Source organism: Capsicum annuum, chromosome 12 (genome assembly GCF_002878395.1).
Source record: "Capsicum annuum cultivar UCD-10X-F1 chromosome 12, UCD10Xv1.1, whole genome shotgun sequence".
Lineage (NCBI taxonomy): Eukaryota > Viridiplantae > Streptophyta > Magnoliopsida > Solanales > Solanaceae > Capsicum > Capsicum annuum.
The window spans coordinates 191865343-191937431 of NC_061122.1; the positions used below are offsets into that span (position 1 = coordinate 191865343).

General features: G+C 33.4%; 2 protein-coding genes across 4 annotated transcripts; both read left to right on the forward strand.

Moving 5' to 3' along the window:
* The first annotated feature begins 9819 nt into the window (after window positions 1-9819).
* On the forward strand, window positions 9820-23243 carry LOC107851057. Of its 2 annotated transcripts, XM_016695952.2 has the most exons (8): window positions 9820-9959; window positions 14658-14808; window positions 14915-15026; window positions 15149-15231; window positions 16679-16742; window positions 16851-16968; window positions 22031-22185; window positions 22797-23243. In XM_016695952.2, the coding sequence occupies exons 2-8, from the start codon at window positions 14687-14689 to the stop codon at window positions 22839-22841; spliced, it is 699 nt and encodes a 232-aa protein (XP_016551438.2). In that variant the 5' UTR covers window positions 9820-9959; window positions 14658-14686; the 3' UTR covers window positions 22842-23243. The 2 variants fall into 2 exon arrangements, with proteins under 2 accessions (XP_016551438.2, XP_016551439.1); XM_016695953.2 differs by lacking the exon at window positions 9820-9959 and having other exon boundaries at window positions 14910-15026.
* Window positions 23244-24809: 1566 nt separating this feature from the next.
* Window positions 24810-35277, forward strand: LOC107851130. Of its 2 annotated transcripts, XM_047400916.1 has the most exons (12): window positions 24810-25351; window positions 27024-27193; window positions 28322-28399; window positions 28935-29014; window positions 29397-29478; window positions 29672-30091; window positions 30487-30594; window positions 34015-34082; window positions 34201-34288; window positions 34390-34461; window positions 34660-34713; window positions 34836-35277. In XM_047400916.1, the coding sequence occupies exons 1-12, from the start codon at window positions 24964-24966 to the stop codon at window positions 34923-34925; spliced, it is 1698 nt and encodes a 565-aa protein (XP_047256872.1). In that variant the 5' UTR covers window positions 24810-24963; the 3' UTR covers window positions 34926-35277. The 2 variants fall into 2 exon arrangements, with proteins under 2 accessions (XP_047256872.1, XP_047256873.1); XM_047400917.1 differs by lacking the exons at window positions 34015-34082; window positions 34201-34288; window positions 34390-34461; window positions 34660-34713; window positions 34836-35277 and adding an exon at window positions 31576-31997 and having other exon boundaries at window positions 24880-25351.
* Window positions 35278-72089: the final 36812 nt, after the last annotated feature.

A 72089-nucleotide genomic window follows, 5' to 3' on the forward strand; every position in this document is an offset into this window, starting at 1 on the left:
TTAAGGAATTAACCAAGAAAATTAGTAAAGCAGAAGAATAAAAGAGAAGAATAGAGATTGTATTATGAATAAATAATCAAGTAGTAGCTTACATTAATTATTTATACACCTCATTAACTGCAATTGACAGCTAAGCTAACCAACTAACAAAATAACTACCTAACTACAACCTGAAACTGTAGTAACTAATTATATGAACAATGAACAGTGCAACAACAACAACAACAACAAACCCAGTGTATTCCCACATAGTGAGGTCTGGGGAGGGTAAGATGTACGCAGTCCATACCTCTACCTCTAAAGAAGTAGAAAGGTTGTTTTCGATAGACCCCCGGCTCGAGACATGGAATACTAAACAAATTCATAGTAAAGCATGGAACAAGATGGCATAACATAAATACGACACCCATAAGTAATAGAAAATAGAGAAAAGTAAACAGATTCGTAATAAAGCATGAAACAAGGTATCATAACAAGAATAATGCCCCCACCAAGCAATTCCCTACACTAGCGACCCAAACTGACCCTAGCCTTCTGCCCTAATTCGCGTCCTCCAGATCTTCCTATCTAGGGTCATGTCCTCAGTGAGCTGTAACTGATCCATGTCCCGCCTAATCACCTCTCCCCAGTACTTCTTCGGCCTATCCCTACCCCGCCTAAAACTATCCAAAGCTAGCCTCTCACACCTACGAACCAGGGTATCCATGCCCCTCCTCATCACGTATCCGAACCATCTTAATCGGACTTCCCACATCTTATTCTCCACTGGAGTAACACCAACCTTCTCCCTGATAGTCTCATTCCGAACTCTATCCCTCTAGTCAGCCCGCACATCCAACGCAACATCCGCATTTTCGTCACCTTCATTTTTTGAATGTGGGAGTTCTTAACTAGCCAACACTCCGCTCCATACAACATGGCCAGACGGACTGCCACCCTGTAGAATTTGCCTTTAAGCTTGGGCGGCACATTCTTATCACACAACACCCCCGAGACGAGCTTCTACTTCATCCATCCCGCCCCAATACGGTGCGAGAAATCCTCGTCAATCTCATTGTTACCCTGAATCACGGACCCGAGATACTTGAAACTATCCCTCTTACATACCACCTATGATTCCAACTTCACTACCACCTCATTCTCCAGCCTCACGTTATTAAACTTGCATTACAAATACTCTGTCTTGCTCCTACTCAACCTGAACCCTTTAGACTCAAGAGTTTGTCTCCACACCTCTAATTTATCATTCATACCCCCCGCGTCTTATCAATCAAAAATACATCATCTGTAAAAAGCATACACCAAGGCACCTCTCCTTGAATACGCCGCGTCAACACATCCATCACCAAAGTAAACAAAAAGGGACTAAGAGTAGATCCCTGATGCAATCCTGTCAAGACAGTTAAATGCTCTGAGTCTCCTTCCACCATTCTCACCTGAGTTTTAGCTCCATCATACATGTCCTTAATTGCTCTGATATATGCCACCGGGACTCCACTCACCTCCAAGCATCTCCAAAGCACCTCCCTGGGGACTTTGTCGTATGCCTTCTCCAAATTGATAAACACCATGTGCAGGTCCTTTTTCCTTTCCCGATACTGTTCCACCAGCCTCCGTACCAGGTGAATTGCCTCCGTCGTCGAGCGGCCAAGCATAAATCCAAACTGGTTCTCCGAAATAGACACTATCCATCTCAGCCTCACCTTGACCACTCTCTCCCAAATCTTCATAGAGTGACTCAATAACTTAATACCCTTATAGTTATTGCAGCTATAAATGTCACCCTTGTTCTTATAAAGAGGGATCATAGTACTCCACTTCCAAGCCTCGGGCATTTTTGTCGTCTTGAAAATTTCGTTAAATAATCTAGTCAACCACCTTAAACCAGCCTCACCAGAAAACTTCCAAAAATCCACCGATATCTCATCAGGCCCCGTCGCCCTACCCCTTCTCATCCTGCGAACAGCCTCTCTAACCTCCTCTACCTTAAAACGTCTATAATAACTAAAATATCTACACTCCTCTAAGTGCTCCAGCTCCCCTAACACAATAACTCTAGCCCCTTCGTCAGTCAAGAGCCTATGAAAATACGACTGCCATCTATTCTTAATATGGCCGTCCTCCACCAACGATGTACCGTCCTCCCCCTTAATGCACTTCACCTGGTCGAGGTCACGACCCTTCCTCTCCCTAGCCTTAGCGAGTCTAAACAAATTTTTTCCCTTTCTTTCTCCTGTAACCCCGTATACAAGCTCTCAAAAGCTGCCATCTTAGCCGCCGTAACTGCTAACTTAGCCTCCTTCCTAGATAACTTGTACTCTTTCCTGTTTACCCGCTTCTCTTCTTCATCCTTACTCTCAACCAACTTAGCATACGCCCCTTTTTTGGTCTTCACTTTCTTCTTAACCTCTTCATTCCACCACCAATCCCCCTGATGATCCCCGGCCCGGCCCCTAGAAACACCAAACACGTCACTAGCATTCTCCCTGATGCACCTAGCCACCCTATCCCACATACTATCCACGTCCCCCTACACTCCCACACCCCCATTCCCGCCAACTTCTTCCCTATCTTCCACGCATTCACTGGCATCAAGCCGCCCCACTTAATTCTAGATCTACACTCCTCACCCCTTGTCTTTCTATCCTTCTTTATACCCAAATCCATAACCAAGAGCCTATGCTGGGTTAAAAGATTCTCACTCGGGATGACCTTATAGTCCTTACACAACACCCTATCCCCTTTCCTAAGCAACAAAAAGTCAATCTAGGTCTTGGCTATCGCGCTTCAGAAGGTGATCAGGTGATCGTCCTTCTTCGGGAAGCTCGAGTTCACCACCACCAGCCCAAAGGACCTCGCAAAATCCAATAGAGTATCCCCCTCTTCATTTCTTTCCTCAAAACCAAAACCACCATGCACATCACCAAAGCCTTCCGATAACGCCCCGATGTGCCCATTGAAATCTCCTGCTACAACAATCTTCTTCGAGATAGGCACGCATCTCACCACCTCATCCAAAGCCTCCCAAAACCGTATCTTCTCCTCCCCATCCAAGCCCACTTGCAATGAACAATAATACCTAACTTTTAAATTCTACTGTAACTGTTTTCTTTCTTCCTATTTAATCTTTTCTTCTCAACATTGTATCACTACCCGACTTGGAAATATTGTTTGGGATTAGTCAAATGTAAGAGGGATAATAAGAGGGCTATTTGTTTATTCTTTTTTCATAATAATAGAAGTTGATTTTAAGAGACACCCTATTTTTTTCTTCTTCTTCTTATTTTTTATTTACCAAGATGTGTATTATTTTCATCGGAGCATGACTACATCGACCATTTTTAGGGGTGATGCTTCTAAAAAAAATTCATATTCAAAGCTTAAACTTTAGAGTTTGTTTGGATTAACTTACTTTTAAGTGTTAAGTCAAAATAGATTTTAAGCACTTTTGTAGTGTTTGAGTAAAATAAATAATTATAAACACTTGATTTTAAGCAAGAACTAGTATACATACCCGCGTGATGCACGGAGAATATTAAAGTATTATTTTTAATCGTTTCATATTGAAATGCTTCGATAGAGCATGTTAAATTATATTATCTTTAAAAATAAATTCAACTATCACATTATTTCTCAATAAAATACGAAAAAAAATAAAAAACAATTTCTAATCCCCACCCACCTCATCTCCACCATACCCTTCTCAAGTTATATATTTTAAAAGAACAAAAAAAATCCGTCTCCTCCCACACCTGTAACTAAATATCCATAAAAATAACAGTCATAGATATTTTTTTATGTATAATTCATAATTTAAAGATATTAGATTATTAAAAGAATAAAAAAAATTCTATCTCCTCCCACGCCTGTAACTAAATATACATTAAAAAAAATCAATCATATATATTTTTATTTTTTATAAATAATATAAAAAAAAATAATTATTAATATCCCCCCCCCCCCCCCCCCCTCAAAAAAAATCCGTCCCCCACTTCTAACTAAATATATGTAAAAAGAATAATCATATATATTTTTATATATTTTACTTACAATTTAAAGATATTAGATTATTAATATCCCCCTCCCCTCTCCCCAACCACACCCCCGCCCTTTTGTTTAAAATTTATAAATAATAATAATAGGTGCATTATAATTACTTCATTATATCCTCAAAATTAATTCAAATCTCACCTCTCACCTCCAATCATCAATGCACATTTTTCTATTATACTTTAATTGCTTAAATTTTAAAAATATTTTTTTGATCACATTAACTTAATGAGTTATCAATTACTACAAAATTAGGAGTTTAAATCTAGTTATTTTAATCTATTATTCATTAAACTATCATATTTCTTCTAGAATTTCATGTTTAACAACTTCAACACTATTTACAGAAGAAGATTAAGTCACATATCTCTCGAAATAGTTTATGATTATTTATTTGAAACTTTAGGATAATTTACAGAGGAGTAATTTTGGGAAAGAATATAAAAATCTTTATACAATATATTATTACTATCTCGAATCAAATTTAAATTAAGTAATGATAAGTATTAAGTGGTAGAATAACACTAACATTCTAAAATTATGAGGTTGTGATCAAATAAAAATTTAAAAATCATCAAGTGGCTAGGATGCTAATTTGAATTCAAAATCAAATTAAAAATACACCAAATTAATTATTGCATCAAAATAAATTAATTTAAAGTTTACATCGTCTTATGATGAGTTTGAATGACTCCATTTAAATATGAAAATGAGAAGAGAGAGATCATAATTGTATTTTAAAATTTGAAATATATGTTATACTATTTTTCAATTCAAATCTAAAGTTTTTTTTGAATCACTTAAATTTTATCATGTTATTAATTTTTTGATTGTACCTGATTTATTTCTCGCTTGTTCTCCATCTCTTTAAATTTTTCTCTATGTGACGGATAACTTCAACACCTTATCTTCTTCGATTTCTGTACAAATGATATTTACACTTTTAAATTCAATAAAAGTCCTTGCAATTCTTCTAAATTTCAATAGAGAAATAAAAAAATATTAAGAATTTCAAAATTTTATAGGATTGTGATATAAACATATACAAAGAAAATTTTACGTCAATGTGAAAATAAAGATGATGACTAATAACTCATTAAGCTTTTGAATGTTAGAACCTATTTGGAAAGTAGTCATCATAATCACAATGTTCATATAGCAAAACATAGCTTCTGCAAAATTTAACAATTTATTATAGAAAGAAATCAAAGACAAAAAAATAATTGTACGTACTTACTGCAATACTTTTCCGTTTTCTTTACATTATTGTATATAGTTCATGCAACTAAATTGTTCAAAATTTTAATAAAGAATCTGCAAAAGAAAAAATAGAATTAATTCACTTCGGATGCTTTCATTCTTAATAGAGTAAACAAAAGATAATACGCATTTCAAAATTATATAAAATACAATACAAACAAACATTGATAAAATTTATGTAAGCATAAAGCATCAGGCGATGAAGGATAGTCAATTTAGCTCTCAGATGTGAAAACTCATTTGGTCAAATACAAAGTTACTATCCTCTCAATTTATATGACATAAAAAGATAGATTCAAATGACTTTCTCTTTTAATTGGTTAAGTAGATAAGATCCATTCAAATTTCAAAATCATGTTATTTATTATGCTAATAATTTATCAAAATTGCATTGAAAATTTATTATTATTTTCAAACTAAAAACCATCACTTGATTGGCATATAGACGTAGATTAATAAAAATAATGACGTAGATTTTAAGATAAGATTATTTTTCAAAAATTAAGAGATAATGTAAATTTATTTTCAATTCAAAATTTTGTTAATTTCAAATACAAACATTTTCTTGAATTGTGGCTAGATAGTTAGCACATTTAATTAATTTATTTTTTAACCGTGTGATAACTCCCAAAAAGAGTCCCAGTTGCCTTGGATTATGAATTGATTGTTATCTCTCCCTAGTTACCACATTTAATTAAATGCTTCATTCATGATAAGTTTTATTCTATTCTTTAAAAAGTTAATTAGCTGGATAAATTCAAAATCAAAATGATAAATATTTTAAAATTTAATTTTTTACTATGATTAATAGTTTTATTCTATTATTATTATTGTTGTTGTTGTTGTTGTTGTTGTTGTTAAATAGTTAGAGTTTATTTAGAACTCTTCAACTATGATTGCTAGGTTTATGCTAATAGATTTATTTTCAATTTAAAATGTTGTTAATTTCAAATACAAACATTTGCTTGAATTGTGGCTAGACAGTTATTACCTTTAATTTATTTATTTAATCGTGTGATAACTTCCAAAAAAGAGTCATAATTGCCTTGGATTATGAATTGATTGGTATCTCTCCCTAGTTACCACATTTAATTAAATGTTTAATTCATGATAAGTTTTATTCTATTCTTTATAAAATTAATTCACTGGATGAATTCAAAATCAAATTGATTAATACTTCAAAATTTAAAATTTTACTATGATTAATAATTTTATTATTAGTAAAATTTTACTACTACTACTACTACTACTACTACTACTACTACTACTACTACTCTTCTTTTTTTCTTTCTATTTTCATGAATTTTTTTAAAAAAGAAATTAAAAGTTTGAAAAGAATTTTTTTGATTTCTTTTAAAAATGAATGAAGAAATAATTTAGTAAATTCAGCAACTACGAGAGCTGCTTCAGCAACTACGGTAATTGCTACAACAACTACTATTAGTTGTAGTGTTACAGCAATTATCGAAGTTGTTGTAGCTACTATCGAAGTTGCTACAACAACTTCGACTGTTGCTGTAACAACTTCAACTGTTGCTGCAACAATTGCGATACTTACTTAATTTCTGAAAAAAGATCTAATTTGAGGAGGAGCCCACGAAAAAGTGATATTTATGATAAAAATGAAGGTGATGGTGTTGGTGGTGACGCCGAATGAGAAGATGACATTTGTTGTGGTGTTGATAGCGACGGTAGTAGAGAAGAAAGAAGAAAAATAGGGAATAGTTATGTAGAGGGGGGAAATAATGGTGAATCCGGAAGAGGTGACAATGGTAGTGATAGTGATAGTGGAGGAAGAGGAGGTGGCGGAGGCGGATGGCAACAAAAAACGTGTGGAGGAGGAGTGGTGGTGATGGTGTAGGGATCTTTGTGTAAATATAGGGTAGGGATCTTTGTGTAAATAATAAAATTTGTGGTTTTTAAAATTAATGTCATTAACACTAATTTTAAAGTTGTCACCTCTACTCAAAATTTAAGACTTATGTCATTCTTTTTTAGTTTTGAAACTTTTTTGTCACCCTTAATTAATTTGCCCTGGTTACCACATTTAATTAAGTGTTTAATTCATGATAAGTTTTATTCTATTCTTTAAAAAATAATTAGTTGGATAAATTCCAAATCAAATTGATTAATATTTCAAAATTAAAATTTTTACTATGATTAATAGTTTTATTCTATTATTATTATTGTTGTTGTTGTTGTTGTTACTGCAATATTTTTTTCTAAATTAAAAAATTACTATTGTTATTACTAATATTATTATTATCTTTCGTTTAATATTTATTTTTTGTTAACTATATCATCCTAAACGTAATATTATAAGTTCTACTTTATTAGTATTATTTATTATTAATATTATTATTATATTTTTATCTTTTATTTAATATTTAGTTTATTTATTCAGTTAATACACTATTATTACAACATTATTATGTTATGTCCTAAAAATTGTCATGTGGCTTTTTAATATCTTGCCACGTGACTTCTGGTCAAGCTTTTAGTTTTGCTTTTATACATAGAGAGATTTTTATCTTTTATTTAATATTTAGTTTATTTATTCAGTTAATACATTATTATTACAACATTATTACGTTATGTCCTAAAAATTGCCATGTGGCTTTTTAATATCTTGCCATGTGGCTTCTTGTCGTACTTTTAGTTTTACTTTTATATATATATATATAGATTTAAGCTAATGAGATCTTTTTTTCAAATAAAGAATATTATTTTTTTCAAATTCAAATATTTTAAATTTTTTAATATATTATTATTACAATATTATTAAGTTCTATCCTGAAAATTGCCACGTGGCTTTTTAATATCTTGCCACGTGGCTTCTTGTTTTGCTTTTATATATATAAAGATTATTATTATTATTATTATTACGCACTACTACTACTAATTTTACTGCTATTATTTATTATTAATATCATTATTATATTTTTATTTTTTATTTAATATTTACATAAATTATATTTAGATAGTTTTATAACATTTATTTGAATATTTAAAGAGATAAACATGAAAGAGTAAAAGTTCATTCAAAACTCTTTAACCATGAGTTTCTATTTTTAAGCTAATGAAATCTTTTTTTCAAATAAAGAATATTTTTTTTTTTCAAATTCAAATATTTTAAATTTTTTAATACTTTATTATTACAACATTATTAAGTTATGTCCTAAAAATTCCCACGTGGCTTTTTGATATCTTGCACGTGGCTTCTTGTCTTACTTTTAGTTTTGCTTTTATATATATATATATATATATATATTATTATTATTATTATTATTATTATTATTATTACGTACTACTACTACTACTACTAATTTTACTGCTATTATTTATTATTAATATTATTATTATATCTTTATTTTTTATTTAATATTTACATAAATTATATTTAGATAGTTTTATAACATTTATTTGAATTTTTAAAGAGATAAACATGAAAGAGTAAAAGTTCATTCAAAACTCTTTAACTATGAGTTTCTATTTTTAAGCTAATGAAATCATTTTTCATATAAAGAATATTATTTTTTTCAAATTCAAATGTTTTAAATTTTTTAATACATTATTATTACAACATTATTAAGTTATGTCCTAAAAATTTTCCAATGGCTTTTTAATATCTTGTCACGTGGCTTCTTATCTTTCTTTTAGTTTTGTTTTTATATATATATAGAGATTATTATTATTGCGCACTACTAATACTAATTTTACTGCTATTATTTATTATTAATATCATTATTATATTTTTATTTATTATTTAATATTTACATAAATTATATTTCGATAGTTTTGTAACATTTATTTGAATTTGTAAAGAGATAAAATGAAAGAGTAAAAGTTCATTCAAAACTTTTTAACCATGAGTTTCTATTTTTAAACTAATGAAATCTTTTTTTCAAATAAAGAATATTATTTTTTTTCAAATTCAAATATTTTAAAATTTTTAATACATTATTATTACAACATTATTAAGTTATGTCCTAAAAATTGTCATGTGACTTTTTAATATCTTATCACGTGGTTTTTTTCCTTACTTTTAATTTTACTTTTATATATATATAAATAATAAAAATAAATCAAAAATCATAAGTTAGAAATCATAAATATGAAAGCCAATCCAAATAGACACTTAGATTTCTGATTAAGTGGGACGAAATGCAACCATTCACAAGGGTTGTTGATCTAAAGAACCACTTGTTAAGCTACTAGAAGTTTTATGATGAAAAATATTTTTGTTTGATCATAAAAATAATATATTTTTGAAATTGAAGTTGGTGTTGTGTTTGATTATGAATATAAAAGAGTTGCTTTTGAAGTTTTGCGAGAGAAATAAGAGTGAAAAAACTAAAAAGAAAAATCACTTTTTCAAAAATAATTTTTAATAAAGTGAAATAATTTTTACGATCAAACAATATTAATTTTAATTTTTTGCTAAAATCAAATATTATTTTTTGAAAAAATAGCGATGATTTCTTTTCACGACCATAACATCATACAACTCAACAACTAGTTGACCAATCATAATTATGCCTTCCCCTATATGGCTGTCTCTATTATGTCAAGAAAACCACTTTTCTCCTCCGCCACCCTTCTCTAACAACTTCGTCTGATCAAGAATATCTATTACCCATCAAGTTCAGGTACTCTCTCTTCCTTCCTTCATGTACTTTTCTCAAACTGAATTAGCATGTTTTCTTCCTCGTATTGAGAAAAAATACTCATCAGATTCTTGAGTTAATTTTGAAGCTCTTTTGCGATTTCATATTGTACAGATAATTAACAATATATGAATAAAAACTTGACTTTTTTTAAAGGTTTAGTGAAAGTTCCCTGTACTTTGTTGTGTTAGAGCTCGTGCATCTTCTGCACAGAGGTGGATCTAGGATTTCGAGGTTGTGGGTGCCATGTTACTTTTAACTTAAAGCTACTACTCAAAAAAGGATAATTTTTATGGGAGTCTCACTGGAATCTGGTTTGTTAGTAAGAGATTTTTGAAGAAAATTTCATTGAAACATTATCGAACAACCTAATTTTTACGTATTCAGCTGAAAATCAGTTAATTTTTTGCTTTACGTTTTGCTATTTACACGGTCCCAAATAAGACAAATATTTTGTCAATTTTGTAGACTTTGGGTTTCGATTTAATTATTTGTCTTTTCAATTTGTACAAACAAATAGATCAAATAATAAAAATGTAATTATTCTTATAAATACTATCGAAAACAACATTTCTACTTCTCCGGAGGTCGTGTATGGACTGCATACATTTTACCCTCCTCAGACACTACTATGTGGGAATACACTGGGTTTGTTGTCGTTGTTGTTGTTATTACGATAAATTGTGTAAACAAGAGTTAAATTCAACTTATCAGTACAAAATAGTTGCCAACATTCCATGGATATTTCCAATTTCATTGTTAAGAAATTATAACATAATGCCAAACATCATTATTATGATTTACGAGGAAAGGTTAACTATAAATTTGAAGGAAGAAGGAATCTTCAATTATGTTCTACACTTAAGTTAAAAATTCTTAAACAAAGATTACCCAAAAAAAGAAGTCAAACAAAGATTAAGTCAAGAGGAGAAAAACTTATAGAAAATAGAATAACGAACAAAAAGTAACAAAATACGGTTGGCGTCTGGACTTGAACTCTGGTATACTACGTGAAATTTAAGCGCGTTTGCCATTGACACTACTTCCTCAACTGCTGCACCGAGTGGCACTTAAATGATATACCAGTTTTATTCAATATATATGTATATATACACACAACTATCCGATCGAAGTTTTCGGGTGCCATGGCACCCGTGAACCCCCTGTAGATCCGCCCCTGCTTCTGCACGGTCACTTTTGAGTTTGTGCCTTTTTTTATTTTCATTCAAAAGTAAGATTCTTTTCCCCTTTTCTGGTAAAGCTGGCATGCATTTATTGAGATGTGTTTGTTTTTTGTAATTATTTTGATAAGGCATAATAAGTAGACAGACACTTTAACTTGGGCTCGGCCGGCAAGTAAGCGCTTCAATTTTGAGAGTGCAAATCTGGACACCTCAACTTAGTCTCAGCTTGCAACAAGGCACTCCAATTTGTCCTCACCATGACTCATGGACATCTGATGCTGACGTTTCAGAGGTGTCTAAATGATCATACTCAAAGCTGAAGTGTTTAGTTGCCCGTTGAGGCCAAGTTAAAGCGGCTATCTATGTATTATGCCTAATCAAACACTCAAACTTGGCCTCAGTTGGCAAGTTAATACTCACTTCGAATTTGCACATCTAGACACCTAAATTGTCTTCACTGTGTTAGTTGAAAAACACTCCAACTTACAAAATAATCATCTAGACACCTCCAAAATTTATGTATCACGTCAGCCTCAAGTGTCCATGAGACACAATAGGACTGAGTTGGAGTGTTTAGTTGCCAGTTGAAACCAAGTTGAGTTGTCTAGATGTGCACTCTCAAATTTGGAGTGCTTACTTGCCAGTTTAAGCTAAGTTTGAGTGTTTATTTACGTATTATCTGTCAGCCTGCACGCACCTCATACGGATCCACTGGGTACCTGCTACCTCCCACTAGCAGACGTAGGGGTAACTCTATCCACAAGGGTAGGATAGCAGAGAAGAAATTACCTAGTATTTTTGCTTCCTTGAAATTTGAACTTGAGACCTCATAGTTCAGTACCCAGTTCATTGACCACTAGGCGACATGTTTGTTACTGGATTTTTATAGGGCTTTTATCCCTTTTACTAGTAAGGTCTGCTTGTTATAATGTGCGGTTTGCTAGTCCATAGAACAAGCAAATTAATATTCCTAATGATAGATGGAGGTTGAGGATAGAACATGTTGGGTACCTCATACATGTGTTCCTTGTCTCCTTTTCCATGGGCTTAAAATGATGGAAATCTTATGATTATAAAGAGGCAAAAAATCCCCCTACTCCATTTAAGGAAACTAAATATTAATCTTGCATACTATCATTCTGTAGTCATAGTGGATACTGGTCATTGATTCAGTGTTCTTTTGGTTACTTCAGGACTTTTGATTTTAGGTGCTTCTCCTTGTAAACGTTAAGTTCTGATTTTGAATAAAGAGGTTGAGGTTCATTCATGTATTCCACCCTAGAAGTGGGTTTGTCTACAAGGAAAATAATTGATTTTGTATAGGTGTTCTCAAGATGATACATGCCCTTTTTCAATCTGGATAGCAGCCTTTTAATGTGGATGTGATTTCAAAAATAAGTATATTCAACTTGTCATACATAATTTCCTTGAAATGGTGTTGGAACATGTTGCAAAAAAATTTTCATGGTAGACTGGTGGGAGAGATAGAATATATACGTAGCAACAGTCACTACTAGAAACAAAGGCTTTTCCCACCACAAATCAATGAGAAATTTGTGTTATAAAACATGATTTCCAATTTCCCATCGAACCAACTCACTGGGAAAACGCATGATCGGAGTCAGATTCTCATTGAAACGCTGGAAGCTCCCTAATTTTCCGTGTGAAAACACTATTATGTTTTCTTTTCTCACTGATTCAATCCAAATATCTATGGAATAGCCACTAAATATTTTTCAGTGGGAAATTTGAATGGGAAAACAATGATTTTTTTATTAGTGAGTAACACATGATAAATTTGAAACCATATGGAAAAGGGTTTGGAAAGTGAAGACAGAGGTAAGATAGGAAAATAAAGCAAACCTGCAGTTATTTGAGCCTTAAATCCCAATACACTGCTAAAGACATAACATCAAGGAAATACTAGCTTTGAGCCATAAATTTTCAAAGATGGGATGTGTGCTTCTGCCTCCTTTCTGCTCAATATTATTGTGCAGAAATTCATATTGGTATAAAATGATGAAGTACCTATGAGTTATGAAAAGCAAAAGAGAAACGGACATTAACAAGTGTCAACAGTCTTTCGGATGCTGGAGTGGGAATTCTACTGATTTCACATTTGGGACTATTGGGTGATACTCCCTCCTTTACTAAATACTTGTCACATTTTTTGTTTGCATGCCCCCTTAAGAAGCTATGTATTTTTACCTTCACACCCTTATTTAAAATGCATGGGTGAAATATTGAGACCAAATGGCATGTCTAGCCATGAGTACCCCTTTTAAACTTTATCACCATTCCAACTCTGGTCTGTCTTTAAGTTGATAGCCATTTTCTGAATCAAGCTTTAAAAATTTTAATAAACCTGCCATCTTTTCCATAATTTTCATCCATCGTTGAGGTTGGAAATCATTGTTTGACTATTTCTGCATTAATGGCTTGACTACCAACATATAATTGAGATTCTGCCTTTGGGAGTCGACAAAGTGCTTGTGTGGCATAATATCCAAGATATATTATTGTTTGCATCAAATTCGAAAGTATCAATCTTCGTTCTATTTTGTTAGACATTGTTTGGGAAAGAGAATCTTCTGAGTCCTCTTCATGCCCTATTAAAGATAACATTAGTTTTCTCTAGTCAAAGCTAGATGATAGCATCCACAAGAGCTAAAGCCTTATACCTGAGACATGATGTGAAAATATTGAAAGATTTCTGTCATAAGAAAACATTACATGACAGTGATTACAAAATGTTACTTAGAACTTAAGATCTGTGGCAATACCTCGCCTCATCTGTTCATTTGATATCCATATGACCGTATAGACTAAATTCTAGTTGATCCACTCTTGCTGACCCAATGCCATGGACTTGAAATGCTTCACTCTTTTATGCACATGTATTTGCTCATAAAACCTCATCTATGGAAGAGAGTAAAAGCTGTAAAGGTAAGTGATGTGGTTGAAGGAAAGGCAAGCAGAAACAAACAACATCATACCCAGTGTAATCCCACACGTGGGGTCTGGGTTGTAAGATGTATGCAGACCTTACCCCTACTTTATGGGGTAGTTAAAAAAAAAACTTTAAGATGAGATTGTTCTGAATTATTTTAGAAGGGAGTCGAAAAAGGCTGCTATAGAATTTGACTGTGAGAGGGTGTTCTTACATTTTACAAAAAGTCATTTTCCTTTACATGTTAAAAGCTCAGATAACGTATCCTATTAGGAACAGTAGTCTTATGCCTTGCCTGTGACAGGTAATATGCTCCTTCTTGCCTTCTAAAAGATTTGTTAAGTCACTTTAGGATTCTCAAATTTAATTTTTGAGTTTTGAAGTCCGTAAAGAGTAATTTCATTGTGCTTCAATGACTGTCATTCTTCTAAATCTGTAAAGGTAATTATCAATAATCATAAATAGTATTTTTTCCTACTGTGAGATAGGAATCTGTGAGTTGGGGATGCTGATTATACTTGTAATTCTGGCTTCACTTAATTCCAGTTTTAGGTTCGCTGACAAACATAAACATCATGGGTGATGGTCCTCGAGGAATAGAGATGTTTGAAGATCATTTTCAAGCTTCAACATCTGGTGAAGACTCCATGCAGACCCCAACTTCATCAAAATATATAGGAAGTAATGATTCTTTAAGGTATATCTTCTATAGGAAATTTGAGGTGGAGAAGAGTTAAATTTTTTTTTTTGAAGGAATTCACTTTTTTTATTTGCTTTATTCGTCTTCTCCTGTATTAGCATAGATCCATTAGTAGATCGTGGACTAAAAGAAAATTGAAGGGGGCTGCTTCAATCTTGACTATGCTTAGCCTCAGCAAGCTACCTTGGATGTCTGGCACAGATGGTCGAGACAAGGTACGTGTTTACAGTTGTCTGCTAACTGTTTAGCTTGCTATTTCCTACTTAATTGCTCTGAAGGTCACCGTTGCCTTTGGGTTGGGGAATAGAGAGATCACAGATATTGTCATGCCTTGCAGGTAGTGTTAACTGCTGCAGAAGTAGAATCTCTTCGGTCAGAACTCGCTGCTTTGGAAGAAAGAGAAGCTCATTTCAAAGCTCAGTAAGATTTGATACCCCCATTGTGGGCTCGCTTATGCATTGTGCGACGCGTTGTGTTTTTCCTGATATATAACCGTGTATAGAGTTGCTTCCCCTTTGATGGTATTGTGCTTTTGATTTCTTATTGTGAAACTGAGAAGGTTCTCCCAGGCATTTAGCAAATTGGTATGGTTATAGTATTTCTAGATCATATGGTTACATTAGTTTATCATCACTATGTTCAACCCCTAATGCTTGTGAGGCTCCTCTTCAGTCATCATGCGCAATCACTGTGAATGTCATTTTGAGAATTAGGAAGTATAAATACTCATCTCTGTTTTAAGTGTATCATCAGTGTAATATGACCATGTTCACAGATTTATATCTTTTTAACTTTAACAAATGTGACCCCAAGGATTTGAGGCCAAGGAGGCGTTTGGTTCAACGGCTAAGGTTAGTACGACATGGGTTGTGCGGTGGGTTCAGGTCACGAGTTCGAATTCTGCTACTGAACCAAGTTTGGTATTTAAGTGGAGAAGGCTAGAGGGACGAACCCATTATCCACTGAGATTCGAAGCTAGAAACACCAGATTTCTCTGTTATAATATACTTTTTCAACCCGAGAAATATAAAAAGAATAGGGCCAAAATTAGTCGCTAAGTTGCATTGGGTTAAAAACATGTAATATTGCTGCAGTTTCATTTTCCTTTCAAACAAAGCATTTGTTAAAGGTAGAGCAATCGTGACTATCTGATGGCAAAGCGCTTAATGTATCTCCAACTCCTAGATGGGTTTAGAATGTCCAATTATGAAACATTTCAGAAAGAGGAACCAATTGTAGGTGCCGTATCAAATCTTGGTGCAAAGATCTAGCAAGAACAATTGAGTGGATAAATCAAAGACAAGAAAGCACAAATTGTAATTGAAAAATGACTGTAATTGTAATTGAAAAATGACTGTTTACTTTAAGTGTTATTACAGTTCTTGGCATAGGGAAATCCATATCAAATTTCACCTGTAGAAAAGTTTATATAGTATGATTGGCTTTCCAAAATAATGCGAAGACCTGATTTAGCTGTGTAATGCCTTCTCCAATAGTCTCTAAAATCTCTTATTGGAAGACTATCTTGAGTAAATATTTGTGTTCTTGATTTTGTTATGCTATTATTACCTAATAATGCGAAAAACTTTATATAAACAGTTGAGGGTGGACCAAGTCCCACTTTGACGAAAAAAGAGAGATTTTCTTTTGTGACAAATGTGGAGTACTGTTCACCCACTAGTCCTACATAATATCGCAACTAAAATATTACAAAGAGTAAAAGAGCGTTCACTAAGAGTAATTCAACTACCTATTCTTAGCTTATTCTTTGCAATTACTCCGAAAATAACATTTTCATCCTAAAAGGTGATTGATCTGTTAAAAGAGTAATATCTTTTGATTTTCACTGTTTTTTTTCTCTTCTCAGATTAGAACACATTGATCAAATCGTACGGGCTGCACGACTTTCGGGGTATTTGGAGATGAGAATGGTATTAAAAGGCCAGCAGCTGTCATCATCTTAACGTTTGTTTGAATTTCAGACAATATTTCACTGGATGTTTTGTTCCACAACTTTATTCTGTGTTTTTTTTCAATAGAGATGGGCAATTTTACCCGGAGAACCTCTTCCAGTTGATGACAGTGATGTTGATGATTGGCTTCCTAGATTTTTTGTCCTTCAGGGCTCGTGTATCTTCTGGTATTCGTCATGCACCGGTAACTTTTTCAACTGTTAAAGTTTCTACTGGCATGCCTTCTGGGATACTCTCCAACTACTGTATAAATATGTTATTCCAAGCATTTTGGAGTACTATCACACTTTTTTTTTTCTGAGGCCCCCTACCAGACAACTTTGAAAGTTACAAATAAGAATAATTTTTTAGCCATTGATTTAGATAGCCAGAAGGTCCTTAAATGACATATTAGAGGCTTATTCTGATTTTATTGGCATTTACTACAATCTAATGCACATCTTGAATTTCTTGGTATTTGCTAGATGTTTTTGTCGAGTCAAGATTTACTGGTTTGAGATGGTAGGAACTATAGATCACGATTTTTGGTGGGTTACTAAATCCTTACCCTTCGCAACCTCAAAAATCCTCCAGCTTGACCCACACCTTTCTAGCAGGTGGTGAAATATTCAAATATTACGCCGACAATCTTTCAAGGTCAATTAAACATTTTGCTAAAGAAACCGAAACGGAGAGTGTAACAGAAACACAACAACAACAACATACCCAGTGTATTCCCACCTAGTGGGGTCTGGGGAGGGTAGAGTGTACGCAGACCATACCACTACCTCAAGAGAAGTAGAGAGGCCGTTTCCGATAGACCCCCAGCTTAGGACCAATAACAGTATAACAAATACAAAAAGTAAGCGGATACAAACTAGTATGGTACACAAAACAAACTAACCGTATAACAAACACAAAAGATAAGTGCATAATAAACTAGTACGGGATGCAAAAAAGCTAACACCACTGACCCCAAAAACTACAGCCCTATCACTACGAACCAGAAACTCCAGACCCAAAGGAGCACTCCCCTATTACTACCGCCGTGCTCCCACCCCCTAACCCTCTACCCTAATCCACGTCCTCCACACCTTCCTATCAAGGGTCATGTCCTCTATAAGATGTAATTGCTCCATATCATGCCTAATTACCTCCGTCCAATATTTCTTTGGTCTACCTCTAGCCCGCCTAAAACCATCCATAGCCAGAGCCTCACACCTCCGCACTGGAGCATCAGGGCCCCCTCATCATATGCCCGAATTAGCGTAACCTCACTTCTCGCAACTTATCCTTCACCGAGGCAACTCCCACCTTCTCCCGAATAATCTCATTCCTCACCCTATCTCTCCTGGTATGTCCACACATCAATCGCAACATTCGCATCTCCGCCACCTTCACCTTTTGAATGTGAGAGTTCTTAACTGGCCAACACTCTGCTCCATACAACATAGCTGTCCGGACTACCACTCTGTAGAACTTACCTTTAAGCTTCGGGGCACCTTCTTATCACAAAGGACTCTCAAAGCGAGCCTTAACTTCAACCACCCTGCCCCAATACGATGCGTGACATCCTCATCAATCTTACCATTACCCTGAATTATAGACCCTAGATACTTGAAACTCTTCCTCTTCTGGATGGCCTGAGAGTCTAGCTTCACAATCACTCCATCTTCTTGCGACATATTATTGAACTTACACTCCAAGTACTCCGTCTTTATTCTACTTAACCGAAAACCTTTAGATTCAAGCGTCTGTCTCCAAACCTCCAACTTATTATTAACTCCACCCCGAGTCTCGTCGATCAGAACCACATCATCTGCAAATAACATTCACCAAGGCACCTCCCCTTGAATATATCGCGTCAAAACATCCATCACCAAGACAAATAGAAACGGGCTAAGAGTCGATCCCTGGTGCAACCCTATCAAAACTGTGAAGTGCTCTGAATCTCCACCTACCGTCCTCACACGAGTCTTCGCACCATCATACATATACTGAATCGACCTAATGTACACCACAGGCACCCCTCTAGCCTCCAAGCACCTCCACAGAATCTCCCTAGGAACTCTGTCATATGCCTTCTCTAGATCAATAAACACCATGTGCAAGTCCTTCTTCCTCTCTCGAAACTGCTCCACTAATCTCCTCACAAGGTGAATGGCCTTAGTGGTCGAGCGACCAGGCATGAAACCGAACTGATCCTCAGAGATCGTCACGATCCTCCTCATCCTCAACTCTACCACCCTTTCCCAAACCTTCTTAGTATGACTCAACAACTTAATACCTCTATAGTTGTTACAACTGTGAATGTCTCCCTTGTTCTTATACACTGGAATCATCGTGCTTCACCTCCATGCTTCAGGCATCTTAGCAGCTCTAAAAATAATGTTAAACAGCCTTGTCAACCACTCCAGACCTGCCCTGCTAGTGCTTTTCCAAAAGTCTACTGGAATCTCGTCTGGCCCCGTCGCCCTCCCCCTCCGCATCCTGCGAATAGCTCTCTTGACCTCCTCAACCTCGATACGCCTACAATAACTATAATTGCAACCCTCTCAGATATCTCCAAGTCTCGCAACACAGAACCTTTATCCCCCTTGTCGTTCAAAAGTTTATGAAAATAGGACTGCCACCTCTCCCTAATGAGGGCATCCTCAATCAACACTATACCATCCTCTCCTTTGATGCACTTCACTTGGTCAAGGTCACAGTATATGGCGGAGGATGGTGAAAAGATATGAAAGAAGAATGGCAGACTAGATAACATCATAAAAAATGGTAGAACACAGTATATGGCTGGGGATGGCAAAAAGATATGAAAGAAGAATGGCAGACTAGATAAACCTATCTTTTGGAGGGGTTCATTCAAATTGCTAGTGCTTATAACAGTGCTAGGCTCATTACCAACAAATCTGATGTCATTATGTCCTATGTCTGTTTAGGAGGATAGAAAGATAAAAACTTGGGAGAGATTTTCTGTGGTTGGACATCAAGGAAATGAAAGCTTATAACTTCGTAAGATGGAGCAGTATTACAACAACCAAAGTGAAGGGAGTGAATGGGATTTAGAAATGTGAGGTTGCCAAATAAGACTTTGCTTGTAGATATGGTTATGAAAATTTTAACTCCAAAAAGGACGCATTATCGAGGAGAGTAATCAAAGAGAAATATGGTAGGAGGAAGTTGGTGACAAGGACTCATGGGACAAGAATTTGGAGGCAAATTACAGCACTAGAGCATAGTTTTCAAAGTAATTGGTATAGCGTTGGTGGTGGCAGGAAAGACTTTTTCTAGCAGGGCAATTGAATAGAGCATTCCTTTGGAAGAATGAAGATATTAAAGAGAGAATAAGATGTTGAAGATTCGGTGATAAACAAGAATATAAGAGACATCTACTTATAGCCAATGTGTGAGATATAATCCATATCTTAAACTTAGCAGATGTTGAGCTAACTTCGAACTAACACTTCGTAGGATTCTATCAGTCTAACAATCCTGCAAACTCATGAGGGGAACAAACTTGCCATATTTATTTTGAAAACATCAAAAAAGCAAAGACCGTCAGAAAACCTAGGCATAATCTTGTCAGATAAGTTGGTGCCAGGAAAATGGTTGACAGAGGCGTATTGCTGCCAGATAGTCATAAAAAGATAGACATAGGATCGGCAGAATGATCACAAAGAGGTATTGGAGTTACTGACAAGAGACATGACAGTCAGAATTGCTGAGGGAGGGAAACAAGATGCCGCCAGAACGTTCACAAAAAATAGTTATGCTCTTACCTGAATGATTGCCAAAAAAAAGATGTGGTACTGCCAGATTGATTTCCAGAAAAGATGTGGTGCAACTAAAGCAGCCACTGGATAGAGGTATAACGCCACTGGTCTACGGTCGATGGTGATAAGTGGTGCTGTTTGCTGAAAAGAGAAGAGAAGAAATTAGTCGAGCAGGTGCCCCCCTGTTTATTGATGGAAGCTACTTGAGTCCCCACCTAGATTATTGATACTCTGATATGATGTGAAAATATAATTGAGAGAAGAAGATATATTGAAGACATAAGTATCCTGGAATACAAGAGAAACCTATTTTTATCACAGTTAGTGCACTAAAGCTATCGCTATGTGCGGTGTCCGGGGAAGGGCCCCAACACAAAGGTGCATCTTACGCAGCTTTACCTTGCATTTCTGCCAGAGGCTGTTTCCAAGGCTTGAACCCATGACCTCCTGGTCACATGGCAGCAACTTTACCAGTTACTCCAAGGCTCCCCTTCTAAGTAAATATCAACTCGTCTTGCATTTTTTCAAATCAAATTGTCTGCTGCACTAGAAAGTCCTTGAAATGCTTCCAACAATTGGTGGTTTTCTTTCATCCTCTTCACCTCCCTGTTGTTCCAGTTTCTCTTAAACACTATGTCCAGTCATTGCCAATTTTAAATCAGCGAACAGGATCAGATTCACTAAATGCGGAGAGACATAAGTATCCTGGAATAGAAGAGAAACCCATTTTCAACCGATATGGGATATCCTAACAAATCAAAATCCCAGTTTGTATATCACCGCACTAAGTTTGTATATCACCGCACTATCTTTGTGCTATATTTCATTACTAAACTTCCTTTATTAATGGTAAAAAGAATCTATAGCCTCATAATAGGGAAGAAAATCCAGGTGAAATAATACGAAATTACACCATTAAGGGGATCAAAGCAATCATACATTGAAAGTCTGTAGGTTGTTGTGGAAGTATAGGTTGATTCAAACCAAAAGAAAGGCCTTTTGTTTTCTAGAAGTGTTTTCTTCTGTTTCATGGAAAACAAATGTGCTTTCACCAAAAAAAGAATGTTCTTTTTGAAAGCAAAAGGGTTCTTAAGAAACCTTTTGGGGCCACGCATGGCCTAAATTTTCTCTCCTCAGCCTTTACCTCTGCTACTGCAGATAGAGCAGGGACAAGCACCTGTGGTTGGGGTAGCAATTACTTTTCCTATTTGGAATAGCTCGATCTTGAAATATTATTGGCGTATCTGTTGTTTCTTGATGATCTGTTAATTTCCTGTTATCTTGTCTTATTTAATGGCTTAGCTTTGCTTTCATTAACTTCATTCCAAAATACTTCCGATGTTTAGTTGCAGTATGTATTGTGCCCTTTTGGTTTATCTTTCTAAACTTTTTCTGATTCTGTCCTATTCTATTTGATAAATTTGGATGTTCCTTGTTTCCCCATGCGACAAATATGCTATTTCTTGAATAAATTTGAATAACATGTTGCAGATCTAAGCCCCCAAGATTCAACTCTTCTATCTGATGTAGTTGAAGTTGGAACTTTACCTTGCCTGATACGAGACAATGAGGACAAACGATACTGCTTTTATATCTCAACTCGTTATGGACTGAAATATGAGTGCTCTAGTATTTCTAAGATAAAGGTAAGGGTTTTTTTCTGGATTCTTTATTGCAAGTAACTATTCTGATCTTGGTCTTGAATTTTTTGGGCTTGATGAGTAACTTTAAGTTTCTGACGTGGTCAAGTTTGGAAGTTGAGCATTTCTGAATATACATATGCTTTATATACACCTCTCTTTGGATTCTAACTTTGTTTCAACACATCTAGTGCCTTTCGGGTAGTATTGAAAGTATTATGTGATTACTTATATTTTAAGAATTATCTTCCTATGGTGATTAGATTTTTGCGAGTTCGAGTCATTTCTAAACAATTGGACTGGACAATTGTGTGACTATGACGGGATCAATATGTTTGACAAGCATTTGCGTGTAATTTGTTGAACTCATAAGTGTTTATGAAAACTTTACATATTAGCTTAAAAACATTCAAGGACTAGTCCTAAATAAGTAGCATTCTCTAGCGTCAGAATAGCTACATATTACCATATATTTGTAAAATATCCTAATGGTATCCTTCGTTTGTTCCCATCTCAAGTTATGTGGAAAACTATTATCTGAAGTATATTTACAAACATAGCCAATTCTTCCATCTTCTATTTGCATGCCCTATGTGTCTATCCTTTTTTTTTTCCAGGTTGATTCGTGGTTGGAAGCCTTGTGGAGTGGTTGCAAGCTGTGATCTGACTGAACAACTATAATGAGTTGACGAGGAATTGACATGATTTGCTCTTGGCAGCAACAACCTCTACTATCACTTTTTCAAAACTTCGGCTGCAACCTTTTAGTGTTTAGCCAGTTCCGTCTGTACATAATCTAGCATTAGCATACTGCCATTGTACAGTGTTGAAGTTAATATTCGATAACTCAAGTCTCAGTATATGTGAAGGATTGTACTGATGTTGTCCTGTATGACTTTACGCTTGGTATCTACAAAAAGGAGGAAAGCTTGCTGGTTCTCTGGGTCAAAGGCATTCCAAAAACATGAGTTTATTACAACTTGTTAGCCTGTGGAGAAAAATGAATGAAAGAAACATGTTCCAATGCAAATAATGTTGTGAATGAGTTAACCTTTTTATAACCATTTCTTGATTTCTTCATTCTTTTGAGATGTTATGATCAGAAATAGGTGGCTTCTAAGATGCATGTTGATGAGCATATAGGTTGATGTTCTTGTTGCAACTTGCAAGGTTATTAGACCCATTCCATAACATGGATTTTGGTGGGATGGTTGGAATTTTTCCACCTTTAACTAGACGTTTGGGGTTCGAGCCCCTGAAAATGAAAATAAATTTGTTGGAGTGCTATCCCCAGAAATGGGTCATGCAGTGTACAATTTTGTTTTAGATTGGCTTCACTCTGAATATCGAACACTAGGTAGGAAACAAAAGAGAGACCCATTGTGTGCTAATCTAAAACTACTAGCAGGAATATAGCACTCTCTTTATCAAGTTTCGACCAAAATCATGATATCAAGATAACTTTCTAACTAATAATAAGTTTAAGAAGGTTATTGAAGGGATTTAAAAGGCTATTACCTATTAAAGGTGATGAATTAGAAGTGCTTAAAAATCACACTTTCCAAGTAAAGATAGCATTAGGTGTCGTTTGGTTGGTGAACACGTTATGTCGGGATATAATGACGGAATAATAATATGGAGATTGAATAATGACATGATTACTTAACAAATATACTTTTATTGGTAGACATTTAGCTCATTATACTAAAAATAGGAAATACAAGATATGATACAAAACATGTGTTTGATTTTACACTAAATAAATTGAGAGAGCTTTGGAAAAGAGTCTTTTCGTTATTTTATTTTCGAAATTATTCTCACATTAAATATGTTATAAAAATAATAAGTACCATAATTATTGTATAAATAATCCTGGAATTCCATAATAAGAAATTCAACCAAATGTGACATAAAATAATAATATTTTATTCCTTATTCTTATCCTACAAATCAAATGAGCCCTTTCTAGAGGTGTGCAAAAACCGAATCGAACGATAAACCGAATTGATAAAAATATTATTGGTTTATTGTTATTGGCTTAACGATTTGTTAATGGTTTTATAAAAAAAATTATTAGGTTATTGGTTCCGGTCGATTTTTTCATATTGAATTATTGGGTAAACCGATAACCCAATAATAACAATATATGTGTGTGTATGTATGTATGACTTATTATATATTTCTCTTAATTTCTCTTTAGTTTCAACCAATTAACAAACCTATTATTTCAATTATACAAACTCTTAATTTCTCCTAACAACATTAAGTTCAAACTTGAAGATTCTTATAAATTAAAACACATTATGTAGGATTTTTGGTTGCAACTAAGATTCGATTTTTCTTGTTAGTTACTACTATTTCTATTTTATGAGTATTTTCTTCGGTTAAATCGAAAATCGAACCGTTAAGGACTAAAAACCGATAAATCGGAAATCGATAAAAAGTATCTTATTGGTTTAATATATTTAAAAACCAAAAATTGATAAATCGAACCGATAATATATAAAACTGAATCGAGCCGACTGACGTACACTCTTAGCCCTTTCTAAGTGGAACAAAAGGGTAAGATAATTTAAACATGCGGATAGATTGGGCATAGCTCATATGTTAGAGCGCTCGCTTTGCATGCGAGAGGTACGGGGTTCGATTCCCCACACCTCCATTTCTTCTCCCTCATCTTTCAATATCCGGCCCGCCCTTTTTTTAACAACCACCTCTCGTTCCTTATCTGCAGAGAATAAATATAGTGAACCATTTCACCATTATTTTCCTCTCACAACTCCAATGACTCTCTCCTTGTTTTCTCCTTCCTTTCCCCAATTCCCTCCAAATAATCACTATTTCCTTCGCTCTTCTATTCTCTCCTTCTCCAAAAACCTCACTTTTTCTTACTATTCTTCCTCAAAAACCTTCTACTTGAAGATCAAAGCAGCTTCGTTGAATGAATTCGATGGCGAGAAAAAGTTGTTTGATGAGGGTGGATTGATTAGTAGAGTTTCGGCTGCGAAAGATGCGAGTGAGGTATTGGAAATGATAGCAGACATGACTGGGAGAAGTGGTGGTGTTGTTAGTTCGAAGGATTGTGGTTTGATTATCTCTGCTGCACTTGATCGGAGCAATGCTGAATTGGCGCTCTCTGTATTTGATGCTATGCGTTCCACTTTTGATCCTGGTACATTGCCTTTCTTCAACTCCCTTCACTTTTCTCTACTTACTTGTCATGTTTGCTTCTCACTACTTAATTTCATTATTTTCAAAGCTATATTGAATTAGATTAATTCAATGTTTTAAAATTAAAATTTGGATATTCTAAGTATGAAATACACTGTAAGTTGCAATTTTCAGTACAATCTTAAAATGTGGTCAAAGTTCATATAATTTGACTATCAAAAACAAAAGGGCATAAATAAAAGTGAACGAGGGAGTATGTATTTAGTACTCTCTCTATTTCAATTTGTTTGTCTGGCTTTGATTTAACATGGTGTTTAACACACTAAATAACACTTTTGAACATTGTGGTCTTAAACAAAAGATGATGTACTTGGAAAATTAGAATTAAAGAGTAACAAAAAAGAGACATTCTTTTTCGACGGACCCAAAAAAGAAAATGAGACAAATAAATTGAAACATTGAGAGTAATAATCAATTAAAATGTGGATCTAAGAGAAGATATTTTTGCCTTTGCGAATGCTATTCTACCCGAGTTTGTAAGCTTAAAAGCGAGATTTTTCTGGTCATGAAGAAATATTACTCCCTCCGTCCCAATTTAACTGTCTCCCAAAAAGAGTGCCTCTTTCTATATTTACTTAGTTTTCCAATTCGAATATCCTACACGGCAAGAATCTAAAGGACTAAGCTCATGTTTAATTTAAGATCATAAGATTCATAAGTCTACCTTTATTTCTTAAACTTGTGTCCAGTCAAGCTAAAGCATTTAAATTGAGATGGAGGGAGTAATTGATATTTGAATATTAATTTTTTTATTTTGTCGTTTTCCTTCTGCGCGGGTTGTTGGGTTAGGGGGTTGAGTGATTTTTCAAAGGAAAGGTTAATAATGTATGGTTCTTCCCGAAGACTTGAGGAGATATGGAATAATTCAAAGTTTTGTGTGTTGCTTGGGATGTCTAAATAGGTGGAAGAACATTGCTTTCGTGGGGTTGAAGTTTGTTTCCATTTGAAGTTGATATTTTGATGATGCATGTGATGCGAAGTAGCTATGTGGCTATTTGCACTTGCATGTTGAAGGCAATTAATTATTCTTAAGGAAGTGATTCCATGGCCTTTCACAGTACATGTTGTAGACACACCTACTATGACATAGCTTTTTGATAAACAACAAAAACATACCCAATATAATCCCAAAGTTGGGTCTGGGAAGGGTAGGGGTATGCAGACATTACCCCTATCCTAGAGGTAGAGAGGTTGTTTTCGATAGATCTTTGGCTTGCTGAAACACAGATAAAAGCAAGAACGTTTTTTTTTTAAGAAAAATATTTTGTTCCACTATCACTATTACAACAAATAAGTGAAATGAATATCTTAAACTTCATCTTCATAAAAACGTCTTAAAATTCATGTCCCTTCAGATACCGTCATATAAAATGGAATGGTGGATATCAACTATCATCCTCCATCTCCCCCTCACCCAGGGGTTGTATCACTGCTTTGAGCACCACCATAGATAATATAGTTAAGCTTTCAGATATGAGGAATTTGAGATGACTAAAAGATGTGTAATATGTCAAGTTTTTATGATATGCAGTACCACTCTCGCATTGATTCTCTTGTACCAGTTTCCATTGATATCCCCTAATATTGATGCACCTGACTTGCCTATATTTAAGGGACATCTGTTTCAGACGGAGGCCCATCCTATGATAGATGGAGGTGGTCAAGGCCAGATGTTACTACATATACCTTGTTAGTTCGAGGACTTGCAACACTGCTGAGGGTTTCAGATGCCCTTAAAATCATCGCCAATATTTGTCGAGCGGGAAGTTCTCCTAGCGAAGAGGTCATTATTTTTTCACTCACACCAATTTGCTTTTGTATTAGTCTGTTATATGTATCTTAATGTGTTAGAGTTGCACACTTGGATATTATACACAGTTGATCATCTCTCTCTGTGTGAGCAGCAATGCTGATATGAAGGATTTTCTGTGGTAGATTAAATACGTTACTGACTATTCTAGCCTGATAAGTAGATTATCTTGAATCAGTAATGTAATTATTTCAGACCTTTAAACCACTTTGGAATTTTGGATGAGCAAACTTCAAAGAATGGACTATTTATTTGTACTTTTTTAAAGGTAAAACATGCTATACAAGAACAGTGTGGATCATTCAGCTTTCGAATCTCTAGACAATGTAGCTATATGAATATTGAATCATCATTCTATCTTGTTAATTTTGTTTGCTTAGTCAATATATTAGTTTGTATGACTTGTTTTGCTTTTTGTAGTTGTGGTATATTAGCAGCAAAGTGATCCATATCTTCACTGAAATAAGATAGGACCGTTGGTTGTACAATTTTCAGTTAAAAGACTTAATTTGAAGTCTTGAATATGTTTAGTTTATACCACTTGTCTTTTAGAGCGGATTAGTACTTTTCTACCACAAATTCATCTACGTGCTACTGGCTGAAGGAAAAGAACGTGTCCCGTTTCTCTTTATTTATCTCATTTCAATTTTCTAGTGAAATATGTTCCAATTTCAGTTCTTAATTTAAATGGAACTTTCTACGTTCAATTATCTTCCTTCCTAGACAATCCTATATGCTGTTAGGGTGTAACTGATTTGTCCGTTAAGGTATGTGGTATGACATAAATACAGCCAGAGCAAATTGAAGCCCATTTTGATTAATAAAGTTTCCAATAGAAATCCTAGCACTTAGAGATCTAAATTATAGGCTATAGTAAAGAACTTCCTTTATCAAATTTTCGTCTGAAATGTTGCACATTCTTTTCCAATAGAGAAAAGGAACTTTATGTGATAACTTTGCCATCATCAATTTAATCGAAATGTGCGAAGGTATAAGAAGACACATGAAGATTCTTTAGGAATTATCTTAGGTCCTTTTTCTAAGCTCTCTTATTGTTGTTCGGCTACACATTAATTAACATGTAGCTTGGTGTCTGGGCAGGTTCTCTTCGGCAAAGTTGTGCGATGTCCAAGTTGCATGATTGCTGTTACTGTTGTTCAGCCACAAGATGGTATCCAGGTATGCACAAAAGTACTTAAGATTGTATCAGTTCTTTTACAATGAAATGTTGTTGGTTGTGAATTGAGCTGCTTATGGTCAACCAACCAGATCCACTGAGGATAGAGCCAGCTAATTGTTGATTGGCCTGTTTATAACCTTTTCTGTAAGGCGTGAACACAAAAAATTGGCTGAAAGAAGTGCTATTGTTAAAGGACTACATTTATTTACCATTATCTGGCTAAAGATAAGTAATATGATGTCTTGAGTTTGTTTAAGAAAAGGAAATTTAAGTGTTCTGTTTCTTATTATGATGATGACTAGTTTGTCATTGCTATTGAGAAAAGATGCTCCTCTGACATATAAAGTATACTACGGATTGCTGATCAACCTGGTCAGTTACTGTGTGGATTATGTATACACAAAGATATTCCATCAGTCTTTTGGAATACTAAACCACCTCAACGTAGACATTATGATAGTTTCTCCACTTTTAACTTCAATGTGTCTTGTATTTTATTTCTACAACATGATTTAAGAAAATCCACTTCTGCAGGTTGTATCCTGTTCAAAATGCCGTTACCAGTATGAGCTCGTTTCAGGCAGTATTGTTAGTATAGAGTCGGAAGAAATTAGGTTGGTTTTCTTTGACTACTGTGTTATCTAGTAATCTTTCGATTGAAGTGGCTGTACTTTGTTAAATACTTGATTATGTACCAATTATTTCAAACATATCACCAAAAGATAAAAATGAAACTTTCTTTAAAAATACTAAAAGGAGAATAAAACCAACACTCAGACATGAGATAACTGCTCATATGCTTGCTTTTTTTTTTTCAATTTTCATCTAGCTCGGATGTTTTTTTATTTTTATTTTTATTTTTATTTTCAATGCATAGGTCAGACGTATTAATAAAATTTACTCTTGTTCCGATGTTTGTCATGAAAACTGTGTTAGTGTATGGTGTTGATCCTGGGACATTCACTTTTTCTAAGGTTCTCCTCCTGCCGAACGCAGCATGGAAATTCCTGCATGGAGAAGGGGACTAAGATTCCTGTCAATAAAGCAAAACATTCCTGCTGCTGTTCATTCGATTGTGGTACATATCTTTTAAAAGTCATACATACATATCAGTAGTATTTTCTGGTTTCCCACCTTCTTCACCTGGATTTTTTCGATTTCTTATCCTGAAGTGGAGTTCTTGCTCCTATTATTTTGAGACAAATCTTATCGATCAATCTTTTCGTATTCTTAGAAGAGGCTTCTGGAATTCAATCTGGCACTTTTTGTAGGTGGAGACCCCATCTGGAATGGCACGAACACACAAATTTGCTACTGAAACAGTTGATCTTCCTGCACAAGAAGGTGAGAGAGTGACTATTGCTCTAGCAGCACCGCCAAATGTTTACCGAGAGGTGGGTCCATTAAAGTTTAATCCAAAAGCTCCAAACGTTTACCCAGGAGAGCCTTTGTGCTTGACTAACCATAGAGATGGCCGTGAATCACCCTTACTTAGAGCTCCCAAAAAAGATAAAACCCCATCACTATTAAATCCTTCCATCCTTGTTCCTCTTCTTGCTGTATTTGCTACTGGAGATGCTGCCTCTGGGATTATAGATCCCAACTTGCCTCAAATAATAACAGTTGCTGCAGTTTCCTCAATCACTCTTGGGGCCACTTTAAACAGCCTGTTTTTTCCTCAATTCAGCAAGGTACATAAAATGTGATATTTCTTGCTATTTACTTCTTTGATGAAGGATGATATCTAAAAGTTAAATTCATGAACTTATTAAAGATTTCAACAAATGTACTCCTGGATTTACCCAGCCCACCTGCAAAGGAAAAAGGAGATCACAGAAACTATCTCCCTACACTTTTACAGTTTTTATTGCCTTCCTTTTCCTTATTAAGCATCAAGTTAGAGAAGTAAAATTATAGGTTAAGTGTCTCTTTATAGAATGGTTATATTCAATTTACTGGAATTTCTATCCATAGATCCAGGTTATCCTTTTTATTAGGATGATGATCCTTTGTAGTCTTATATAGCCTTTACAAGGTGCTGCAGAAAGAAGGCAGATTCTTACTTTTCTCTTCTTTTTGGTGATAGCTTCCTCGGAGATTAGTTGATACCATTGCCATCAGGCAGCAACTCTTATCTCAGTATGATGTGCTCCAATCACGGATAAAGGAGTTGAAGGAATCTGCTGAGAATGAGGTATACTCCTCCAGTGCAACTTTGTTAATTCACTTGCTCTCTGGTGACATTTGGGTCCAACAAGCTGTTAATTGTTGAAAATATATTTCAAAAATAAAGTAGGAATAAATAATTTTAGTAGTTTTAAATTATTAGAGTCCTATGTGATTTAGGAATTAGTTGTCCTTTTATTATTTGAATAGGAATTAATTATCCCAATTTAAATTGGAATGTAGTTAGAAATTTAGCTATAAATATTTGTTTTGAGTTATTAATAAAAAAATTCCCTTTGACAATATTATTGTCGTATTTTATTTTTCTCCAACTCTTTCTCTGTTATTTCTTCAATTTCAAAGCTAAAAACCAACAATTGGTATCAAGAGCCAATTTCTTGAGGGATCTGTGAGAGATGAATTCTGAAAACAACTTTTCCCAAATAGCTCCTCCTGTCTTTGATGGTGAAAATTACCAACTTTGGGCAGTAAGAATGAAGACTTATCTTGAGGCTTTAGATCTTTGGGAGGCCATGGAGGAGGATTATGATGTTATTCCGCTGCCCGGTAATCCCACGGTGGCCTAGATCAAAAGCCAAAAGGAAAAGAAAATCAGAAAATCAAAGGCAAAAGCAACTTTGTTTGCTAGTCTGTCTCCAATAATTTTCATGAGAATTATGACCCTTAAATCACCAAAAGAAATTTGGGATTATCTGAAGGAAGAATATATCGGAGATGAAAGAATACGAGGCATGAAAGTGTTGAATCTAATAAGGGAATTCGAATTGCAAAAGATGAAGGAATCTGAGACTGTCAAAGAGTACTCAGATCGACTTCTTAGCATATTGTTAACAAGGTAAGATTGTTTGGCACAAAATTTAAAGATTCGAGAATTGTTGAAAAAATTCTTGTTACAGTGCCTGAAAGATACGAAGTATCAATAATTACCTTGGAAAACACAAAAGACCTGTCCAAGATTACCTTGACAGAATTGTTAAATACGTTGCAGGCGCAAGAGCAAAGGAGGCTTATGAATGAAGATAGTATGGTTGAAGGAGCTTCGGCGGCCAACCACAAGACTCAAAGCAGGGTAATAAGTACCCACCTTGCCAGTACTGTGGCAAAATAGGTCATCCTCCATTTAAATGTTGGAATAGACCAGATGCAGAATGTAAGATCTGCAATCAATTTGGCCATGAAGCTGTTATTTGCAAAAACAAATATCAAGAAGATGAAGCAGATGCCCAAGTCACCAAAGAAGAAGAAGAGATCACTTATTTGTGGCAACATATTCTTCAACCAAGAAATCTATTTTTTGGATGATTGATAGTGGTTGTATAACCCACATGACATATGACAATTTTTTTTAAAGAGTTTTTGCCTTTGGAAAATAACAAAATTAGAATTGGGAATGGTGACTATATTCTTGCAGAACGAAAAGGGAATGTTGCAAAAAACAGTTTCAGGTACAACAATAATTTCAAATGTCCTTTACGTGCCCGATATTGACAAAAGTTTGTTAAGTGTTGGTGAGCTAATGGAAGAAGGATTTAAATTATTATTTGGAGACAAATATTGTCGAATCTTTGATTCTACTACTCATGAAATTTTACAAGTTGATATGAGAGACAAAGTTTCTTATTTAATCCAACAAAAGATGCACACAAGCCATGCAAGAACAAAGATGAATTGATAGGTCAAATTCAGCCAAACCCGAGACAATTTTTGATCTAAGGAGAAGTGTTGAAAATATGTCTCAGAAATAAAGTAGGAATAAATAATTGTAATAGTTTTAAATTATTAGAGTCCTATGTGATTTAGGAATCAATTGTCCTTTTATTATTTGAATAGGAATTAGTTATCCCAATTTAAATTGGAATGTAGTTAGAAATTTAGCTATAAATATATGTTGTGAGTTATTAATAAAAAAATTCCCTTTGACAATACTATTGCCGTATTTTATTTTTCTTCAACTCTTTTTCTGTTATTTCTCCAATTTCAAAGCTAAAAACCCACATTAATCAACTTCCTGTCTGGGTCCTGAAAAGATAAAAGGCAGCTGAAATGAAAAAGAATAAGAACTGGATATGTTTGCTTTATTAGCCTTGTCTCATGCCTGCATAATTTGAGTTGACTGCGACATGCTTTCTCTGCTTCCTTTTTCAGTTGATGGCTAGAATTTTCTACTAGTAATAAGGACTAAGGCTTATAGCTTCTTGAAAAGTCATTTTGGCTAAATCCACAAAAATAAATTTATACTCTGCACCCACTGTCACAAAGGAACAGTTGGTGCAGTACAGATGACTCTCTAGTGTCAATTCACAAAGCAAAATCAAATTCTCTGCCTCTGGTTGTCGGCATAGATGAGACACTTAGATCAAGATTGTAAATAAATTACACTCGTTTTGAGTTTAACAGTTGTTTTGTCTGCTTTAGTCCTAAAGTCCATTAGGTCATGACATTTGGTTGATTAGACGATTATCAAGTGATCCAGAAGACCTAATCAATGAGATTTGGGGCGGTAACGTTCTTTATTACTTCTTCATTTTATGTTCTAACTCCCAGTAATAGAATGGGAAACCTACACTTGACACTTGCTCTCTTTCTTGATGACTTTCTTTCATATTGGTTTCAGATTCATACTCACATTTCTGTTATTGATGCTCCTGCTCCCCAGTTCATTTACAATTGTTTATAGCCTTTTAATTTTTTCATCTCATTTTCTTTCAAATCTTAGTTCGAAAGCAGGCAAACAAGTTGTATAGTGATTGCCTTGAGGGAATCTTTCTCATTGCGTTTTCTAGGGAAAAGCATTTGTTTAATTATTTTCGCTAATTAGTTGGATATTCCTCATTCCTTTTCGCCTCATTCTATATATGTATGGGAAATCTAACCATTCACTCTTGAGTCTCATCAATGAATTTCGTTACTCTCTGCTCGCATGCTACTGCATTAGGCACCTGACTCATCTAAGCATCGTCAACTGAACTGTGTCCTGCATCTGCCTCTGGTCATACTTTATGTGGTTCTATTTATTTTGTTAAAAAAAATAGTCTGTAGTTAATTTGGACTTACTAACAGAATTTTCTAGCTGTGAGAAAAGGTAGGAGTCCACATAAGTTACAGTAGAGTCATGCAAAGATCATTAATATGTTTATTTGTAAAGTTATCTCATTTTGCTGTCAAAATTGTCGTGCACCTGGAATTCATGTTTGTGGAACAGTTGTATGTCATAAATGTTCTTTTGTTTCACTTGGTAATTATTTTTGAGCTTGCTGTTATCTACCATTCAGTGTTAAATCGTGGTTTCGGTGTGAAGGCTAGCCATATTGGTTTCTTATGAGTTCATTATAGTTGATTTCTGGAAATATCCCAACATCAATCCTTTGAATGATTTATTGCCTTGATCATGTATTTTGAGGTGAAATTTTATTCACTAAATTTGTAGGTCTGGATGTTGGCTCGCATGTGCCAACTGGAAAACAAAATCTTTGCTGTTGGAGAACCTGCTTATCGGTAAAAGTCTCTTGAATCCCTTATATCTGTTCTTGTTTTAATGAACAGCTTCTGTTCAGACTAAAATGTGTATGCTTCATTGTCACACATTACATGGCTTTCTCTTTGATTTATCAAGGGCCCGGAGAAGTAAAGTGAAAAGGGTGCGTGAAAGTTTGGAATGCTCCCTTTCGAGAAGGATCGAGCTGATTGAAAGCTATGCAAGAGTGCGTTATCTTTCCAGAAATGCTCAGTTGGATGAGTGAAGCTCAAATGCCATTGAACATGCATTCCAAATTTATGAATAAATATGCCTTGTGTATTGCAGATTTCTTCCATTATAGAAATTGAAGTAGAGATGGATTCAGATGTTCTTGCTGCTGAAGCAGCAGGCAATGCGGTAAGGATCATTTTGTTATAACTTTGACATTCCGTTTTTTTTTTTTTTTTAAAATTACATGTGAAAACTACAGAGTGGTACTTATACATATGATTTCGTTTTTCCTGGTTACCATTGTTTCTGTGGTTCATATTGCTCTGTGAAGGTGCAATTTTAGCTTTCTACTGGCATGTTTTCATCTTATTTTACTCTATGCAGGAAAATATTGCTGAACAAATACAACAAATAATGGAGCTTGAGAATCTTGAGGAGGTATGTGTTGTTTACTTTTACGTACTTTCTGTCTTCATTATAATTGCAGTGTAATCCTATAAGTTGCGTTTTTAACCCCGCTTTGTCTTGGCATTGACACTGTTGTTCTTCCATTATTGTAGAAATGGAAAATCCAAGCAGAGGCAAATGATGAGGCGGAAAGGCTTCTCAGTTCTGAACCTATAACTACCGAAAAGGTTCCAGAAAGATGATAATGCACATAGTTTGTATCAAGAGTAAATATCCACCTTCCTGGTTCATTTTCACTGTATTTGGCTATTTGTTATCGACGAATCAGTCAAGCCGATGTTCATTTCCGGGTTTCATACATTATCGTTACCAGAGACTAATTCCTAAGTTTCAGAAGTCTGCCAAAGATCTGGAAAAAACTCAATTTTAGCAAAAGGGTTGTAAAGGGAGAAAGAGAACTTGCATCTAGTGACCCAAACTTTACGTCTCCTTTTATCTTTTTTTTTTTTTGTTGATCTGTAAAGAAAACATAACATACTTCATGTACCTACTCTTTGGCGATTGTTTGTGTAATTATTGAACTTCACTTGCGTATGATCTTTTGAAGTTGGTTTCTTTTTTGAGTTTCTTCGAGCAAAATTTAAAAAAGACTTTGCAAGTTCAAACTTATGAAGTTGTGGTACAATTAAGAGATAGATACAGAATTTAACGTTTGTGGGTTCTGACTTCTGATGTTTATTACATACTATCTTAGTGTACGTGCTTTGAACGTGTGTCTTTCCTTAATTAAGTTTTATAAAAAAAAAGTTATTAAAATATAACAATTTATATTAAAATAAATATTGTATCTAATTAAACAATATAAGAAAATTATCATATCTCAAATATGTTATTGCATGTTGTGTTTTAATTTATTGTTTCTTTAAAATAAAAAATTAGTTTTTTTTTCACCAAAAAAATAAATAAATAAATTAGTTTTTTCTAAAGGTGTGTGTGCATATATATATATATATATATATATATAAATCACATTTCATCAAAACTATGGTATAATTTAGTTAGTTGAATTCAAAATTCTAATCCTATACTTTTTAGTTGTTTTTAGAATTCTTAAGTTTTTGTTTTTTCAAATATACATAGTAATGTTTATGTATATTACTCCCAAGCTAGTTTTTATTAGACCAAAAATAACGGAAGAGCATTTTTATGACAATAATTTTTATTTAGTTTATCAAAATATTATTTAAGTAAGGAGATTTATAACTAAAAATTAATTGATTTCAAAATTTTAATATTTAAAAAGTATGAAATTATAATTTTAAATAATGTAAGATATATTTTTAAGGGTAAACAGATGAATATATTGTAGGTTCGTATGTCCATCACATTCCTATATTATTCAACTCAAATTTGATGCTTTTACTCTTTTGACTCTAATCTTTTTGTATAGTTAGTAAAACTTCAACACATAAATTCACATGTAATTTATCATAATTTCAGTCAAATCACATATTTAACGGTTCAAATCTAACCTAAATTTCTCTAGTGTTGCAATTTTCCGTAAGAAAATAAAAATAACAAATTATATATATGTATATATATATATGGAGAGAGAGAAATCACTTTTTAGGTTATTATTGCAGTAGACATAAGGGAAAGAGGTACTGCATTAATTATAAAAAGGGGTATCGCTTAAAAAATGAATTATAAAATCAACAACGCATGATTTAGAAGGAAAAAAAATTGATAAGTTGAGTAGATAATTGTACTTGAATATGTGAGTCGTTTTCGTATATTTAATCGAGGAAGAACATTACTTATTAATAGATCCAACAAAGAATACAAACTAAATTTATTAAGAACATAAATTTGACTAATAATGCAAATTAAATCAACCAAGAATATAAGTAAAATTATCGGCATAACAATTAATATTGTTTTTAAATTATTAATAAGCAATCAACCATCAACAATGCAAAATAAGTGAGTTTTTATGATAAATAAACAAAAGTGAGTTGACGAAGAGAATCTAGAGAATAGAATCTGGAGAAGAGACAAAATTGAAAAAAATGAAAGAAAAAGATGGTGAAGATGGTAAAAAACGAAATTAGCATGATTTTTATAGAAGTTGGTAAAAGGTATGTTAAAACCTATTTTACATGGGATAGAAATTGTTGATTGTCCATATTTTGCATGAAACAGGCTATGCTTAAAAGCAAGTTGGGAAAGGATAATTTTTTTGTTTTAATTACTATTATAGTTTTTTTTTTGGTTCTCGTTTGGTTGTGTTTTTTTTTTTTTACTAATTATTTATTCTTACATTTTTTTTTTGGGTTTCGCGTTAAGATTGCTTTTTTTAATTACTTTTTTGGTTTGGAATTTTATTTTTTATTTTTTTTGATTTCTTGTTATGGTTTGTTTTTTTTTTAAATGGTAAAAAAGAAATTCTATTTTTGTGAGGAAATTTATTTTTTTGGTAATATAGTCAATATTTAATATTACTAAAATAATAGAAAAAAGGTAAAAAGGCTATTTTGTCTAAAGCGAAATCTTTTAATGAAGGGTAAAAAGTTCAAATCACTTTTATAAGGGTTTTCACACTTTTAATATATTATAGATTATAGATATAGATATAGATATAGATATAGATATAGATTATAGATATAGATATAGATATAGATATATATAGTTAGTTTTTTAATTGGATTTCAATTAAATTACTTTTTTTTTGGTTTCCCATCGTGTTCGGTGTCCGAATTGGAGCTCCGACTAATCCGAATCACGCATTGCAGGGTCCATTAAGATGACAGCGCTCCCAACAAAGTTTTATCCTCCACTAAATTACTTAATCTGGGTTCAGCCTAACTGGTACTTTTCACCAGCTCCACCCTTATTCTGAAGTTGATTTGAATGTGAATTCCAAGTGAAGTTATTAGAACTTTTGACTTGTATCAAATTTTCAACTTTCACCATCTTTTCCTAAGAAAAAGCTATCCAAAAGAAAGAAATTTTGTTGAGATAAATAAATTCCTTTGCACTATTTCTTGAGTTAGTATTTCTACTCTTTGTAATTGTTCAATATATTAAAAGTATATATTTAATAACATTTATTTAATTTAAAAAATTAATAAATAATTTATTATTTTATATTTATTATTAAATTTATTATATTAAAAAACGATATAGTAATTTTACCCTTACTATTATTAATTGTTTCCAGAGGTACGTAATTCAGTCAATGCATTAAAGTAGTAAACATGGAAGAAGAGAGTATCATTCTTTTCTTTCTCTGTCGGTAGGGGTTTTAGGGAGGAAGGTCAGTGGTTTTCACGTGGCCAATTCTGTGTGACAGGCAAAAAGAAAGAATCAACATCTAGCTGTTATTATTATCATTTATGCTTGGTGAACAATATGACAGTTAACAATGACAAATGGCAAAGCCCAATTAAAATTTGGAACTTTTCGAAAAATGATGATATTTGCATCTTTTCCTACTTCAAATTTAAAAGAAAAAGGGGGTGTTTTAGTTTGTTCACTAGGATGACACTTGCTAGACAAATGTGTGACCCCAATTATTGGGAAAAACAAAACAGGTAGTAATAACTTAAATAAAACACATGGGACCCAACAACGAGGTCTTTTGTTGACTTGTTGTCACCTATATTTTACTCCCTCCATTTCATATTAATTAACTTTCTTGCTAAAAATATTTATTTTAATTTAATTGTCTCATTTATAAAATTAAGAGAATTTTATTATGTTCTTTCAAAATTATTCATATTATTAAATGACTACATAAAGTATATAACTCACATTTAATATATTTTTTTAAATTTAGACAATTATTATTGTACAACATATGAATTTCTCTAAGAAAAAAAAACATCACCAGCCAAGATATATGGAGAACACTCACTAAAGATATACAACTTCATGAACGATAGTGAACAATCCATCTATATTTGACGACGCAACATTCGTATTCTACAATATTTTAATAGTGATAGAGTCATTACTCAATCAACGAGTAATATATTTTTCAATTAAGAGTCATTTTATCAAACAAATAGTATCAGTTGTGACCAACTGTTTATCTATTAACGTAATTAAAATGATTAGTGACATATATATTTTGCTTGATTAGTAAATTACTTATTAGTACATATTTTGATACGAGTACGATCACGATCATGAACACTTTTTGAGTATTTTGAAGACCACCTAAAAAGTGCACAAGTCTAAGTGTGAAGGAGGCCTAAAACCGTCCCAAGCACACTCCATGGGCTATTTTTGGAGCCCTTTTCATTAAAAGGTCTTTTAGTCATTTGTCTTTTATTTTGTAATGTAATATAAATTGAACATTGTAGGGTTTTAGTTGGTAGTTTTTATGAATGTTGAAGAAAGAACACTCCTCTTAGAGAGAGAGAGAGTCCACAATCGAAACTAGGGCATAACATAAGGGTGGATTCTCTTGTGTGTTGCATTTTACTTGATACGTTAGTGCTTAGGTGGTGGACGCCTCTCTTGTGTCAATTGTAAGAGTTAGGTGTTTGTTGTGTGAAGTGTTAAAGGTCCAAGAGTGAAATATGCTCTTGGATTGTTAAGACTACATCAACACTTGTCTAACTATCTATCTTGTATCTTGTTTTAGTTTCGGCTTCTTGTGTTATTAATATAACCCGTTTGTTCTTGTTGCTATTGTAATATTGTGGAGCTTCATCTTGTGTTGCTAAACTTGTTGTTGGCTGGCTGTTTTGGTGTATTAACACCTTGTATCCTCTTCTTTCTTGTTCTAGATAGTGAATTCGAGAGAGGTTCCCATTTGGTCCACGATTTGTTGTGATTTATGGATTGTTTTGGGGTGTGATTTCGTGTTTTCTTATTTGTTTCGTATTATTTGGTATCAGAGCAAGGCTGGTTTTTGTTTCCACAAAGCCAATCTTGGGTTTGATTAGTAAAAAAAAAAGTTGATAAAAACTAAAAAATTTCAAAAAATAGCAATCTGTCCATTTTTGTGTTCTTGGCCAAAAATTGTGTTGTGTTGTTGTCTTGGCCATGATTTTCTTGTTTTTCCTGACTAGATCTTGCAGTTCTTTTGTTTGTCTAGTGTGTTTCTAGTGTTGTTCTATCTCACTAACACTAAAAGTGTCTAGATCTAAAGGTTGAGCTTATAATATTGGCATCGTTGTTGTGAACTTGAAGTGTCCATGTGTTGATCCTTATTGTTGAAGGTTGGTGTTGTTGTTGTTGAGTTCTTGAGCTTGACCTTGTGTTATTATTGTGAATTGGTGGCTTAAGAACTTCTTATTGAAGTTGTTGTTGAAAGGTGGAACTTGACAAAGTGTTGATTGAAGTGTGAGACCAACTTGAACCTTAGACTCCAAGATTCAAAAGTTTGTGTTCTTGGTGTTCTTGGTGTTTTTCAGCAATCTTCATCTTTTATTGAAAAAAAAGTGGATGTTAGATCTAAGAGGGTGAAGGAAGGAGGTGTAGTATTTGTTAGTCATCAAAGACTTTTACCACCACTTCCAACCACTCAAAGACTTTACAACCCTTTTCCAACCAACTTCCATGTTTTGAGGGCCTTCTTTTAAGGAAAAATACCTCAAAAGTCCAAGTCTTGAAACTTGAGTTGAAAAAGAGTTCTAAGATTTATTCTTTCCCTCCTTAAATAATTCCACCAATCCAGATCCAAAATTGGTCAAGACTTGAACCTTGGACAGTAAAACTTGACAAAATCGTGACCAATTGAGGATTGCCACGTCATCACATTTTTTACCGTTCACCGATAATTTTTAATCTCAAATTTTATATTTCTTAGTTTCATTTTATTGTTTCTTTAGTTTCGTTTGTTGATTCCATTACTAACTTACAAGCTAGTACTAGAATGTAAGTTAGTTTTGAAACCGTTCTTCGTGTATACGTTCCTTTGTATGTCTTATTCTTTTGACTCATTGTAATACATGGTCAACCTCTCAATGCCTCATGGAGTACAATTAAGGTTATGACACTTGTGACATCAAAGTGTGAAAAATCCGAGAGACAAAATAATAGAGAGGGAGTGTAAGGACCATTCTTGTACAGCTAACTTGTTTGTTGTTTTGTAGGTAACTTTTGGCCATAATGGAAACCATTTTGGCCCTTCTTGATGCTTTGTCCCGAGACCTTGCTAGGGCAAATGTGGGTCTTAAAAAAATTGACTCGAATGTGGTAACTATAAGTGAGAGGTTGGATCGAATGGAGAGTCGAAGAAACTCTCGTGCTTTTACTCCCGAAACTTTACTTCCAATGACCAATTCTCCAAGACCACCACATAATGCCACAATCCAAGCTCCAAATAGCCCTCAAAATCGAGAACAAGATAGACCACTTCCTCCGCAAGTTGATCAAGTCCAACAAGGAGGACTTGAAAACCAATTTCCTCCCATCCAAACTCCACAAACGAAACCCTAATTAACCAAAGCAAGCCTCTTAACCGAAGCTCTACTACACAAACCCGAAATGTCCATATAGAGAAGAATGGTAGAAAGGAACATGAAGGATATAGGGTCTACGACAATGCTTGTATGATGGTAGGAGACTTGTTTCGGATGAGATTGAAGACAAGACTCAAGATAGAGAGGAAGCCGAGGTTCAAAATGAAGATGTTAGCCGAGAATTGTTCTCATTGTATCCTCGAATTCCCTTTGTTTTTTTTGGTGGATTATTTTGTGCACTTTCTTGATGTTTTGCAGACTGTTTTGGGTGGTTTCTTTTGGAGGGCCAATTGCATGAGGTGAAGCCATGAATTTGTGATCATAGACGCTTTTTGAGTATTTTGAAGATTACCTAAAGAGTGCACAAGTCTAAGTGTGAAGGAGGCCCAAAACTGTCCCAAGCACACTCCATGGGCTATTTTTGGAGTCTTTTTCATTAAAGGGTCTTTTAGTCTTTTGTCTTTTATTTTGTAATGTAATATAAATTGAACATTGTAAGGTTTTAGTTGGTAGTTTTTATGAATGTTGAAGAAAGAACACTCCTCTTAGAGAGAGAGAGTCCACAACTGAAACTAGGGCATGACATAAGGGTAGATTTTCTTGTGTATTGCATTTTTCTTGATACGTTGGTGCTTAGGTGGTGGACGCCTCTCTTGTGTCAATTATAAGAGTTAGGTGTTTGTTGTGTGAAGTGTTAAAGGTCCAAGAGTGAAATATGCTCTTGGGTTGTTAAGACTACATCAACACTTGTCTAACTATCTATCTTGTATCTTGTTTTAGTTTCGGCTTCTTGTGTTGTTAATGCAACTCTTTTGTTCTTATTGCTATTGTCATATTGTGGAGCTTCATCTTGTGTTGCTAAACTTGTTGTTGAATGGCTGTTTTGGTGTATTAACACCTTGTATCCTCTTCTTTCTTGTTCTAGATAGTGAATCCGAGAGGGGTCCCCATTTAGTCCACGATTTTTTGTGATTTGTGGACTGTTTTGGGGTTTGATTTCGTGTTTCCTTGTTTGTTCCGTATCATATTTACTTATTAATACATATGTTTTAAGGGTTTTTTCTGCAATACTACTAATCCACTATTGGGATCTTCGCCTGTTAATAGAGTATGTACTTTGTTTACAAAATTGTATGGATTCGAACCTAGTTCTACTAATTCTTAAAAGTCTTGTGGGAATATTGTCTTATAAGCTTCCATATTCTTTTAAAATGTTTTAAGTTTTTATATAAGTGATGTATGGTCTCTGAACTTGTCTAGCAAATGGATGCGTTGCTAACGATATACGATTCAGATATTGACTTTTAAACGAAGAAATAAAAAAGAGGACAGACAAAGTAGCAGAAGAAATAGTTTTGAATAACTATCTGGACAAAGAGAGAGAGAGTTAGTAGTTTCTATTGAAACTAAATTAAAATGTATATTAGTTTAAATTTGAATCATTTTAGAAATAAAAATTAATAATAATCAACTCTAAATATTATTAACTGCTTTAAGGATATTTTAGACATTTTGACAAAAAAAAAGTACTTAACAACACTTGTGTTTATCAAATACATCAACAACTTTTTTTCAGTTTTAGAACTTTTATCCAAACACGTAGCTGTTTGTTTTTAAAATAAGTTTCAGCACTTTCAAAAACACTTTTAAAGAACTTTTTAAAAGCCACTTTTTTTTCAGCCTATCCAAACGGGCTCTTAATGGGTGTGTCAAATTCATAAGGGCTAACTAATATGAAACAGAGGGAATATTACTTAGCGGTCGTTTCGTTGAGAAATCAGTTACGATGGGATTAGTTATATCGAAATTAGTTGTCCTGGGATTACTTATCCTGTTATTATTTTTTAGTGTTATTTAGTTTGTGGTACTAAAAATAATATGCATTGCATTCTTTTTAATAATAGCTAGTTTGTTTACAAAAATACCTTTCACCTTATTTAGCTTAATTATTTTCCTTCATATTAAACCATATAAAAAAATTGAAAAGTTACTATTTTTTTTAACTTTAGTAGTTTCTTTTTTCTAAAAATATATGTTAAGAAATTTATGTTGATATTTCTTAAACATGTATGAAGCTTTAACATTTCATGTTAAATTACTTGTTTTGTCCTAAATTCTATAAAATGTTGAATTATTTTTTTTTAAATTAAATTATCAAAAATTTGTAGTTGTATGTAAAAAAAAAAATTTATTTAATAATTAAGCATGTACTAAGTTAAAAAGGGAACGTCAAGATATTTTAATTACTTGTCCATGATAAATTTGTTAGAAAAAATAAAAATTTGAAGTAAGATTAATAAACATTTCTATAATATAGAAAGACAATAAATCCTTGGATCAATTTTGAATTTGATTGTATAAATAGTTTTTATGGTGTCATTATCATTTTTTCATGACTCAACACTTTTGTAGCATTTAATAAACTCATATAATTGTTCAAATTTATCAAATTGAATAAAAATTCGTAGAGTAATTAAATTTAAATTAGGAATAAAATTGACAAAAAATTTCGACCTGGGGACTATCAAATCTCACATTCTCTCTTATATATAGTAGTAAAGTAAATTAATATATATAAAAAGTGATAATCAAAGGGTTTGAAGGGTAATTTTGTCATTTTTATGATTTTATCCTAACATAAATTGTGTTGGAATTATTTATACCACTCAAAGAATGGGATAATTTATCCCGGTACTATTTGTTAATCCCGAAATAAGTTATCCCAAACTTGACAACCAAACAAGGTACTAAAATTTTTATTTCAAGACTATTATTTTATTCCGGGACTATGTGCTTTAATGCCTTACACCAAACAACCCTTACTATCTAATAAGAGGGAAAGGGGAGAGAAGCAGACAATTGGTCGTTAACATGCCTGCTTATGCTGTCTGTTTCAGTTGTTTGCTTCGTGATTTTACTATATCACCTCTAATTAATTATTATAAATTATTTATATATAAGTAGACTAGACATTTATAACATGTCTGCTTCAGCTGCTTCAATTGTAATTTTACAAAATATGATCCCTAATTGATTTTCATAAGTCATCTAAGTATTAAAAAATAATACTAATATTTAATAAAAAGATAAAATAGATATAAAATGATAAATTAACTCTTGATGTTTTAAATTAACTTGAAGTCTTATATGAGGCCCACTTAAATTTTTTTCACAAGTATTTTGTAGAGTAATTTTGCTACATCACTTCAAATTAGTTGGTGTGGGTCATTTAAGACATGCCTGATTCGCTACTTCAATCGTGATTTTACTATATCACCCCTAATTAATTATTTAAAGATATTATTGACTATCAAAGCTACAAAAGTTTGGACAAGGGAAGTAACATATATTATTTGAAAATTACCCAAATAGTGTTATAAATTACAATAGTTAACAATTTAAAATATCTAAGAAAATTAATCTGTTATATATTTTAAAAAATAAGTAAAAAATACTATAAATCACAATAATTAACAACTTAAAAAATTTAAAAGATATAAAATATTTGGTTGACTCTCGAAATTAAATCAATGCCACTTAAATTAGAATAGAAGAAAAATATTATGAATCACAATAATTAACAACTTAAATTATATTAAAAATATAATTGACTAACAACGCCACAAAAGTTTGGACAGGAAGAGTATATTATTTGAAAATAAAATAAAAAATATTTTAAATTACAATAGTTAACATCTTAAAATATCTAAAAACATATTAAAAGAATGATTGATTATCTAAATTCTATTTGTGGTACATAAATTGACATTAAAAAATAACATATACTGAACCCGTGTTATCTGAAAAACAGTAAATAAGCCCATCTAATTTTGCTTTTCACACTCTTTATTAATTTATACATTTGTAGAGTTTAATTTTGATCGTGAGTTAAATTTTTAAAATAAAATTATGTATTTGAATAATAAATCACAATAATTGATAATTTAAAATATTTTAATAATGAATGCAAATATTATTCAGAAAAAATAAATTTATTTAAATTTTAAAATTCAAAAGATGTCACATAAATTGATATGGTTATTATTAGAATATTAATTTAGAATATATGTTGGGCTCGCACTTTACACGTGCTTCTCCTAAGTAGTAAAGCAAACAAAAGAGAGAAAATGTACTCCCCGTCTCAAAATACTTTTCGTAATTTATTTTTACATGCTTCTTAAAAAATATTATTTCTCTATTTTATTTTGAGTTCGTTTGGATAAGATTAAAATTTAATCAAATCGACTTTTAGTTTTATTTTTTTTAAAAAAAAAACTTATCTAGATGTTTGATAAAATTAAAAAGTGCTTTTAAAAAGCTAAAACTTATTTAAAAAATAAAAAAAAAAGTGAGAAGCTGGATACCCCCAATTTTTTACTTTTTAGAATAAAATTCTTTGAGGTTTGATCAAAACATTTATTTTTCCATCCTTTATATTTTGCTCTAATTCCAACAATACCATGAACTTGTAGCTCATAAATATATGATTTTTCTTTCTTTCTCTTTGTCGTTTCTTTTAGTCACTTTCCTTCGATTTTCTCTCCATTTTTCTCCTTTATTTTCAGCGAATTCATCATTATATTAGAGTTTTGGTCAAAAATTTTATTTTAGAATTAAAAATTAACAATAATTCACCTTATTTATTATGTTAACAACTTTAAGAAAATTTAAATCATTTTGACAATAAAAAAGTGTTTAGCATCACCTGTTTATCAAACATCAATAAATTTTTTCAGTTTCAACACTTCTATCCAAACACTTATCTACTTAATTTATAAGCACTTAATTTAAGCTTTTAATCATTTAGTAAAAAGTTATTGTCTAATCCTATCCAAATGGACTCTTTATATGATGTAATTTAATTAGATACAAAGTTTAAATAAAGACGGAATACATATACAGGCCCTTGAAATATTTCACTTTTCCCATATAGGCACCTAAATTAAGAAAGGTACCTAATGAACCCTTTACTCCTTCAGAAATGCTTTCAATTGAGCCCAATTCTCCGACGTGGTAGTTTGCATGTACTCACATCTGGGAGGCGCGTGAAATATCATGGAACCAGCTTATGTGGCACCCAACGGATCTTTTATCCTCTTTTTATACCCAATTTCTTTTAAAAAAAACCCTAACTTCCACTTTCTTCCTCTTTTTATACTCAATTCTTAATACCCACCATTTTTGTTTCCTAAATTCTCCTTCTCCTCTTAAATTTCTTTTTAGCCTTTTCTCTTGCTCAGCTTAAAGTTTTCTACTCTTATTAATTTCTTCTTCCTACTCGTTTTTAGTAGTAATGTCCAATTCATCTTTTTTATTGTCTTCATCTTCTTCAATTCCAAAAAGAGTATGTTTATGTGGGGTGAAAGCTGAAATTAAGACCTCGTGGACACAACTCAACACTGGTCGGAGATTCTTTTGCTGCAAAACTTCAAAGGTATTCATCGCTGCTTCATTGGACGAAATGCAATTACTTCGATTAGTGGATGCAATTTTTTAGTTTAATTTTTTCTTTAAACCTGTAGGCGAGAGGTGGATGCAATTACTTTGATTGGTATGATGATGAAATGACTCCTCAAGCAAAGAGAGTGATGTGGGGTTTATTGAAAAAAGTCAAATTATTTGAAGAAGAGAGGAATCAATCAAGAACATTTAAAGTGATATGCGGTAGGGCAATTGTGATTTTGGCTACATGGAATTTCTTCAAGAAATGTTCTTAGATTTGGGCAAATATTGGCTTAGGTTTCTTATATATGGGACTGTTTTGATTTGGCTAATTCTGAAATATATTAGTTGTATTGGGACTGTTTGCTTTGGCTTTCTTGTTGTAGTGGGATTGTTGTGTATGAAACAATTAAGAAGGAATGAAGATAAGTTGTGAAATGTTACTCTCTTACTATGTTTTGATTTTGCTTTACTATTGTAATTGGTTTAGTTAGATTACTGTACTCTATTTTTTTAGAGTTCAAATGATCCATTTAAATGATTCAAAGTTGTCAAATATTTAACATAAAAAGAACCACCATTCAATAATTATATAAAGCACAAGAGCACAAGTGCAACTGATCGACATTTTAAACACAATAATCTACCATTCAACTACTCAAAATAAGCTCTAACCATACATCAAGTGTTCATCCAAAACTAATCTAAACAGACCACAAAAAATAGTTCAGAATCTTTAAAAACCCCAACAAAGTACCAAAGTAGCCATACAACTAATCACCAAACTATTCATTGTACTAAAAATACAATTAATTCAACAACTTCAAATTCCTCCTGGTGCACTAGAACTTTCAAGTTGGTTTCTTTTTTGATTGACTCATACTCTGCAATTGAGAAGTTGTGATAGCATTCTTTCCCTTCTACTTCACCTCGAGGCTTATAACCAATATCAATATTTGTTTGAGTTGCATCTTTGTAAACACCCGGAGTGAACTGTTTCACCTCTAGTTTCAGGCTAAATAAAATGAAGTAAAATTAGATTTGTCAAAAAGATAATTAAAAATTACATGAATTGAAGTTGTAATCCACACTAACATTTAATATTTTACTTCCACTCATTTGATCAATGTAGATACCAAATCCTACTGTCTTAGACATCTTTTATCCTACTGATGCTGTTGATGCTCCAATGGTCCTCTTTTCCCCAAGTTGCTGATCAGATATACTTTTTTTCCTCTACTTCTGCCAGTACCTCTTCCAGATCCTTTGCCTTTGCCAGCTCTCCTACCTTTATTAGTGTTTCTACCTCTACCTCTACCTCTACCTCTTTCAGCTGGCTGCACACTTATAACTGCTAAAGTATCAACACACATAGAACTGTTGAAGCTTGGTTGCTGGCTAAAACTTTGTGGCATGCTAGATCTTGGTGGTTGGCTGAAGCTTGGCGGACTGCTAGAGCTTGGTGGCTGGCTGAAGCTTGGTGTCCTACTAGATCTTAGTGGCTGGCTGAAGCTTGGTGGTTGGTTGAAGCTTGGTGGCTTGCTAGAGCTTGGTGGCCTGCTAGAACTTGTTGGCTGGCTAGAGATTCTAGGTTGTCCCATTCCATCCTAACAATAAAGAATATTAAATATATATTATAAATATCAGAATTTAATTATTGAATTAAAAGATATGAGTGTATTACCTGAGTTTTACAGAGAGTTTTGTTATGACCAATTTGATGACATTTAGAGCAACAAATTTTCAGTCCTTTCATGAATAGCTTCCCATACTTCTTTTTAGGCTCATTCTTCCCTTTTTTTCTATTCTTTCCTGGTCTACTAGGCATTGGTCTAGGCTCAGGAGGATCAATCACTATACCACTTGTGTTAGGCCACATTTTCATTTTAGGTATTGGCTGAAGAAAGTAGTCATAAGCCTTCAAGAATGTATCTTTCTTATACCACTCTTCCATATAAAATTCAGGCTCTATACCTTTATGCTGATAAGCCAATACAACATGTTGATATGACATGCCTCTCAATTGCCAGCTTTTACAAGTGCAAGTCCTTTCCCTAATATCAACTATATGCCTATAAGGACCATCTAAAATTTCATACCCAATCTATCCATTGAACCTAATGTACAATTTCTAGCCATATCTTTGTTTTCTTCAAGTACTAGCAAAGCCATAGGAGAGATGTCTAAAATCCAGGTATCAACAAACTTCCTCACTTCAATATTTCTATCCATTATCTTGTGTCTAATCTCCTCTAACATACCGATTATATATTTATGTCTAGCAGCTAAAATACATGAATTAAAAGCCTCACCCATATTATTCTCAACAATGTCACATTTAGAATACTCCCTAAAATATGCCCCGCACCATGATTTTTTTTTCATAATGTAATAAGTGCTCACAAATATCCTTACCAAGTTGACTGAGTTTTCCTATCTCATTCAAAAACTTCACTTCAAAACTGGATTTAGCACACCTCAAAAATTGTTTTCTTTTTTTTTCTCCACTCCAGATATGATGCCAATTGGACCAGATGTGTCTTGCACGCCACCTCATTTAACAATCTGGTAGCAGCTCAAGTATTGTAGGTACAAGACCCTACATCAGCATAAATACAAAGTAAAAACACAAAATATATGAATATGGATTGTATAGTAAATAAATAGAAGACATCAAAATTAAAGTTTAAAAAGTAGATTAACCTTTTGCATATCTGACATAACAGTCAGTCCATGTCCAGTGCCTAAGTTCAAATCTTTAATCAAGTGGTTAATGAAGAAACTCCAGCTATGTTTTGTCTCTTGATCAACCACTGCCCAGGCTATTGGATACATTTGATTATTTTCATTTCTCCCAACTGCAACTAACAATTCACCCTTGAAAGAACCTTTAAAAAAACAAACATCTAACCCAATAATTTTACTGTACCCTGCCAGCCAACCTCTCTTTAATGCATCAAACCACAAATAAAAATAAACAAATAGATTTTTTCCAAGTTAAGACTCTCTATCAATCCTCACCTAACAAGAACTTCCAGGATTAGTATGTTTTATCATGTCTGCATAGTCACACAACCTTGAAACTTTCATCTTCCAATCACCCAAGAATTCTTTAATGATTCTATTCTTTGCCCTGCTACAAACCATTTTTTCCACATACAAACCCAATTTTTTTTGCACCAATTCCTGAATTTCCCACAATTTTATATAAGGTTGTAAAGTTATTTTATCCTTGAACTTACTTGCAATAAACTTAGATGTGCACAATTTTTTTTTTTGTAGTAGTGCATGCATGTGCAGGATAGTAGTTCTTGACAACAAAGTCACCAGAATGCTTATCAATACTAGCAAACAACAACCATTTACATTTCTTGTCCTCACACCTAAATCTAACTCTATGTTTCTCATTAGGCTTAAGCTTCAATCTAACTTTGTATTCAACAACATACTCAGCCACAACCTTTCTAAATTGCTTAGAATTTTCAAATATCATACCAAGCTCAAATATAGCCACAACACAATCAGGATCAAATCTTACCTTTTTACTTTTCCTTTTTGCTGGTAAATCAACACCCCTGATAACTTCAGGTTCCAGTCCATCAGCACTTCATAGCTATCAATTTCTGAGCTATCTATATACTCCTCATCTCCCCCTAATCTTCCACTGTATCTAGCAGCCTTATTCCTTCCAATATCTTCAAATCCCCTATCAACACCTGTTGATCCAAGCTTTATTTCTTCATTTTGGACAGGTTTCTTTTGTTTCACACAGTTTCTCCTTTCATTTCTAAGAGTTATTAACTCTTCATCAACCTCAGAATCATCATATTCTGGTATATTAAGCTCTTGAGAATCAGCACTACTATCAAGATCTGTTTTAACCCCTTCTAGATCTGAGAGTTCATCTACACCAGATTCTAAATCTATGTTGTCAGTTTGGGTAGGTTTCTCATGTAACACTTCAACATTAATATCATGAACTGTTGATATGTTCTCACCCATATTACTATTTTCACCAACCACATTACTACTTTGATCACCTACTATACCACAAAGAAAACCAGATGGGACCCCATCTTCTACCACTTCTACCTCATCCACAACATGGTTCACATACAAGTCTAAAAAGTCCCCATCTTCAAGGTCTTCAACAAGACTTACCCAAGTCAAGTGATTTTCTACTTCAATAAAGACTTTCTTTTTAGGTTATTTAAAGTAGAACCCACCAACAGTCATATACCCAAATTCTTTAGTATAATAAAACAACTCGAATATAGAAAAGTGGTCCTTGTCCATACTTACATATTCCACCTCACTTTCTCTTATGTAGCGTGGATAGTGTGGACCATATTCTTCATCAGAAATAAACTTGCCACCGTGGTGAAAACGAGTTCTAATAATAATATTAGCCATCATATTCCTGAAATAAAACCCCCAAAATACCTGACAAGTTATGAATAGTAAAAACCCTAAAAAACCCTAGTTTTTTCGGATATTTTCAAACTACCATTACTAACGTAATATACTAACAAAGAACTAATAAACCATTTACAACAACAATACATGACAAAAATGTGACAATATTGACATTTGAAATATACCTTAGTGTAATTCAAACACAAAACAACAACAATTCTTGAGATCCAACTCCAGATTCTTTGAAACCAGTAAAGAAATGTTGAAATCAGTGTCAAACTTGAACTAATCACTCAAAAACACGATGTAACTTTTCATTATACAACAGACGAAGCATAAATTAGTAGTATTAGGAGTGAAATTGCGATTTTAGGGTTTCTAATAGATTTGGGGATGGTTATGAGGGATTTGACGTTATAAGGGAGAAATAAAGTGGAAATTATATTTATGTATTAATTAAAAAAAAGGTGAGGTGTAAAATATAATTGGTTATAATTGGTCAAAATTTACACGTAGGCGGCGACTACATACACACGCTTAATACGTTAAAAAAGAAGGCTTTAAAAAGGTGCCACGTCGGACAATTGAGCTCAATTGAAACCATTTGTGAAGGGGTAAAGGGTTCAATAGGTATCTGTCTTAGTTGAAGTGTCTATACGGGAAAAGTGAAATAGTTAAGGGGCCAGTATATGTATTATGATGGAATACATATACAGGCCCTTGAAATATTTCACTTTTCCCGTATAGGCACCTAAATTAATAAAGGTACCTATTGAACCCTTTACTCCTTCATAAATAGTTTCAATTATCCCAATTCTCCGACGTGGCAGTTTGCGTGTACTCACGTCTAGGAGGTGCGTGAAATGTCATGGAACCAGCTTATGTAGCACCCAATGGATCTTTTATCCTATTTTTATACCCAATTTCTTTGTCAAAAAGAAAACCCTAATTCCCACTTTCTTCCTCTTTTTATACTCAATTCTTAATATCCACCATTTTTGTCTTCTAAATTCTCCTTCTCCCTTTAAATTTCTTTTCAGCATTTTCTTTTGCTCCGCTTAAACTCTTATACTTTTATTAATTTCTTCTTCCTACTCGTTTTTAGTAGTAATGTCCAATTCATCTTTTTCATTTTCTTCATCTTCTTCAATTCCAAAAGGTGTATGTTTATGTAGGGTAAAAGCTGAAATTAAGACTTCGTGGACACAACTCAACACTGGTCGGAGATTCTTTTGCTGCAAAACTTCAAAGATATTCATCTTTTGCTGCTTCATTGGATGAAATGCAATTACTTCGATTAATGGATGCATTTTTTTAGTTTAATTTTTTCTTTAAACTTGTAGGCGAGAGGTGGATGCAATTACTTTGATTGGTATGATGATGAAATGATTCCTCAAGCAAAGAGGGTGATGTGGGGTTTATTGAAAAAAGTCAAATAATTTGAAGAAGAGAGGAATTGATCAAGAAAATTTAAAGTGATATGCGTTGGGGCGATTGTGATTTTGGCTATATGGAATTTCTTCAAGAAATATTCTTAGATTTTAGCAAATATTGGCTTAGGTTTCTTCTATATGAGACTATTTTGATTTGGCTAATTCTGAAATATATTAGTTGTATTGGGACTGTTTTGCTTTGGCTTTCTTGTTTTAGTGGGATTGTTGTGTATGAAATAATTAAGAAGGAATGAAGATAAGTTGTGAAATGTTACTCTCTTACTATGTTTTGATTTTGCTTTACTGTTGTAATTGGTTTAGTTAGATTACTGTACTCTATTTTTTTAGAGTTCAAATGATTCATTTAAATGATTCAAAGCTGTCAAATATTTAACACAAAAGGAACCACCATTTAATAATTATATGAAGACAAGAGCACGAGTGCAACTGATCGACATTTTAAACACAATAATCTATCATTCAACTACTCAAAATGAGCTCTAACCATACATCAAGTGTTAATCCAAAACTAATCTAAACAGACCACAAAAAATAGTTCAGAATCTTCAAAAACCCCAACAAAATACCAAAGTACTCATACAACTAATCACCAAACTATACATTGTACTAAAAACATAATTAATTCAACAACTTCATATTCTTCCTGGTACACTAGAACTTTCAAGTTGGCTTCTTTTTTGACTGACTCATACTCTGCAATTGAGAAGTTGTGATAGCATTCTTTCCCTTTCACTTCATTCCTCGAGGCTTATAACCAATATCAATATTTGTTTGAGTTGCATCTTTGTAAACACCCGGAGTGACAATTGTTTCACCTCTAGTTCCAGGCTGTATAAATTAAAGTAAAATTAGATTTGTCAAAAGATAATTAAAAATTACATGAATTGAAGTTGTAATTCACACTTACATTTAATGTTTTACTGCCACTCATTTGATCAGTGTAGATACCAAATCCTACTGTCTTAGACCTCTTTTGTCCTACTGATGATGTTGATGCTCCAATGGTCCTTTTTCTTCTACATTTTCTTTTTCTCTACCTCTGCTAGTGCCTCTTCCAGATCCTTTACCTTTGCTAGCTCCCCTACCGTTGTCAATGCCTCTACCTTTACCTCTACCTCTACCTCTTCCAGCTGGCTACACTCTTATAACTGCTGAGGTATCAACATACATAGAACTACTGAAACTTGGTTGCTGGCTGGAACTTTATGGCATGCTAGAGCTTGGTGGTTGGCAGAAGCTTGGTGGCCTTCTAGAGCTTGGTGGTTGGCTGAAGCTTGGTGGCCTGCTAGATCTTGGTGGCTGGATAAAGCTTGGTGGCCTGCTAGAGCTTGGTGGATGGCTGAAGCTTGGTGGCCTGCTAGAGCTTGGTGGCTGGCTGAAGCTTAGTGGCCTGCTAGAGCTTGGTGGCCTGCTAGAACTTGCTGCCTGGCTAGAGCTTCAAGGTTGTCCTATTCCATCCTAACAATAAAGGATATTAAATATATATAATAAATATCAGAATTTAATTATTGAATTAAAAAATATAAGTGCATTACCTGAGCTTTACAGAGAGTTCTGTTATGACTAATTTGATGACATTTGGGGCACGAAATTTTCAGTCCTTTCCTGGATAGCTTCCCATACTTCTTCTTAGGCTTATTCTTCCCTTTTTTTTCTATTCTTTCCTGGTCTGCCAGGCATTGGTTTAGGCTCAGGAGGATCAACCACTACACCACTTGTGTTAGGCCACATTTTCATATTAGGTATTGGCTGAAGAAAGTAGTCATAAGCCTTCAAGAATGTATCTTTCTTATACCACTCTTCCACATAAAATTCAGGCTCTATACCTTTATGCTGATAAGACAATACATCATGTTGAGATGGTATGCCTCTCAATTGCCAGCTTCTACAAGTGCAAGTCCTTGCCCTAATATCAACTATATGCCTATAAGGACCATCTAAAATTTCATACCCAATCTGTCCATTGAACCTAATTGTGTGATTTCTAGCCATATCTTTGTTTTCTTCAAGTACTAGCAAAGCCATAGGAGAGATGTCTAAAATCCAGGTATCAACAAACTTTCTCATTTCAACATTTCTATCCATTATCTTGTGTCTAATCTCCTCCAACATACTGATTATAGATTTATGTCTAGCAGCTAAAATCCATGAATTAAAAGTCTCACACATATTATTCTCAATAATGTCATATTTAGAATACTCCCTAAAATATGCCTTGCACCATGATTTTTTTTCATAATGTAATAAGTGCTCACAAATATCCTTACCAAGTTGACTGAGTTTTCCTATCTCATCCAAAAACTTCACTTCAAAACTGGATTTAGCACACCTCAAAAATTATTTTCTTCTTTTTTCTCCTCTCCAGATCTGATGCCAATTGGACCAGATGTGTCTTGCACACCACCTCATTTCACAATCTGGTAGCAACTCAAGTATTGTAGGTACAAGACCCTACATCAGCATAAATACAAAATCAAAACACAAAATATATGAACATGGACTGTATAGTAAATAAATAGAAGACATCAAAATTAAAGTTTAAAAAGTAGACTAACCTTTTGCATATCTGACATGACAGTCAGTCCATGTCCAGTGCCTAAGTTCAAATCTTGAATCAAATGGTTAATGAAGAAACTCCAGCTATGTTTTGTCTCTTGATCAACCACTGCCTAGACTATTGGATACATTTGATTATTTCCATTTCTCCCGACTGCAAATAACAGTTCACCCTTGCAAGAACCTTTCAAAAAACAACCATCTAACCCAATAATTTTTCTGCAACTTGCCAGCCAGCCTCTCTTTAATGCATCAAAGCACAAATAAAAATAAACAAATAGATTTTTTCCAAGTTGAGACTCTCTATCTATCCTCACCTAACAAGAACTGCCAGGATTAGTATGTTTTATCATGTCTGCATAGTCACACAACCTTGAAAATTCAATCTTCCAATCACCCAAGAATTCTTTAATGACTCTATGCTTTGCCCTGCTACAAATAATTTTTCCCACATACAAACTCAATTTTTTTTTCTCACCAATTCCTGAATTTCCCATAATTTTATATAAGGTTGTAAAGTTATTTCATCCTTGAACTTACTTGCAATAAACTTAGATGTGCACAATTTGTTTTTTTTTTTGTAGTAGTGCATACATGTACAGGATAGGAGTGCTTGACAATAAAGTCACCAGAATGCTTATCAATACTAGCAAACAACAACCATTTACATTTCTTGTCCTCACACCTAACTCTAACTCTATGTTTCTCATTAGGCTTAAGCTTCAATCTAACTTTGTATTCAACAACATACTCAGCCACAACCTTTCTAAATTGCTTAGAATTTTCAAATATCATACCAAGCTCAAACATAGCCACAACACAATCAGGATCAAATCTTACCTTTTTACTTTTCCTTTTTGCTGGTAAATCAACACCCCTGACAGCTTCAGGTTCCAGTTCATTAGCACTATTATCACTATCAACTTCTGAGCTATCTATATACTCCTCATCTCCCCCTAATCTTCCACTGTATCTAGTAGCCTTATTCCTTCCAATATCTTCAAATCCCCTATCAACACCTCTTGATCCAAGTTTTATTTCTTCATTTTGGACAGGTTTCTTTTGCTTCACACAGTTTCTCCTTTTATTTCTAAGAGTTCTTAACTCTTTATCAACCTCAGAATCATCATCTTCTGGTATATTAAACTTTTGAGAATTAGCACTACTATTAAGATCTATTTCAGCCCCTTCTAGATCTGAGAGTTCATCTGCACCAGATTCTAAATCTATGTTGTCAGTTTGGGTAGGTTCCTCATGTAACCCTTCAACATTAATATCATGAACTGTTGATATGTTCTCACCCACATTACTATTTTCACCAACCACATTACTACTTTGATCACCTACTGTACCACAAAGAATACTAGATGGGACCCCATCTTCTACCACTTCTACCTCATCCTCAACATGGTTCACATACAAGTCTAAAAAGTCCCCATCTTCTAGGTCTTCAACAAGACTTACCAAAGTCAAGTCATTTTCTACTGCAATAAAGACTTTCTTTTGAGGTTATTTAAAGTAGAACCCACCAACAGTCATATACCCAAATTCTTTAGTATAATAAAACAACTCGAATATAGAAAAGTGGTCCTTGTCCATACTTACATATTCCACCTCACTTTCTCTTATGTAGCATGGACTATATTCTTCATCAGAAACAAACTTGCCACCGTGGTGAAAACGAGTTCTAATAATAATATTAGCCATCAGATTCCTAAAATAAAACCCCAAAAATACCTAACAAGTTATGAATAGTAAAAATCCTAAAAAACCCTAGTTTTTTCGGATATTTTCAAACTACCATTACTAATGTAATATACTAACAAAGAACTAATAAACCATTTACAACAACAATACATGACAAAAATGTGACAATATTGACATTTGAAACATACCTGAGTGCGATTCAAACACAAAATAACAATAATTCTTGAGATCCAACTCCAGATTCTTTGCAACCAGTAAAGAAATGTTGAAATCAGTGTCAAACTTGAACTAATCACTCAAAAACACGATGTAACTTTTCATTATACAACAGACGAAGCATAAATTAGTAGTATTAGGAGTGAAATTGCGATTTTAGGGTTTCTAATAGATTTGGGGATGTGTATGAGGGATTTGACGTTATAAGGGGGAAATAAAGTGGAAATTATATTTATGTATTAATTAAAAGAAAAGGTGAGGTGTAAAATATAATTGGTTATAATTGGTCAAAATTTACACGTAGGCGGCGACTACATACACACACTTAATACGTTAAAAAAGAAGGCTTTAAAAAGGTGCCACGTTGGACAATTGAGCTCAATTGAAACTATTTGTGAAGGGGTAAAGGGTTCAATAGGTATCTGTCTTAGTTGAGGTGTCTATACGGAAAAAGTGAAATAATTAAGGGGCTTATATATGTATTTAGTCTTAAATAAAATATAGAAAACTTTTAAAGTTTATAATCTACCATAAATCATATATGGTTGTATGATTATAACCTATAAATTATCTCATTAAAAAAGAAATGGACATTTTAAAGTAAAATTATTACGAAATATAAAAATATGTCTTTCTTTAAGATTGACTAAAAACGATAGTTTCATATAAATTGTGTTGAGGGAATAATTAGGAGTGACATTTGATTATTTTACTTTTATTTATATATTGATACAAAAATTTGCTATATGTAGTTATAATTGAGGTGCTTTTAGTCTTGAAAATAATTATTACTAAAGATAAAATACAAAAAGAAATAGTTAATTTATTTTTTGGGAACCTCGGGATAACCTGCAGTCACTACAGTCTTCCTTTAGGGTGAGTATTTTGTGCGCATTGAATAAACCTCCACTTTATAATAGCTTGCATACCACACAAGGAATATAAATCGCACTAGGCAAATCATGTGCGACAGGCTCGATTCAAAAGACATTGAGAAGAAAATGATCAGAAATTATCCATATAAATAACCACCCTCCAAATCTACTGGGTCATCTCGAAGGATTAATTAAGTTTGTATTGAACTACTAAAATAACATATTTTTAATAAAAATGATAATACTTCGAGAGAAAGGACGTACTAAACGTACAATATAATGTGCATCAAACCCAAAAGTCCATTTTAATATTGAAGATATTATTACGGGGATCTCAAGAAGACAAGAACTTTTAATGTTTGATTTTTCATTGAAAGTATGATAGCTGTTTCTTTAAATTGTTTTCGAATAAGACCATTTTGGCATTGTCACCATTTATTTTAATTTTTGTTAAAAAATACAAGTTTCTTTTAAGCATATGCTTTGATTATTGATCATGTTGTATAAAGATGCGGTACTCTAAACATGAAGCATTACGTTATTCTCATCATCTTAACATATTTGTTACATTTTTTATTTCCAAAAGATGATTTGATTAATTTTAAAATTTAAATTAAATTATTTTAAATTTTAAATATATAAAAGTTATACAAAAAATATTATAAATATAATTCTTCGCATTTTAATATGATCATTAAAAAATATATTTACTATTTTGGTAATAGCCGAATAGTTGAGGAGGAATCTTCCAATTGGGTGTTCCGAATTTAAATATCTTTTGTATACATTGAAGCAAGTTTGTCTAGAGCACATTCAAAAGATATGGACAATAAATTTTCTTATTACCAAAACATATATTAGAAAATATTAATTAAAATTTATATAATTTAACTATTAAAAAATAATACATGACAAAGTATTCTGAGACGAGTGTGGAGAGCCGTCGATACTAATCATTTCCCTAAGAACACCGTCGCCCTCCCCACAATTTGACAAAAACCTCGCTGGTCATTTTCTCCTTAATCAAACTATTTGAGGTGTCTTAGATAAATTTAAAAATCAAGCCCAATCAAAACATCGAATCGTATAAGAAAGTTCTTTGTAGTTTGATTTAGTGTTAAAATTTTAAAGTTCCACAATATTCAACTTATTTAAAATTGACTAAAAAGAAAGAACTTTCCCCCCAAATTAGAGGTACATGAACAATTAGTAGGGGTGTTCATAATTCGATTTAGATTGATTTTTTATTAAATCAAAACTAAATTAATTTAATCGGTATTTAAATTTCTACAATCAAATTAAATCAAATCGAATAAAAAATTATTGGCTTGGTTCTTGTCGGTTGTCGGTTTGGTTCGATTTTTAACTAGCTAATGATTAACTGAAAATGATAAACTAACTGAGACATGAGACAACTACTTCAAATGAATACTACGGATCAACAGATTTCTCTTTACTATCACAAGATAAATGCATATGAATTCTCTAGGATTTTTCAATACTATTTTGATGTTTTAACATGTTTAAGTTGCATAACTATAGATGTTATTCTACGTCACACGTCTAACATCTACAAAACTAAGATGCAACAATTAGTAGGTGTATTCATATTTCGATTTGATCGGTTTTTGATTAAACCAAAACCAAATCAATTTAATCGGTATTTAAATTTCCAAAATCAAATCAAATCAAATAAAATAAAAGATCATTGGTTTGGTTTTTATCGGTTGTCAGTTTGATTCGATTTTTAACTAGCTAATGATTAATTGATAATGATAAATTACCTGAAGCATGAAACAACGGATAACAAATTTCTCTTACTATCACAAGAAAAGTGCATATGAATTCTCTAGCATTTTTCAATACTATTTCGATGTTTTGGAATGTTTAAGTTGCATAATTATAGAGGTTACTCTACATCACACGTCTAACATCTCCAAAACTAAGATGCAACTCTAAATAGAATGGTTAATCCTACAAAAATCAAAGAGGCAACGCATTGAAGAGTAGATGGATGTTTTAACAAAGAAAATTAAAAATCGATAATATATTATACTGCATATAGATCTAGTGTGTTGGGTTTGGATATCTTGTTTTAGAAATGAAACTTAAAAAGTGTTGTAGTGCATGTGAAGGAAGTAGACTAATCAAATTAATGATTAAACGATATAACGTTTTTATAATTAGTTATGAAAAACTAATAGTATCATATATTCAAATAATTATAAATTTATGTATATGATGTATCGGTTAGATTTGATTATTTACTCGATTATTTTTAGTAAAATCAAAATTAAATCAAATATTATTGATTTTTAATAATTAAAATCAAACATAATCATATCTAACGATGTCGGTTTTTTTAGTTGGTTTGATTTGGTTCACAGTTGAATTTTGTATTTAACCAAACAAAACACCCCTAACAATTAGTAACAATATTGTTATGAATTATTTGCACCATATGAAAATTTTTGGGGAGAAAGATTTTCAATCCAAAATATTTTCTTAACTCAATATTTTTTTTGGTAACTGACCTCATTTAATTGCCAAAAGTACTCGTTACAAGCTCAAAATAAAAAGGAAAAACAAACCCCAACTGTCCATGTCCAGCCTGAAGGCAGAAACACTATTTACTTAACTCTCAAAATCATATTAACAACTAGGTAGATAGGGTTGTGGTTAGGTCGATCAACACACTATTGTAGTTGCACCTGCATTCCTGCCTTCACAATCACTCACTGAATGATCTTCTTCACTATCCATTACTTGTCTCCTATCGTTCTTGAATATTTTATGGTTACTCTCAAGCCATACGTTATATACAGTAGTAACCAGGGTCATTCTATATAATGCAAGATATCTTCATTTTATTCTTATCTTGACAACAGACCTAAGAACTTCACTAGTCCATCTCTGTGGATTTCTTCTAATACCTAGACATTGAAGTAGCTTACTCCATACACTAGAAGTCTCATGGCATTGAAAAAACAAGTGGTCAAGGCACTCTATTGCATTATCACAAAGTGTACTCAGGGTCCATTTGTATACCCCACTTGATCATTCTATCCTTAGTATACAGTCTACCCTGTAATGCTAAGTATAAGGACAAAATTTCACTTTTAAGGCTATGAGGATGTTACATACTAGTCTTCTCCAGGATATAATAGGATGGCTCCTTAAAAATTTGTAGTACATCTTCTTGATAGAGAAGTGAGGCATATGCACAAGGTCCTCTTCACTCATTCCTACCTCTTTTATATACGTTTGATACTTCAAGATCTCTGAATTAGACAACATGCTTGTTTGCTTCTTGCACCTCATACGAGTCCCCTATACTATAATAAGAATGTATTCATTATATCCAGAGAGCATCCTTCTTAATGCTCAGGTTCCATAAGAGGTTACACAAGATAATTTTATTTTAGTAGTAGAGATTAATAAGATTAAGACCTTCCATCACAAGAGGTAGGGAAACTTTGTCCTATGCAACAAGTGCCTTCCTAGACAAATCAACCCCTGTCCATAGAAAATTCTTACAAATTCTTTATACTTTTTAATAACTTCCTAGGCATGAGTTAGGAACTACTGGGACAAATAGGTTTTTATAGAGAACAACACAACCTTCAAGAGCTGCAATCTTCCAACATCACTAAGGAATTTTCAAATCCATGATGCTATTCCCCCTAACATTTTGTTCGAAAAGGTTGACACTAAACCAAAGACAATCTCTTGATACTTAAAGGAAATCCCTGCAATATTTAATAGGTAGCTCACCTTTTAACAGGGAAATTAAAAGTTGAATCTAAAATCTGATCCTGGGTGCTTTGTTTCGCCCCTTCAAAGTACACAAAAAATTTGTGAATAATTGCATAGAGTCCAGAAGCTGATGAGAAGAACTATAAGAAGTATTGGAACAACATGTGTACTGACTGAGTATCCCCTCTACTAAATAGAAATAAATCATCAACAAAATTGAGTTGCACAATTTTGAGATTTTTACGTCTTTGATGATATTGAATTCTTAGTTCATAATGAAGAGTCTTCAATAATCTACTCAGGTATTCCATTTCTAGAACAAACATATAAGGTGACATGGGATCACCTTGCTTCAACCCTTTCTTAGAATCAAATGAAAGGGAGGGCGATCACCCCTTAGCATGATAGAGTAAGACAATGTTGTATGACACTGCATAATCCACTTCACAAACATAGGTCTATATTCTCTTATAGAGGTAGGGTGTTTTACTTGTGGAATCAAGGTGATAATTCTCCAATTCACTGGATTTGGCATGTACCTATCCTTGAAAAACACCATTACCGTATCCTCCACTTTTGATCCAATGGTACCCATGCTGCTTTGTAAAATAATGGATTGTATCCATGTCCATCAAGGCCTTTATAGTCATGAATACTCTTGACAGCTTCTACCACCTCAATTCTTGTCACTGAGAAATCAAAGATAGTTGTCATTTCCAACTCAATACCCTTCTATCTTGCTTAACTCCTTAAGGACACTAGGAAGGTGTGTTGTTGCCTTTCCTAACAAGTTCTTGTAGAAACCAATGATTTTAGTATGTATGTCTTTGTCATGATATAAATAACTTTCATTAGTAGATTATAGTAGACTGATCTAATTTTAGGCTATCTTATTTGAAGAAAGAAGTATTAGCATCCCAGCTTGAGCCAGCTTATTCAAGCCTTTTGTTGCAGAGGACTCTCCTCAATGGTCAGCAAATTCTCCAACTCAACACTGACAATATTCTCCTTCTCATATAGTTGTGCCTCATTGTTCGTCCCATTTGTTGTTGCATATTACTCAACTTATCCTTTGTTCTGCAATTCTATCCTTGAGACCCTGAAACTCTCCTTATTCAGTTGCTTCATTTCACCCTTAAGCTTGTTTAGCTTTCTCCACATCATAGTAAGTAAGCTCTCATTTATGATTTTCCATGTTGCCCTTAGCTCAACATCAACATTGACTTTATACATTATTTTGTTATAAAGATGGGAAAATAATCTCCACATAGAATTAGAATCTAATATAATTTATACAATGTTTAGTTGATCTTTTCCATGTAAAATAAAACATTACTAATTGTCACGACCCAATTTCTCAGGTCATGATGGTGCCTATCATAACCCACCAGTAGGCAAGCCAACTCGTAGTCCAGAACGGCTAGTAATGGACTCAATAATATAAGAAAAAGAATGTGAAATAAATGAGGTAAAGATCAATACATAAAAATCCCAAAACATGGCGGTATTAGTACAAAAGCTTCTAATATAATAAGAGTACAAAAATAAAATATCAAGAGAATTACACTGATACAACTTATCTCTGTATACAATATAGAGTCTAGTCTAATACATAAGAGAGAGATGAGAAATACTCCGAACGTCAGGAGTTCACTCTAAGTCTGTGAACCATGGCTGCTTCGTACGATCCACATATCAACAGTGATAACCCGTACTATAATTGCAGGCTGCAGAAGTGTAGTATGAGTACCAAACAAATGGTACCTAGTAGGCAACTGTTAACTGGGCTCCAAAGATAAAGCAGATATATACAACATAGAAACATAATGGAACTACTCCTAAGAGTCCAAAAATCATATAACAAGTCAATGAGAATAATAAGGGACAACTATCTTGTTTAAGTCCAAGAGTCTAACATAATAAAACTAAGGAAGTATCAGGGTGAACTATCCTATTCTAGCCACAATCAATAGACCCATATATCAATACACAAATAAAGGATGAAGAAAAAATATATATAACAATATATAAGGCGAAGAAACGACTATACAATATGAACTAATGTCGGAAGGGATATATGGTAGTACCATAGCTTCATATAGCTATATATATTCATATAAACACGAGGTCATCTCAAAGCATAACCAAGATCATCATATCCTCATTCTAAGACCTCATTATAATACTACCAGGATTTAATACTATCATACTCAGGGTTTCTAATCCATATGACTAGACATGAAATAATCGTGCATAATAGTTCCATCATAAGATAGAAGAGGTCGTAGTAGAAGAGGTCGTAGACATACCTAAGATCTTGATATCGGATCAATGACCAATCTGTCATAAGCTAGCTATAATAATGATCATACCAATGATAATAACAATATCAATAACAACGTGAATAACCGGATACTCCGAACAACCAAATACCTAGTCGAGCCTATGCGTACCCCCACCACCCCAGACTCGAAAGGTTCAATGAACATACAACAACACAAGGCATACTCTTCACCCATATCTATCCAACCGTCCCATACTGGCTGATACACATAAATGCATACTGGTGATAGGCGATGCGCATGCATGAATGAATGCAAAGTACAAAATCAGTATCACAATCTCATAATCATAACCATCTCCATAATAACTGTCATCATCATGACCATCATCAGCATAATCAACCTCCGGCCTTGTCGGGTATCAATACATCATCACAGTATCCTACGACCTTGTCAGGTATCAATATCATCATAACAATATCCTGCGGCCTTGCCGGGTATCAACATATCATCACAATATCCTTCGGCCTTATCGGGTATCAATACCATCACAGTATCCTCCGGCCTTGCCGGGTATCAATATATCATCACAATATCCTTCGGCCTTATCGGGTATCAATATAATCATAAACACCAATACACATATATTTATAAACATATAATAGGTGCACGACTCAAGACGTGGCAAAAAGAGGGTAAATCTACAAGCTTGTTAGTATACTCATAATCATAATCGTATCATTATAAAAATATCTAGCTTGTCAATACTTCCCAACTATTCTCTATTAGTTAACCAACGCTTATGATCATTAAACCACTAATTCAATAGTTTTCACATAACCTCTAATTATTAGCCTAAACATTATCCTTCATATAATTCTTATTCACGGGACAACAACTAACCCTTATTAATTTAGTAGCTAATACCTAACATCTAGTCAAGATTCATCACAAGGCCATAATCGTCATTTATCCTAATCATCATTATCAATTGATCAATCTATAGCCGTTAATCATTATTAGTTGACACATTACCATTTATCATATAACCATCTTTTATTAACCAACAACATTCGTTAATTAACTATCGTTTACCAACAAATCCTCGTTTACCAACTATTCATCATTATTATCAAGTCATCTCTTATCACTAACATCTCTTATTATCTAGCCACATTAATGCACACTTCTCATTTAACAACTAATCGACATCATAAACTAAGTCACCAGGTGCTATAGTCACCTAATAGACAACTAGCTACCACATAGCTTAACCCTTAATTAGGAAAAACAGACATAAGATCGTATTTCAGCTAGAATCATATTAATTACCAATATAATAATCATGAATGTACCAAATCTATGCATGCCATCACCAGTATTCAATCAGTGGAACAATAAGCATTATACCACATCTTCCTCTGTTCCATACCAGAGATATGTGTATAAAAATATATATACACATATTCATAAACTGTAATCACATCCTTTATATTGATAAACACGTCTCGGATATCCAATCAATATCATAACACGGCCCTCGACCCAATAATATGCCCGAAATAATCAAAATATCATAATCACGGCCTTCGACCCATATACATATCCAAACTCACATCGATAATCATATTTATAAGTCGTAGCATATCTCTAATCATCTCACATATAGGAGGCATCTCGCATATAAGAGGCATAATATCAATAAGCATGTAATTATCTCTCACATAGGAGACATAATATTAATAAACATGTAATCATCTCTCACATAGAAGACATCTCACATCTAGGAGGCATAATATCAATAAACGTGTATTCATATATAAGATATCTCATATTAACAGGTAATACATCATGACTATGAGGAGTATCACCTCTCTTGACCAATTGTCATGTCTAAGAGGAATATCATCTCTATAGGCCCAATAATTATATCTGAGAGGAATATCATCTCTATAGGCCAAGTATCAAGTATAGGAGGAAATAATGTCTCAATGGACCAAATATACAACCTAAGAGAGAAACAACATCTCTAAAGGTCTGATATAGCATTTAAGAGGAGATAGTATTTCTAAAGGCCCATTATTATTTCTATAAGGAACAATATAGCCATAACTCATAAGTCATAATTCGGACAACATCATCACAAGTTACCAAGTCACGAAGTAACCTTACTCTAAGGTTTACTAGTATCAACTATGCATAACATCCGCAACTAAGTCCACAAGGTTAACACCAGTCTTGGCCTAGGTGGGCCGAACAATCCCATTTCTAATACTTAATTTTTATATTTAGAAAAATTATGCCCCAAAATAGGCTACGGTATCTAGTTCAACTTCTAGATGTCAAGCAAACCATAACCAATCCCAAGATAGGAACTTCATCTAGAAATAAAGGCATTTAAGTCAACTCTACCCAAATCACGATTTCAATACTACCACACTAGTTCCAATACTAAAACCACATCCCAAAGCTAGCATTATATTATATCCATGATACAAACTAATCTAAACTAGGGAGAAGGCAATAAGATTCTCAAGGGTTATAATCATACCATCTTACGGGTCCAAAACCCTTATCTAATCCCTAAACATCAACAATCAAGGCTAAGTTACTCTGTGCATAATAAAGCCTAACATCCACAATCACACGCAATATATATATCATACATTATCTATGAAGAAAAGTAGACAGAATCCTACCTCGAAGCCAAATCGCAAAACCTTACATCATGCACCATATGCTCGACTTTGTTTCACAATCCTAAAATGCCATCACACTAATAAAATCATAATCTACTCATCAATACAATTCTAAGGATACCTATATTGCACTATTGTGCTTTGGGTTCAAAAATGACACCAAAACCCTAAGTGGGTCCCAGATACAAAAAATGAATTTTTGAGACCAACCCATTGTTCAAATACCGTTAGGGATTTATAACCATCAATAATCAAGTGAGTATTAAGATTATTTGGGCTAAAATTATGCCCTCAATCCAATTGGGGTTTTGGGTCAAACAATCAAGAATATAACACTTAAATTGAAGGATTCATACCTTAGATTCGACGTAACTCATGAATATGCAAGTTATTCAAGCTTCCAATTAACACCCAAGACTCAATTAAAGGGCTATACACTCCATTAGGATTTAAGGGTCTTAAGATAATGGAAAAATGGTCAATTCTCGACCAAAAAGAGTATTTAAACCAGGCCCTCAGATAGGGCAATAGCACACCCACACTAGCCACAATCGCGACATCGCGATCGTGATACCTTTGCTGTACTACATGACTGCTGAAACTCGGCCAATGCTTTGAGATGCATCTAGAATCCAATTTTCAAAAATGAAATATGTAACCATACTAAATTTGATGTTCCAAATGCATTGGCAAAGTCGGATTTTCAATCTGAGGTCGTTTTTACCAAATGTGGGCCCCACACTTAAACTTTCAAATTTTCAACTTTCCAATCGATAGGTCGAAATGAGCTTGGATGCATTAGGACCCAAACCAAAGGTCTACCTAGCCTAAAATCAATATTCCAGATCTATTGGCACAGTTGGAATTTGCATTCGGGATCGTTTCACTAAAGTTTTTGCCCGGTGATTATTTGGAACAAACGAAGACTTCTAAATAGAGAATTGGTTCTAAAAACCAAACAAACTGCCCGATAATCGAACTGTCGGTCCCAACGTCATAAATGACTTAGGTCAGCTATAGAGAAGCTCAAATGGTAGAAATAAGTATAAATATAGAAAATGACCTGAAGGGTCATTACACTTATACAATATTTTGTTTATGCTTTTATTTTCTCTATAACAAATACATGTATAAATTATGAAGAAATCAAGGTATTACTTTATGTAAGATAGAAGGTGAAATAACTACAAACAATAACAACAACATACCTAGTGTATTCTCATAAAGGTGAATTTGAGGAGGATAAAAGTATACGCTGTCCATACCAACACTTCAAAAAGTAGAGAGGTTAATTTTGATAGACACTTGGATCAGGATAAAACATAGTATAAAGATACATCATAAAGTTAAAAACACAAGATGAAATAACAGACTAATAGAATAACAAAAACAAGGCACCCACAGGGTAATACTATAAACTACAAACATCACTAACACACTACGAATAAGAAACTACAAGAAATGCGCACAACACAATTACTATTAATATGTATACATACAAATCCACCCTCCCTTCTAGCAAGGGCACACTCCAACCTAATAACCTTTACCCTAATCCTCATCCTTCAGACCTATCTAAGTGTATGTCCTCGGTAAGCTGTAACTGCTCTATGTCATGTCTAATAGCCTCTTTGTAATACTTTTTTGGCCTTTTTCTACCCCATATGAAGCCATTCATATCCAATATCTTGGTTTGCCTCAAATCCCATTAGGGCGGGCAGACACCCGTAGCCATAAAGGCCCAAGAGTAACAACCCATAACCTTGTACTTCTCGTATAGATAACTATGATAATCAAAGGTTCCGCTAAGTATGGATATGGTGCATCAATGAAAATAAACCATGTATGAAAGCCCAAAATATAAGTACAAGACTTGGTCATTGGGGCCACAACATCTAAAAGACAAGACATTATCATGCTTAACTTTAAATTCGTCTACAAAGCCTCTTAAAGATACATAAACTTAGTTATGGTTGGGGCAAGACCCTGCCTCACTCTTAACTACTATATAATATTAAAAAATATATAACATACTAGGAAAGATCTGAATCAACCTGGAGCTCACCAATAGCCATTAAATATCATATGCTCTTGCTGATGAGGTCTACTAGCTGGAGTACATGCACCTTTGGAATAAAATAGTATCCCCTAAGGAGTAAAGAGAACATAGGTAAGATAAGAGTTCAATGAAATCAAATATCAATATAACTATATGGATAAGGATAAAAGATCACCTTTGCTTGTACTTGTGGAATCATGTACATTACACCTTTTACTTTATTATTCTTTTGGTTATAAACTTGTAAGGCATATGATGCAAATGACCAGTTGATCGGTGGTAAAAATGTATGACCCATGCTAGGCACAATTCCTATGATACGGTCCTTATAAATACATAAATCGAGATTGACCCATTCTAGGCTTTCCTTCCACCCCTGGGATACCACCCGTAATATTGGGATCGACCTATGCTAGGTGTTTCTTCTACCTCGGGATACAACCCAAGACTATAAAGATTCTCTTTACATCATTATTTTAATCTTTGAGATTGTTCTTCTGGTGGCCATAACATTATTGAGTTTTAAAGATTCTCTTTACATTATTTCTTTAATCTTTGAGATTGTTCTTTTGGTGGCCATAACATTATTGAGTTTTGAAATATAGGCCAGTAGTAAGAGACATGTGAATACACATTTAAGGTAGTAATAGTGACATAGGGAGCAAATATAACATCAATATACTATTTAGGATCTTAAATGACACAAAAAACTTCACTTGACTAAATAGAGAGTTTACTAAGGTTGCTACCAAAAGTATTGTACCCATACTAATTCTTGGAAAAACAAACAAACAGATCTAATAATAAACACATATTGAAGTATTCTAATACTTTAAGTAGTGAGAACAAGACCATTGGATAAATTGGAGATGGTATGTTGCCACTATCTATCTTGTACTAGGAAGAGCACTTAGAAAGCTCACTTTGTAACACATGAATTCGATTTCATGCCAAAGAACATAAAATCCAATAGTCTTACATAGCTTGTTGTATTACTCTAACATTACCCGAATTAACCACTTGCCTTTTGTATTACTTATCTACAATAAAGTAAGTGGTAAAACTAGTATTAGAAGCTAATCAATACATTAAGGCCACTTAACCTCAACCAAATAGTAGCCGGTAATTAACCCATACTTTATTAATTCAAGGATATTCTTTCAACTCTTTCTCTTCTAATTCTATTCACATACCATACAGATTATTATAAGTCCCTCTGAAATAACTTTGTCTTCATCGACCCTCAAATAATATATAAAAAGGAGTAGGAAGTAAGATTACACAATATTCAGTTTAGTGGTGTATCACGATACCCGACAATGTGTATGACCTTTACCATCTCCATAACTTCTCCACACATCCAATTACACCCTTTATTACAATATGCACAAAATAGTTCCTAAACATCACAATAGGGGAGGGGAAAATATGAACTCATAGCTTTCTATTACTATCTCATAAGTCCCTAGTAATGTAACATTTAAAGTGCTCAAATGAGTTTACAATTGAAGTTAAAAGGGACTACCCTCAGTGGTTATACCAACATCCATTAACCACTAGAACATAATCCCCATAATTGCGCTATATAAAAGGGACAATTCTCAACTCATCAACAGATATCAAGTTTGCTAATCAGTTCAAGCCAAAGAGGGGGATATAATTTTCAACAACTTACCTTGCTGAATAGAATACCACGTGGTAGAATTGGTTTCTTGAAATTTTAGGTCATCCTATACAACTTAGATTGATAAGAAGAGGAAGGTTACTAAAACCATCACACATACTCCTAATAATTCAAGCTTAAGAAAAAATCAATATGACAGTAACTTTATCTTACTTGGTGGAGATCTTTATTTCCCTAACTTGCAGAGCTTGGAATCCACTTTAACTAACCTCATATAGAAGGATAATATTTAAGAACCCTAAAGGTATTGATGGATACCATATGAAGCTAAGAGAGAATAAGATAGAAAACTTTAGAAACTGATTTTTTCCAAGTTAAAATAGACTAAAAAATCTGATTCTAAACCCTTTAAAAGAAACCTAGTTTGGCCGACCTACTTGTTCATTCTTGAACTTATAATATCAAGTAGGTGATGCACCAACTTATCTATTTAACTTAGTCCTTGATGGACTCATATCGATTGGGCCTTGGTTGCCCATTCCTCTCTTATTCCTTCACTTAGTTTGGGCCAGAATTTCCAAATAGGTGATAGTGTAATTGGCCTAATAAGATGATAAGAAATTCTTAGTAGGTTATGCACCTACTTGGTTCTTTAAGATGGTCAATAAGTCAAAGTAGGTGATTTACTTATCTAGTTATACTAAGCTGCTCAAAAGGTCAAAGTAGGTAATACACCTACTTCTTTTATTCTTGCTTAGGCTTAATTACACCGGCCCTTGTTAGATTTGGGTGTTGGGATCTTTTCCTTTTCTTTTTATTTTAGGCAGTTTGGGCCTCAAATTAGTCCATTAACATAGGCCTAAATCTGATCCATTAGCCATGACCCCTTTGACTAGATCTATATAGCTCAAGTAAGTGACTCACTTACTAGCTTGATTAAGTCAAGCAAGAACCTCAATATTTTATTTCATTTCTAGATCTTAATTCCTTTATTTCAACTTAAAACTTGTATACACTTAGTCACTTTGAGTTTTAAACGCAAATACCACCTTACGATCAAAAGTTTAAATAGTTGCATCAATGTTAATTTGGTCGTGACACATTAAAATGTACGGACAGTATCTTCAAGTCTATTTACACCACCAATACTCGCACAATCTATTCAATTACCTATACCATAATGCTATATCACATTCCATATAATCATAACAAGCACATACAAAATACGGGGTGTTACATCCTTTCCTCCCCCTTAGTAACATCCATCCTCGAATATTAACGTAATTAGACAGCCTAAATAAGTTTAAGCCTAAGTTTAATCTTCCTATTACCACATGGCACTTATATATTCATACTTACTTGTTTCTCCAATTCAACATCTTGGACTTTCTCTTTGAATTTGAATAAATGAGGGTACTTAGATTTCATCGCTTTCTCAATTATTCATGTGATCTCTTCTACTTGTTGGTTCTTCCATAGTAATTTTATAGAGGTTAATTCTTTATTTATTAACTTCTTAACTTGACAATCTAGAATAGGAATTGGTATCTATTCATAAGAAAGATCTTCTGTAACTTTTATATTTTCAACATAAGTAATATGGTATGGATCTCCTATGTACTTTCAAAACATTGAGACATGAAACACTAGATGAACCATTGGGTGTTCTTGGGGTAGGTCTAATTCATACGCGACTAGGACAAACTTTTGAATAATATTATATGGCCCTATATAGCGTGGATTTAGTTTTCCTTTCTTACCAAATCTCATAACCCCTTTCATTGGTGACATCTTCAAGAATACCTAATCTACCATAGCAAACTCTAGCCTTCTTCTTCTAATAT

What these genes read in the sequence shown, in the direction of transcription:
- LOC107851057 (XM_016695952.2), top strand. Translation starts at nt 14,687, where the DNA reads ATGGGTGATGGTCCTCGAGGAATAGAGATGTTTGAAGATCATTTTCAA. An exon ending in GCACAGATGGTCGAGACAAG is followed by an intron (nt 15,027 to 15,148) that starts GTACGTGTTTAC and finishes CATGCCTTGCAG; the next exon opens with GTAGTGTTAACTGCTGCAGA. An exon ending in CTAGTATTTCTAAGATAAAG is followed by an intron (nt 22,186 to 22,796) that starts GTAAGGGTTTTT and finishes TTTTTTTTCCAG; the next exon opens with GTTGATTCGTGGTTGGAAGC.
- LOC107851130 (XM_047400916.1), top strand. Translation starts at nt 24,964, where the DNA reads ATGACTCTCTCCTTGTTTTCTCCTTCCTTTCCCCAATTCCCTCCAAAT. An exon ending in GCGTTCCACTTTTGATCCTG is followed by an intron (nt 25,352 to 27,023) that starts GTACATTGCCTT and finishes CCTATATTTAAG; the next exon opens with GGACATCTGTTTCAGACGGA. An exon ending in AGCTTGAGAATCTTGAGGAG is followed by an intron (nt 34,714 to 34,835) that starts GTATGTGTTGTT and finishes CCATTATTGTAG; the next exon opens with AAATGGAAAATCCAAGCAGA.